We start from the raw sequence: 72,089 nt of genomic DNA on the forward strand, positions 1-72,089 counted from the left end.
ATGGAGAACAGAAAGAGAAAAGGAGAACCGTCTGAAGACTTGAGAACCAAAATTGTTGAAAAATATCAACAATCTCAAGGTTACAACTTCATCTCCAATGGTCTTGATGTCCCTTTGTCCACTGTGCGCAACATAATAAATTTACAACCCATGGCACTGTAGTTAATCTCCCTGGACGTGGACGGCAGAGAAAAATTGATGAAAGGTTGCAATGCAGGATAGTCCGAATGGTGGATAAGTAGCCCCAATCAAGTTCCAAAGAAATTCAAGCTGTCCTGCAGGCTCAGGGTGCATCAGTGTCAGCGCGAGCTATCTGTGGACATTTGAATGAAAAGCTATGTCAGGAAACCCAGAAGGACCTCACTGCTGACACAGAGACATAAAAAAGCTAGACTGCAGTTTGCCAAAATGTTCGTATCAAATGATGACTGGCATCATCAAATCTGAAGATTACTAAAGGATTTTGTGTCACAATGTAATGCCCAATGTCAGAGAGCTGGGTTTGCGTCCTAGGTCATGGGTCTTCCAGCAGGTCAATGACCTCAAACATACTTCAAGAAGCATCCAGAAATGGATGGACACAAAACGCTGGAGAGCTCTGAAGTGGCCAGCAAGGAATCTGTATCTAAATTCCATTGAACACCTGTGGGGAGATCTTAAAATTGTTGTTGGGAGAAGGCACCCTTCACATATGAGAGACCTGAAGCAGTTAACAAAGGAAGAGTGGTCCAAAATTCCAGTTGAGAGGTGTAAGAAGCTTGTTGATGGGATAAGAAGAGATTGATTACAGTTATTTATTCCAGTGTGCAACCAAATATTAAGTTGAGGGTGCCAACGAGTGGCATTATTAGCAAAACTAATTGTCTACACAAGATATAAAATCATCGACAGTGTAAACCATGTTGTGCACTCAAATTCAGGGATCACAGTCTGTATATAGCAACTATGAAGGTCATATTTTATTATGTTTTGGAATCCTTTTACCATAACCTTCCTGAGTGCTGAGCATTTGTATACATGTATTCTTGCTACTATACTTGAAAATCAGAACCATGCTCTAATTGTTAGAACCCTCCTGTTTGTTTTTTCCATCTTGTGTTTTGCGGTCACGTGACCATCTGCCTTTATATTCCGGCTCCGCCTTTTTGACTGTGCTGGACTTCAGTGTTGTTTGACTGTTTTGCTAGCCAGGTGCTTCTGTGCCTATCTCTGTCAGTTCGCTTGGTCCTTCTGGGACCTCTAGTACCTTTTTGTCAGTTTATCTTTTTGTGTTTTGTGAACAACTTTCTCTGTTCAGGAGGTGTCCCATTTTTGTTCCAGTCCTTAGTTCTTTAGGGACCACTTCCCTTTATGCTATAGGTCTTCGTTCAGACTAGCCGAAGACTTAGGCGGGTCTGTTCGCTAGGAACAGGCAGCCCGCTACATCATAGGGATTCAGCTTAGTCTTACTGTAGGGACAGCTTTCCCCTTTTTTTCCTTAGTACTTGTTGCAGATCATAACACAAATGTTATAGTGTGGAGCAAAATCGGATGGTTTAGTTTTATAGTATCACATAAATAAAAAGAAAAAGCAATATTTCTGAAAAAATGTAAATGTGGTCTTATAGTTAAAGGGGTTGTCCGGCCTAAAATGAAAAGTCTGGACTCACTTTGCCTGACTGCAGACTTGTGAATCCTCCCAGGGCATGCACTTTGCTCTGCGAGGATTTGCCGTTGTCTGCCCCGGGAACGGGGGTTAAGTATACAATATGCATACTTCCGGGCAGAACCCATCTAGTAGGTGCGGCTTCACTCAATAGACTTGTTTTGAACTAGGATGCGCCCACTAGACAGGTTCTACCCGGGAGTATGCATATTGAATACCTGACTGCCGTTTCCGAGGCAGACAATGGCAAATCTTTGCAGCACACAGTGCGTGCGCTGGGAGGATTCACAAGTCCGCAGTCACACAGGGAGACTGCAGACTTTTTATTTTAGACCTGACAACCCCTTTCCACAGAGCATGTCACCATTGCAGCCAATCACTGACCTCAATGGCTGGGCCCATCTACATTGGAAGAGCTGCTGAGCTCAGTAATTGGCAACAGTGGTGGATGGGCGCTGTTGACATGACATCACTGCTGCAGCCAAAACACAGAGTTTGGGGCAGCAGCGGAGAACCGGTAAGGGACCAGGGGAGGGTGAATGCTTGTTATTTAAAAAAGTTATTTGGGGACCACTTGTATTAAAGTGGAAAAGATTTACATACCATTAAAGAGGATTTTTTGAATATTCTTCAGAGCAAATCTTTTTCAGTATTTCTGGGATGCCTTGCATTCACAGCCCTTTTCAAGTCATTCCACAGCTTCTTGACAGAGTTAATGCAGAACTCTGACTTGGCCATTCAAAAATACAAACTTTTTTCAACCATTCTTTAATTAATTTACTTGTGCACTTTGGGTGTCTAGCTGCATAAACATGCGTCTCTTCCGTTTGATATCATGGGTTGCTGCTCATATATCTTCCTGTAAAGTCTATCAATACATCTTGACATCCAACATTACCTCAATGAACACAAGTTATTCAGGCCCAGTGGCAGTTAAGAAGCCCCAAATCATAATCCGCTGTCTGTACCAAGCTTGAAAGTTAGAATAAGGTTTTAGTGTTAATGTGAAGTATTCTTTTCCTTTAAAAATAGCATAGTGCATTTGAGCTAAAAAAAAATTCCACTTCTGTCTCATAGAACATGAACCATTTCCCGGAGTATTGTGAAACATTCAGATGGCCTCAGGTAAACTTGAGACAGGCCGCATAGCTTTTTTGGACAGTAGAAGATTATTTTGTGCTGTATCGTCAAGAGCAGAGGTTTTTGTAGTTTGTAGATTTTTCAATCAATGTTCTTTCTCACCTATTTAAGGACTGACCATTTATGGGGTGATCATACCAGTGTGCCCACTGCTAGGGAGAGTGTCAACAGACCTATGTTTAATCCATTTGTGGACAATTTGCCTAACCACGGATTAATGTACACCTACTGCTGCCATGTAGTCCAACCATAGGCGGATTATAATGAGGGCAATCTGGGCTACCGCCCGGGGCTCCAGGGGGTCCATGGCCAGATTGCCCTCATTATAATATGTGCAGTGCCACGGCACATACCGGCAGTCAGAGGCGGCGGGGGCCCCGGACCGCTCCCCCAGCAGCGGCGCACGGCCGCTACTTCTTCGGCCGGACCAGCACTGCACCTGTTAACTTCCCTGTGTGCTGGCCCGGCTGCGTCACAGCTAGGAGATAAGGCCCTGTGCACGGCCGTGTCTGCTAGTGTGACATCGCAGAGGAGCTGGTGGACTGGAGCCGAGCCGTGGGATGGTGAGTGTGTGTGACAGTGTGTGTGTGAGTGATTGAGTGAGTGTGTGTGTGTGCAGGCAGATATCATTGTGTGATGTCTGTTTATATGTATTTTTGTGTTTCAAATGTGTTTATGCGTGTATGTATATGTCTGTATATGTTTGTGTGTGTGTGTGTGACTGCGTGCAGCCTCCCGCTGTGTATAGATGGCGCCGTGCGGTCTCCTGCTGTGTATAGATGGCGCCGTGCAGGCTCCTGCTGTGTATAAATGGCTACGTGCGGCCTCCTGCTGTGTATAGATGGCTACGTGCGGCCTCCTGCTGTGTATAGATGGCTACGTGCGGCCTCCTGCTGTGTATAGATGACTACGTGCGGCCTCCTGCCGTGTATAGATGGCTACGTGCGGCCTCCTGCTGTGTATAGATGGCTAAGTGCTGCCACCCGCTGTGTATAGATGGTTACGTGCGGCCTCCCGCTGTGTATAGATGGCTACGTGCGGCCTCCCACTGTGTATAGATGGCTACATGCGGTCTCCCGCTGTGTATAGATGGCTACGTGCGGCCTCCCGCTGTGTATAGATGGCACCGTGCGGCCTCCCTCTGTGTATAGATGGCGCAGTGCGGCCTCCTGCTGTGTATAGATGGCACCGTGCGGCCTCCTGCTGTGTATAGATGGCTACGTGCAGCCTCCTGCTGTGTATAGATGGCTACGTGCGGCCTCCTGCTGTGTATAGATGGCTACGTGCGGCCTCCTGCTGTGTATAGATGTCTACTTGCGGCCTCCTGCTGTGTATAGATGGCTACGTGCGGCCTCCTGCTGTGTATAGATGGCTACGTGCGGCCTCCCTCTGTGTATAGATGGCTACGTGCGGCCTCCCGCTGTGTATAGATGGCGCCGTGCGGCCTCCCGCTGTGTATAGATGGCTACATGCGGCCTCCTGCTGTGTATAGATGGCTACGTGCGGCCTCCTGCTGTTTATAGATGGCTACGTGCGGCCTCCTGCTGTTTATAGATGGCTACGTGCGGCCTCCCGGTTTATAGATGGCTACGTGCGGCCTCCTGCTGTGTATAGATGGCTACGTGCAGCCTCCCACTGTGTATAGATGGCTACGTGTGGCCTCCCGCTGTGTATAGAACACTACGTGTGGCCTCCTGCTGTGTATTGATGGCACCGTACGGCTTCCTGCTGTGTATAGATGGCTACATGCGGCCTCACGCTGTGTATAGATGGCTACGTGCGGCCTTCCGCTGTGTATAGATGGCTACATGCGGCCTCCTGCTGTCTATAGATGGCTACGTGTGCTCAATATTAAGCCATACAATTAATGTAATTAATGCTCCGGATTTTTTTTGAGCGTTTCTGCTCTCCATGGCTGAAAAAACGCATGCGGATTTTACATGCGTTTTTCCTGCCAGGGACAAGCGGATGTGAAGTGTTCTTCACATGCATTTCCGCATGCGGGTTGACAAGCGCTTTCCATGCGATTTTAGCATCACTTGGAAAGTGCTTGACAACTTGGTCACACTATATAAATCCATGCAAACGGCATGGATTTATATAGTGTGACCATAAAGAATGGTAAAAAATAAATATTATACTTACCTTCTGATGGCCTGCCGACGTCAGCGGTTGCGTGACCCGTCACATGACTAAATGACGTCACCACAGGTCCTTTAGTCTACCGTGAGCTACCGGCAAGCCAGGAAGCATCGGATAAAGACACCGGGGGCCATCAGAAGGTAAGTATAATATTTATTTTTTATTTTATTCTTTTTTTTACAGGTTCTATGGTACCCGGGTCTGGAGGAGAGTCTCCTCTTCTCCAGACCCGGGTACCATCCGCACATTGAAACGCATGGAATAAGCATGTACAGATGCAGTGATGCGGATTCCATGCGTTCCAATGCAAGTCAATGGCGGCAAAAACGCTGCGCTTCCGCAAAATAATTGGTAGTGCTGCGGATTTTTCCGCAATGATAACCCGCAGCGGAAATTTCCGCAGCATGTGCACAGCACATGCGGATTATCATTGGGGAACATGGCAGACCTTCTACCATGCGTTTTTTTAAGCGTTTCTGCAGCGGAATTGCCGCTGCGGAAACGCTTAAAAAACGCATAGTGGGCACACAGCCTAAAAAAAATTATTAGAATTAATATATTAATATTGTGCCAAATTAATTTCACGTGAACTATCACATGATCTATCACAGGGGATCATGTGACATGTGATACATCAGGTGTGTGTGTGTGGGGGGGGGTGTGTGTGTGGGGGGGCGCACCTTCTAAACTGCCCGGGGCCCTTGCTACTCTTAATCCACCCCTGAGTCCAACCCCCCACTACTGATTGGCATCTTTCTGCCTATGCAGAGTGTATATAAAGCTGTCAATCAGTGGTGTTGGTGGGGTTATACAGAGCTCACAAATAATAGATATCACACCCTTCGGCAAACCCCACAATAAATGCAAAAACATACAACAGAGGCCATCATCTTTGGCATTACTGTTGTCAATCAGCGGACACTTATCGGCTGCAGCCATCTCATTCTGTAGAAACTGTTCTGAAGTAATGCGAAAGCTGCAGCCAGTCAGTGGCCGCAGCGGTCACATTTTGTTCTCTAACCACAGCTATTGAGGTCATGACACTGGCTGGTCCTTCAGTCCATGCAGTTTATGGTTCATAGTAATGGAAAATCCCTTTAAAACACTAATATTAAGTGTACAAAAATGTGAAAAATTTGGCACACCTATTGTTTGCCACACCAACAATGATCTATTATGGGTCAGGGGGCATTGTTATTACACTTATTTAAGTTGTTTCCAAGTTGAAGCACTCGAGATGTTGCAAAACGGCCACTCCCAGGATACCCTGAAAGAAAGCTGCCACTTGGAATAGCTGCACAGGTCGGGGCGCCGTTAGGCGAGCACTATGATGAAGACGGCTACAACTAGCTCCAGAGTGTCACTGACTACTATGCACGCGGACCCGACCTTCCTCTCAGCCTGGGAGCGGCAGTACTACAGAAGCCGCTGTGCACCAGACATCAATGCGCGACACTGGCTGCGGGAGCGCGCAGCACTCTAGGAACACCGGAAGTGGCGTACATCTGGTCGCGGGGCAGTGACGTCACAGCGCGACCTGAGGTGCGGGCGGAAGTTGGAGTCCCGGGTGTGTAACTGTGTCTTGCAGGGAATGGGTGCGCAGGGAGCTTGGCAGTGGAGTGATAATGGTGGCATGCTGCGGGGTAGGACATGTAGTGTGAGCCCTGTGGGTTGTGGCCGCTCCCTCCTGTGCGGCGGTCAGCTACGAGGCACTGTGTGTCATAGCAATGGGATGGCAGCACACAGCGTGTGCAAGACTGTACAGGAGCGACCTAGGAGAGGCTGGATGTGTGGTTTCTATAGTAATAGGTGTAGTCCTATGGGAAGCTATAGATAAGATGTCACCATGTGTGGCGCCAAGTGTCTAATTCCCCTTTAGTTCTGAGTGTGTATGAAATGCTGTTTCTGTCCCATAATAGGTCCCTGCAGTCCTCGGGGGGGAGGAGTGGGCATGATGCTTATTTCGGCTCTGTTCACATCTGTGTTGTGGCTTGCAGCAGGCCAGGTTCAGATGGCAGTATTCTAGGATCCATGTGCAGAGAGCAATTCCCAGACTGTCTGAGGGTCTCCTAACCCAAATTTAAAGCACACCTGTCAGCAGGATTGTGCTCAGTAAACTACATACACTGTCAGGTGGGTGCTGTTAAGCTGAGCAAAATAATACCTTGGTTGATGAAATCCATCCTGTCCTTTTGTGTAATCTTTACTTTCAGTTTGGAGATAATGATATGCTCGTGCTTTGGGGTGTGTGTGTGTGTGGTGGGGGAGGGGGGGCTTTATCTGGTGCTCTGCTTACATATTCATCTGTATGCTCTTATGACAGCTTAGTGCTTGTTCACTGACCTGCCTCCTATTTTACCTAGTCCCGCACTACTAGATGCATTATGTAAAATAGGAGGCAGGTCAGTGAAGGCAGTGAGCTGTCATAAGAGCATACAGTTGAATATGTCAGCAGAGCACCAGATAGAGCCCCCCCCTCCCCCACAGGCCGCCCCGGCGCCCGAGCATATCATCATCTCCAAACTGAAAGTAAAGATTACACAAGAACCACAGGACGGATTTCACCAACCTAGGTATCATTTTAATCAGCGTAATGTTGCCCACCTGACAGTGTATGTAGTTTACTGAGCACAATCCTGCTGACAGGTGCGCTTTAAGACTTCATATGCATGCATATATGATGATGGGATATCAGATTGAGACCCATGGTCAGTCCAGCATCGCAGTTCATATATGAATTATAAAATGTGGCCTGCTGCAAACAACAACAACAGATGTGAACAAAGCTGGACATACACAAATCCATATTAATGATTCTGTATTATATGGATGCATGGAAATGGTTAACTCTGTAAACATATCCTGAAAAATACCAATGTATATCTCCATAGCCTATGAAATCAGAGCCCATAGACTGAATGATCAATATTATTACTAGCAATGTGAAAGTTAATGTCCATAAGCTCCCTTTAACTACTCCTCATATTAATCACTACAATAACTTTTATTTCAGCTAAGGGATGCCCAAAAAGTTCCAGAGTGAAAACACCAAGTCTGCGGCTGCCCGTGCCAGAAAGGCTGAGGCAAAGGCTGTAGCCGATGCAAAGCGTCAGCAGGCACTGGAAGATGCGTATTGGCAGGATGACGACAAACATGTCCAGCGGAAAGAGCAAAGGAAAGTGAGTGGTAATAAGGACGTAACAGGTTATGTTTCTCCTATAGTCATTCATCTAAAGTAGTCGGCAATTAGTTGAAACGTTTGTATGAGCAGAGTTATTGCCCCCTATTACTTCCTTTCTGTGAGTCCCTTAACACTGATCTTTTGGGCTCCAAGGATTCTATTAGGTCTCTATTGCCATCATGGGCAACAGAAGTCTGATGGAACAAATGGATGATTCTTATGTAGGCATAGCGTATAAGGAAATCCGGCTTCAAGAACAATAACAGCCAAACTTCAGTCTCACTCTTAAAGGACCAAAACTTTTTCCGCTAAATTAGGGAGTATTGTTTTTTTTTTTATTTATTTTGACAAAAATTTGTTTCATTTACCAGTCATCTTGTATATTTCCATCCCCTTCTTCCAAGAGCCTTATTTTTTTTTCCCCGCTAACAAAGGCATATAGGGCTTATCTTTTGTAGGACTAGTTGTACTTTTGAATAGCATCATCCATTTTATCATATGTTGTACTGGAAAATGGACAGAAAAATTCCAAGTGAAGTGAAATTGTGAAACTACGCAATTCCACATTTGTTTTTATAGGTTTTCTTTTTTCATTCTGCAGTAAAAAGTACAGTTGTGCTCAAAAGTTTACATACCCCGGCAGAGTTTTTCCTTTCTTGGCCTTGTTTCAGAAAATATGAATGATAACAAAAAAACGTTTTCTCCACTCATGATTATTGGTTGGGTGAAGCCATTTATTGTCAAACTACTGTGGTTTCTCTTTTTAAATCTAAATGACGACCAAAAACATCCAAATGACTCTGAATGTTATCATTCATATTCTCTGAAACAAGGCCGAGAAAGGAAAAATTCTGCCGGGGTATGTAAACTTTTGAGCACAACTGTATATGGAAAAATGATTCTTTGGGTCAGTACGGTTACGACGATACCAATCTTGCATGTTTTTTTAATTGGGTGGGGGGGGGGGAATTGTATAAACAAACAAAAAAAATTTAGCTTAAGCTGCTATTTTCCAAAGTTGGGAACATTTTTATTTTTTGATCAGTGGAGCTGTATGAGGGCTTATTTTCTTTCATGCACGGTGCCCCGATGTTTTTAATGATACTGTTTTGTGATTAGATACCACTCTTTGATCACTTCTTATTGCATTTTTTGTGGTGTTGCGGCAACCAAAAATCAGCAAGCAATTCGCATTTCAATTTTTTTCTCTTTACAGTTTTTACAGATCAGGTTAATTTAATTTTAGGTTGTTGGTACTTTTCTGGACACATTGATACCAAATGTGTGTGTGTTTTATCTTTCTGTTTTTTACATTTCTTTTCTGCAATTGGGGAAAAGGTGGGGTGGGGGTCTTCTTATACTATTTTTTAACTTTTTTTTTTTAAACTTTTTTGTTTTACTCTTGATTTTTATTTTAGTCCCCTTAGGGAACTTGTACCGGTTATCATCTGATTGCTTGTGCCATATACAGCAATACTGCAGGCTGGACGTCACATAAAAGATCACATGACTGGCACGCCAGCAGACCCCTGGCTGTCATAGCAACCCATTGGCTCAGTGCGATTGTGTCGCAGGGAAGTCAAACTAACATCCGGGCTGGATCGTGGTGCTTAAATGTTGTTGTCAGCAATTAAAGTGGAATTTAAGAGTTTAACAGCATCGATTGGCGGGCTGTTAAAGGCAGATGCTAAATAACATAGCCGACTTCATCCCTGTGTGGAGCAAGTTGTGCTTCTGAGCCCGCTCCAAAGTCCCTGACGTGCTCCATGACGAATATATTTTTCTTGGGGCTCTAAGGGGTTAAATCAGGTCTAACAAAAATCAAACTTTGTCCTATATTCATCAAACTGTTTTTGTCCAAATTCAAGTGTAAAACTGTTTGAAATATTGCTACATTTTTCTGCAGCTTGTAGTCTTGCAAACTTTTGGCAACAATATGCCAGTCTTGGTCAGTTCTGCGTAAACTATAGCAGAAATGTACTCCAGTCCATGACTGGGTCACCTTTTTGCGGCAGCACACATCAGCTGAGAGAAGCGCTAAATTGATTAGGAACCACACGACTCGTCAATAAATTTGACACATCCTAGAGCAGTGCACTGTTCATCGAGTAGAAAGGTAAGAGAAGACACATCTGTGGAATCCTTCCAGTTTACTTGTAGGCTAAAAAAATAACAGTTTAACAGTTTCCCGCCAACCCAGTCAGATGAATTTTTTTTTTATTTCCATACCATATATAACATTTTTTTTTTCCATTGATGGAGCTGAGTGAGGGCTTGTTTTTTACCATGGTGAGCTGGCGTTTTTATTGATACCAATATGGGGTACATCTGACATTTTGATCACTTTATTGCATTTTTTTTTAAAAGAGATTTGAGGTGAACCAAAAAACTTGCAATCATACGGTTTATATTTTTCTGTACACTGTGTTAACTATACAGGTTGATTAATTTTATATTGTGATAGATGAGACTTTTATGGATACGTCAATACCAAATGTTTTTTTATTCTTTATTTTTAATGGGGGTAAAGGTAGGTGATATGAATTTTTAAGTTTATTTAAAAAAAAAAAAAAAAAAACTCTACTTTTTACATTATATATTGCAGTATATAGGTACTGTCATGATGTAGCCCATTGCTACCCAGCGACCCATTTAAATGCCGCTGCTCTGGCCGCATCTGTTAGACACAGATGTCGGCTATACAAACGTACACTGCGTCTACTGCGTGTGGAGGAAGCTCAGCCCCTGAGCCCAGGACATTTATTTATAGGCTAATGCTGATAAGGGTTAAATATACTTATTGCCTCCCTAGCCTTCACAGATAATAACATAGAAGGTGCCTCCGGTGGTCTCCCACAAAGATACACATTTGGTTTCTATGTAATGATGGAATAGATACAAATCAAGTGGCTGTCACATTAGGGTGTGTTATTTGTTCCCTTCCTGCCAACATGCCGGCTCCCACGGACCCATTCCATTCCTATTTTGTCATTGCACGTTTATTTTCTTTACTATTCCTGTAAGATAGGTACAGAACTGCATTCACAGCTAAAATAAAAGCTGTCTCCATCCATGAATCAAACTAGATCTGGGTGTAGTCGAACGACTACACCTAAATATTACTCACCTCTTTTACTTACTTCCCTCTGCTCTGATACATCTCTTTGGAAGTGAACTTGAAATGTGTTCCAAAAATTGCATTGGGTTCAATTATACTTTCATTACAAACACCTTACAGGTCAGGACTTATTATTTATTGGTTTTAGAAACTGGAATGGATGTGTGACACCCAGTCATATATTTTTATGAGAGTAGTTATTACTATGAAATTGAATAGCTGTCACTGCCACATATTACACACAAAAAACACATGTCTAAGGCAGTGAGGGACCAATCCTAGTCAAAGGGACAAAAAAATAATAATCAGCGGATGTGACATGATTTATGTCCTTCTACTTCATGCATGTGGGTGCTTATAACTGCTGCTAAATGCATGGTCCTGAATGCTGTAACTAACAGTAACTTGCCCTGTCACTGATCTGTGGCTGAGTGGGAGAATGGACAGTGGCCACATAACTCACCTGATGGGAGCAGAGTATATGCAGAACTCTTGGCATGCCCTATGTCTACGGTCCAGTAAAAAAGTTACCAATTTCAATTGCCGTAATGGAAAAATATCTGTTTTCCTCACAACATTATATTCCATGATCTCCACTTTTATTACAAATTGGGAAAAGACTGATTTATCCTGAACTAACAAAAAAGTTAATTAAAACCATATTACTAATTTGATTGTACCAAGTGTAATTTCATGGCATCGGGAATTGCGGGTCTGTGGAGGAAACACTTTAGTGGGGACCTAAATAACCTCTCCCCTCTATAGATTGGTCTGACAGTATTGTGATGTTCTAGATCCCTGATCGCTATAGTTTGTGTTAACACGAGGGCTGTGGAGTCGGAGCCCATTTTGGTGGAGTCGGTATAAAATGGACCGACTCAGACTCCTAAAATATGTAATAAATTGGTACAGTAGTTCAATGCAGTTTGTGGGGAATATTTATTCATAAGAATTTGGGAAAGTTATGAAATGTCCTATAAATGTCTGTCCTATTCCTGATCTAAGGGTCTAGACTTTTAGCTGAGATGAATCTGTACAGTAAATTTATCACTTAAACATGAGCCATGTATGAGGGAGTCGGAGTCACGCAGTCACAGCCCTGGTTATCACAAACTCAAAGGCCATGAGATCCAGGTAGTCCTTATGCACAACATCATAGGAGTGTTATAGTGCCCTCCACCACCTATTGTAAATGGGACTATACATTTGTAGTGTGTTGTCACTGTACAGCATGTCCTCCTCTCTGCTGCTGCTCCTTCCCTTTCATAGATCGGAGTCCCTTTTTCTTCATGTCCAAAATAGCCTCTGCAGAGGCATACAGAGCGCTGTGCACACTCTGAACTATGCCTTACCTGCCTTTCTCGCTCACCGGATGGACACTGGACTGTTATTATTGGTGTTTGTTGAACTGATCCTAAACCAATGGAAAGGCAATGGGAGGCTTGGTTCTGACATACCACAGCGCTCCTTGTGCCTCTGCAGCAGCCATTTTGGAAAGAGATCTCCACTGACATTTTAAAAACTTCATTGTGTCATATGCTTTTCGTTCCCCCAAAAGAGGTTTGTAGTCCCATTATTGGAGCAGACCCCAAATTCAAACAACTTAAAATTTCAGGCTACATTTTCCCTTTGGGCAAGGTGGAAAATGCTGTAGACCATGGGTCCGCACCTGTGGCTCCTGAACCATTTGTAGCTTGTGGGTACTTATTGTGTGGCTCACAGCTGTATCCCCCAGGTGAATGCCATGATCAACTGCTTCATTGTTCATATGGGGCAATATTACTTTACTAGGGGCACTCAGGGATAATATTACATGAGTGAAACTTGGTACAATAATACTTTTTAAGGGGGCACAGAATGGATATTATTAATTTATAAGGGAGCACTTGGGGCATTATTACTTTTCAGTGGGGCACTTGTGGTATGTTTACTTCATGGGATAGCACTTTGGGCATTACTACTTTATAAAGAGGCAACATGGCTATTATTACTTTATAAGAGAGCACACAGAGAACCACAGACAGCTACTACTATTCCTATGTATAGAATGTGGCTCGTGACCATCTCTTGGAATAAAATGTGGTTAATGTGATAAAGAAAGGTTCAGGATCCCTGCTTGTAGACATTAGCTAATTTATATAGCGACAGGCTTGTAGTACGGTAGTTGTCCTCTAGAGGGTACTGCGTGTTAACATTTTATAGCTTGTAATCCATAACCATATTCCATGTATGCAGTTGAACTGACAACACACAAATTGTCTTTGCAAAGAGCAGCTTTTGCCCTTGAATACTGTTGCCAGTGATGAAATACAAAGACACCTACTTTTGTGAGAGGGTGCCAAGTGATGGGTTAGTTTTGCTGCAGTGTCGCTGCATGGAAAATAATCACTCGGAAAGCAGATTCCCCAGCAATAACAGGTGAACCAGCTGCTTGGTCTCCCCACCCAATCATCTAATTGCTGTCAGGCATGGAATGAATTGAGGGCTAATGAACAAGTACTGCCCTGTGCCTGACATGATAGTTGCCTACCAAGCAAGTGAACATCCAGTGCTAAATACTCTGAACAGGGTCGACTGGATGAAGAGGACAAGATTAATTCTTTTATTTCATCATACATAAAAGCGTTTTGGGGTATGTACCCCTTTTTCAGACCAACTGATCAATTTAAATTATTAATCTGAAGGGTTACACTCCCCCAAAATGCTGTGATTAAGTAAAAAAATGAATTTTATCCACCAATGATTCTACTTGATCTGTGAGCACAGCCCTATTGACTTTCCTTTTTGCCCTTATTCTGACCCTGATGATCTTGAATACGTGAAGACCAAGAAAAATAAATTTTGGCACTTTTTGAGGCATTGATCGTATTTACAGTTAGGTCCACTGTTATGGACAGTGACCGATTCTTCGTGATTTGGGCTCTGCAACCACTATAGTATTTTTTTATTTAAAATGATACAACTGAGATGCAATTGAAGTGTAGACTGTCAGGTTTAATGAACCTCTTCACAACCCTTGACATATATTTACGTCAAAGGTTGTGTCCCTGCTTTTGATGTGGGCTGGCTCTCCGGGCCCACATCTTTCCCTGCACATGATGACTGCGGCTGTTAACCAGTTAAATCCCACTGTCAATCACTGACAGCAGGATTTAACATGCACCTTCCAGAAGCGCATAATTCATCCAACCCATGGTAACAATGGTTTGTCATAACAGCCAGGGGTCTACTGATGACCCCTATGCCTGTCATTACGATCCTCCTGTGATATAGGAGATTGTGATTTCTGCTATACATAGCAGTGCTAAAGCCCTACTATGTATAGCACAGGTGATTGGACGACCGCAGCTTCAAGTCTCCTAAGGAGACTATTGAAGTCTGTAAAAAGTGAGGGGGAAAAAAAGTTTTTAAAAATCTGAAGAAGTTCGAATCACCCACTTATGCTCTATTAAAAATCAAACCATAAAAAAACACACATTTGGTATCACTGCTTTCTGAAATGTCCAGTCTGTCAAAATATTACCGATTGGTAAATGACATAACAAGAAAGAAAAAAAATCAAAACTCCAGAATCATGTTTTTGGTTTTCTTTTGGCCTCCGCAACATTGCAATAAGAGGTGATCAAAACATCGTATCTACCCCAAAAGGGTATCAATGAAAGCATCGGCTCAGGGCGCAAAATATAGGCCCTCACCCAGCTCCATATCCTGAAAAATGAAAACGCTACTGGTCTCGGAAAATGGCGACAAAAGCAAAATATTTTTTTTCTTTCAAATTTCCTTTTTTTATTTATTTTTTTCACTTAAATACCAAACACTTATATATTTTTTTTATCTTAGTACTTGTACTGATCTGGAGGATCATTTTGCCAGTTCAGTCTTGCCATATAGTGAACATAGTAAATAAATGAAAAAAAAAAAAAAAAATTGTAGAATTGCACTTTTTTTTGCAATTTCAACGCACTTGGATTTTTTTCCAGCTATCCGGTGCATCACATGATAAAATGAATGGTGTCATTCAAAAGTGCAACTTGACCTGCAAAAACAACAAGCCCTCATAGGATTATGGGAACGGAAAAATAAAAAAAAGTTATGGCTCTTGGAATAAGGGAAGGATAACTAATAAAACGTCATGAAGGGGTTAAAGAGGTTGAACAAAAATATCCTGAGAAATGTTTAGGAATTGCAACCATTTTTCTATAAAGTCTCCTCATTTCAGGGGCTCAAAATAAATTGGACAAATTAAATTTACCATAAATAAAATGTCCATTGTTAATACTTTGTAGGCAATGACTGCCTGACATCTGGAAGCCATGGACATCACCAAACGCTGGGTTTCATCTTTTGTGATGCTTTGCCGGCCTTTACTGGAGCTGACTTCAGTTGTTGCTTGTTTGTGGGTCTTTCTGCATTAAGTTTGGTCTTGAGCATGTTAAATGCTGTTCGATGGGATTGAGATCTGGTGATTGACTCGGCCATTGCAGAATATTCCTCTTCTTTGTCTTAAAAACTCCTGGGTTGCTTTCGCAGTTTGTATTTGGGCATTGCCCATCTGTACTGTGAAGCGCCGTCCAATCAACCTTGCTACGTTTGGTTGTATTTGAGCCGAAAGTATAGCCCTGTACACTCCAGAATTCATCCGGCTGCTTCTGTCTTCAGTCACATCATCAATAAACACTTGTGACTCAGTGCCATTGGAAGCCATGTATGCCCGTGCCATCTCACTGCCTACACCATGTTTTACAGAGGATGTGGTATGCTTTGGATCATGAGCCGTTCAAAGCCTTCTCCATACTTTCTTCTTCCCATCATTCTGGTACAGGTTGATCTTAGTTTCATCTGTCCAAAGAATGCTTTAACAGAACTGGGCTGGCTTCTTAGATGTTCTAATCTGGCTTCTCTATTTTTAAGACTGATTAAGGCTGTGTGCCCACGATGGGTTTTTTAAGCATTTCCGCAGCGGCAGAAACGCTTAAAAAACGCATGGTAGAAGGCCTGCCATGTTCCCCAATGATAATCCGCATGTGTTGTGCACATGCTGCGGAAATTTCCGCTGCGGATTATCATTGTGGAAAAAAACGCAGCACTACCAATTATTTTGCGGAAGCGCTGCGTTTTCGGCGCCATTGACTTGCATTAGAACGCTTGGATTCCGCATCACTGGATCTGTACATGCGAAATCCAAACGTTTCAGTGTGCAGATGGTACCCGGGTCTGGAGAAGAGGAGACTCTCCTCCGGACCCGTGTACCATAGAAAACTGTAAAAAAAAGAATAAAAAATAAATATTATACTTACCTTCTCATGGCCCCCGGTCTCCTTGTCTTCGCTTGCCGGCAGATCGCGGTGGACTGAAGGACCTGCACTGACATCATAGTCATGTGACGGCAGATCCTTCAGTGTAGTGTACCGCGAGCTGCCGGCAAGCCAGGACGGAGCGAAGCAAGACTGCGGGGGCCATCAGAAGGTAAGTATAGATTCATTTTTTTTATTTTTTACCATTTTTTCGGTCACACTATATAAATCCATGGCGGTTGCATGGATTTATATAGTGTGACCAAGTTGACAAGCACTTTCCAAGTGATGCTAAAATCGCTTGGAAAGCGCTTGTCAATCCGCATGTGGAAATGCATGTGAAGAACGCTTCACATCCACATGTCCCTGGCAGGAAAAACGCATGTACAATCCACATGTACAATCCGCATGTACAATCCACATGCTTTTTTTTCTGCCAGGGTGATGCAGAAACGCTCAGGAAAAAATCCGGAGCATTTCTGCATCGTGGGCACATAGCCTGATGGATTGCACCTTGTGCTGAACCCTCTGAGTTTGCTCTCATGAAGTCTTCTCTTTATGGTAGACTTAGATACTGAAACACCTTGTTCCCGGAAAGTGTTCTTCACTTTGGGTGGCTGTTCTCAAGGGGTTTTTCTTCACCATGGAAGATTCTGCGACCATCCAACTCTGTCCTCCGTGGATGTCCAGGCCCTTTTGAGTTTCTATGAATTTCTAAGCTCACCAGTGTGCTTTTTTTTTTTTTTATGCAGAATGTACCAAACTGTTGATTTGGCCACTCCTAACATTTCTGCTATCTCTCTGATGAATTTTTTTTCTCCAGCCTAATAATAATCTGTTTCTCTTCAGCGAGAGCTCCTTTGACCACATGTTATGGGTTCACAACAGCAGCTCAGCTTCAAAATGCAAATGCAACAATTGGATTCAGCTCCAGACATGCTTAATTGATGAAGAATTAGAGGTAGCTACATATTAAATAGCTGTAGTTCCTAAACCCTTAATCAAATTAGGATGTGAATGTCCTCAAATGATAGCTGATAGTCTGCACTTTAAACCCATATTAATTATATAACTCTAGCTTGAATATGTTTTGGTAAACATAAAATGTCAAAACTTGTATCACTATCCAAATATTTCTGGACCTAACTGTATATTACCTGCCCGATGGTAGTGAAATCCTGAATGATGGATGACATGTTTGGTGAGTCTGATAATTGGAGTTAAAAAAAACTCTACTGAATCTAAGGCCTGACTCAAACTTCCATTTTTTTTCTCATACATAAAAAAAAAAAACTACCATTTTCATCAGTGTGCTGGATCATATTTTCATCCATTTTGGTTTGTTTGTAAAAAATCAGTGTAGCATCTCATATACTTCTCTTATCTTATACCTATTACCGGATTTTTCGGACTATTAGGCGCACCGGACCATAAGACACACCTAGGTTTTAGAGGAAGAAAATAGAAAAAAAAAATGTAAGCAAACAATGTGGTCATGATGCACTGTTATGGGGGAGGGGGTCTGCTGCTGACACCGGTACCCCTCATCCCCTTCTTGGTATGCGTGGCACCCCTCACCCAGGTATGCGTGGCACCCCTCGCCCAGGTATGCGTGGCACCCATCGTCCTTCTTCCTTGTATGTATGGTCCCCTAATCTGTCTTCCTTGTATGCTTGGCACCCCCCACCTCTCATGGGTTGTAGTGAATATTCATGGACTTTAATAGCGGGCACACTGATCGACGGGTGCTGCAGGAGCTGCGCTGCGGTACAGTGTCAGCGCTATTAAGGAAAACGAATATTCAGTACTCCCCACGCACTGAATATTCGTTTTCTTTAGTAGAGGGCTCAGTGTAGGCTGTTGCAGGCGGCTGCTGCCTCCTGTGCCCGCTGCTCCGCCACTGCCGCTCCCCCACACCAGCCACAGCCACCTTATGTAGTCCACATACATATCCATATAGTCCATATATATTTGGACTATAAGACGCACCCCCCACTTTCCTCCAAAATTTTGGAGGAAAAAAGTGCGTCTTATAGTCCGAAAAATACGGTAAATAGTAAATAATGGTACCATTGGTGTATTTTTTTCCATGAGTCGGATCAAAAACGGACTTGTCTCCATTATTTGCAGACGCCTGGGGCCCGATTCACTAAGGTGTTTATGCCTGAATTGTAGCATAAAACACCTTAAAAAGTAGCAATATTTTTGCGCAATTCTGAAGTATAAAAATATCGCGATGTTTGGTGTTTACATGCCAGTCTTGGCTAGCTACACCAATTTGGGTGGGGTGTGGCAACGCTCATCTGTCAAATTTTTTGAACAATTATGCCATATTAGTGGTGTAACTTTAGAAATGTACTCCATTCCCTGACTGGCACACATTTCTGGCGGTGACGCACGCCAGTTAACAGATGCGCCTAAGTCATTAAGCTGCGTGCATCACCTAATGAATTTGGTGCATCATCGGTATTAAATGGACCCAACTCCTAAAATATATAATAAATTGGGTATAGTAGTACAATGCAGGATGTGCTGTAAATGTTTTCATAAGAATTTGGGAAAGTTATGAAATGTCCTATAAATGTCTGTTCCTCATCTCGTCTTTTAGTTGAGATGAATCTGTGCTGCACTTTATGTACACTGCTCCAAAAAATAATGAGAACACTCAACACATCCTAGATCTGAATGAATGAAATATTCTCATTGAATACTTTGTTCTGTAGAAAGTTGAATGTGCTGACAACAAAATCACACAAAAATCATCAATGGAAATCAAATTTATTAACCAAAGGAGGCCTGGATTTGGAGTCACCCCTAAAATTAAAATGGAAAAACACACTACAGGCTGATCCAACTTTGATGTAATGTCCTTAAAACAAGTCAAAATGAGGCTCATTATTGTGTGTGGCCTCCACGTGCCTGTATGACCTCCCTACAATGCCTGGGCATGCTCCTGATGAGGTTGCGGATGGTCTCCTGTGGGATCTCCTCCCAGACCTGGACTAAAGCATCCGCCAACTCCTGGACAGTCTGTGGTGCAACGTGACATTGGTGGATGGAGCGAGACATGATGTGCCAGATGTGCTCAATCGGATTCAGGTCTGGGGAACGGGCAGGCCAGTCCATAGCTTCAATGACTTCATCTTGCAGGAACTGCTGACACACTCCAGCCACATGAGGTCCGGCATTGTCCTGCATTAGGAGGAACCCAGGGCCAACCGCACCAGCATATGGTCTCACAAGGGGTCTGAGGATCTCATCTCGGTACCTAATGGCAGTCAGGCTACCTCTGGCGAGCACATGGAGGGCTGTGCAGCCCTCCAAAGAAATGCCACCCCACACCATTACTGACCCACTGCCAAACCGGTTATGCTGAAGGATGTTGCAGGCAGCAGATCGCTCTCCACGGCATCTCCAGAGTCTGTCACGTCTGTCACATGTGCTCAGTGTGAACCTGCTTTCATCTGTGAAGAGCACAGGGCGCCAGTGGCGACTTTGCCAATCCTGGTGTTCTGTGGCAAATGCCAAGCTTCCTGCACTTTGTTGGGCTGTGAGCACAACCCCCATCTGTGGACGTCGGGCCCTCATATCACCCTCATGGAGTTGGTTTGTAACCGTTTGTGCAGACACATGCTCATTTGTGGCCTGCTGGAGGTCATTATGCAGGGCTCTGGCAGTGCTCCTTCTGTTCCTCCTTGCACAAAGGCAGAGGTAGCGGTCCTGCTGCTGGGTTGTTGCCCTCCTACGGCCCCCTCCACGTCTCCTGGTGTACTGGCCTGTCTCCTGGTAGCGCCTCCAGCCTCTGGACACTACGCTGACAGACACAGCAAACCTTCTTGCCACAGCTCACCTTGATGTGCCATCCTGGATGAGCTGCACTACCTGAGCAACTTCTGTGGGTTGTAGAGTCCGTCTCATGCTACCACGAGTGTGAAAGCACAACCAACATTCAAAAGTGACCAAAACATCAGCCAGAAAGCATTGGTACTGAGATGTGGTCTGTGGTCCCCACCTGCAGAACCACTCCTTTATGGAGGGTGTCTTGGTAATTGCCAATAATTTCCATCTATTGTCTATTCCATTTGCACAACCGCTTGTGAAATTGATTGTCAATCAGTGTTGCTTCCTAAGTGGACAGTTTGATTTCATAGAAGTTTGATTTCCTTGGAGTTATATTCTGCTGTTTAAGTGCTCCCTTTATTTTTTTGAGCACTGTATATGCTCAGTAGTGAGGCCGGGCTGTGGAGTCAGTCAGGGAAATTAAGGAGTCGGAGGTTTGGCTTACCGACTCCACAGCCCTGGCGCGGCGCCAGCCACATCGCCAACTGTGCGGAGTACAAGAAACTGAACCAAAACCAAAGCCATGGCCAGCACACATGTTAGTATAAGTGTAATATGTAGGTACACATGTACGCTGTGGCTATTAGTAGACAGCTGTAACCTAGAGTAAAAACCATGCATAATGACACTACATTGAGTAAATAGTAACACATGTAAAAAACATAGGGTACTTGGTTAACATTTTTAACATGTTACTATTTACTTACAGTAGGGTTTCTATGCATTGCTTTTATTCCAGGTTATATTTGTCTGTTAATGGCCACACCTACATATTACACTTGTACTAATGGATGTGCTAGCCAATAATGGGTACGTGTTCCATCTGTAGATCACGTATGTGAAAAACAGGTGTGTGAGTGAGGCTTTAAGAGTCACAGGGTACATCGTTGGTTTCAAGTTGTGCTGTTGCTGAGGCTGAATTGTGGAACCAAGATTGATTATTCCATAGCTTTCTTCCTAGCATGTAAGAGTTAATAGAATTTAGGACATCTCACAGCTCAAAAAATTGAAGGTTTAACTGGGACACAGTCATCTGCTGCAGGGCACCATTATAGCAGACAAATTGGTATATTGTTTTGTCAGACTTGTGTTCTAAGACTTTCTGGACTAGAGGCTAATGAATAAGCATATATGCTGGCCATTCAAGGGGACACAACTTAGGAGATGTTTTATCTCTAACCCCTCAGGGTGTTCAGTTTTAATCCATACAGCTTAATTTTCTGCATGGAGAAAGCTTTCAGGATTTCTCCATTACCTTGTAGTTTTTAGATGTTGCAAATGCTTAAGACCCTTAAAGAAAGGACATTGCCTATAGCTAAATAGAGTTTCTCCCCCACCATTTTTAAACAAGTTGGCATTTTTTCAGTTTCCGTACGTGATGTACAAACCTCTAATGTATTAAAATATTGTTCATAGCAAAGAATGTGCACTCTTTTTTATCATTCACTTTTAGGGCATGTGCACACAGCGTCTCAGATGCCGGCGTATCTGCTGAGTTTTTTCCTGCAAAAAGAGCGCCTCAGGAAAACGCTGATGGTATATTTCCTGAAGCGTCTTCTTCTACATCTTTTCTGACTGCTTTGCGTTTTTGATTCAAGTTGTATGTATTAATAGTGAGTGGCTTCCAAGGCAAAGCCGAGAGAAGAATGGTCAGGTAACTGTTTTAGCTGCTTTGCGGAACATATGCAGAGCAAGTTCTTTTTACCTTGCTTTGCATATGTGCATTTTTTTGGTGTATTTTTAGTGGTTTTTAATGCGGGTTCCAGACAGAATTCACCTTGAAAAGATATGGGGGGCTATGTGGGGTGTGCACTTATCTTAATGAATCAGGCAAGGCGTGAAATGACGTGGGCCTCACCACAAATCTTACTCCAGTTAGAGACTGAAATACAAACGATTTCTGGCGTAAGGAACGCCACATCTTGTCGTGGATTAGACGAACTGTGCCATCTCACCGCTGTCCCGCCCCAGCTTCTTCCATTTTGACAAAGTTAGTAGAAACTGGTGTGAAAGCAACAGAAGTTGAGACATTTTTGCGCAACTCTGCATTTCACAAAAATTTTGCGACTTCAGGAGCGATTTACGCAAACATTTTAGTGTAATCACTTTGACTAATGAAAGTCATTGTGTGCACATACCCTTATAATAATAGCAAAATAGTGTAATATACTTTAAAGGAGTTGTCTAGGATGTAAAAAGGTCTTTGCTTACTTCCTGTAGAAATTGCATCAGTTGCGTTCAAGAACCTTCATTAGCCAGTCTGTAGCCACAGTGGTGATGATTTTGCACAGACTGGCTGCAGTGGTCACCTCATGTACTTGCAGTGCAGAGGATATATTGCATATCATCGATGCAGAGAAGTAAACCGAGACCAGCTAAAGGAGCACCAGTGAGTATTGTTTTATTGTTTTTATTTGTTATCCTATCAGGTTTTGTTTTGTTGTTGATCTTGTATTTTGTTGGGGTTTTTTTGTTTTCTTTTAATAAATCCTAGACAACCCTTTTAAAGCAATGTCTACTTCTGTAACAAATTTAGTTTGTTCCACTACATCTGTTCCCTACATCTTACCAACACACATTTGGTACTCGTAAAGAAGGACTTATACTGGCCAACATGACTGTAGGATGAGATTACGCATCGCTTGGTTGTAATCCACTACAAATTTGCTTCATTTTTTTTATTTTAGCTGCACACTGCAATATGACACACATTGTTTTTTTTAATAAGGTAGTCTTTGTGTAAGAACTTCTCTAAAACATGTGACAGCAGATCTAAGCAAGCAACTCTTCCAAAAATTATTATTATTAATATAGTTATTATGGTAAAACATTCAATAAAGTAAGGAGTTGTGCACCTGTAATCTCTCTTCAGTTGTGTCGGAGAGAGTAGAAAGAGGGTTTAAGGATATCTCTCAGTAGGATCAAACCTCCTAAGCCTTCTATATGGGCATGCAGGTCAGAGGAAGCTGAATAACATTATACCTGCAATCTGATTTCTTATTTCAGAGGAATCCACTTTTTTTATTTTGTAGAGATGTTAAGATCTATGGGCTGCACACAGACCTCTCTCCAGAGCTTGTTTTAAATCAGGGGTGGGAAATCTTTTTTTCTGCCTAGGGCCATTTGGATATTACTACCATCCTTTGGAGGCCGTATAAATTGCGCGCTAACTCAGCCCACAAAGTACGTCCCAACACTGCCACTGGTGTCAGGGCGTAATCTTTCATTTCACACGCCTCAGCATTCAGTAGTGAACACTGTGTGTGCCGGCTCACAGAGCAAGAAGAAATTAATGGGCCAGCAGCTGTCAAAACACAGCTGCCGGCCCAAGCACTGCGATCCCCGTGAATCTGCCCGGGGGCCGGATAAAAGGTGATTGAGGCTGTGGGCCTGAGGTTCCCCACCCTTGGTTTAAATCAAAGGAGGCGTTACCAGTGTGAGACATGTAGATCAGGAGAGCAGACTGTCCGTCATTCCATGTCTCACATTATTAACGTCCCCTTTCATTAAAAATGAGTTCTGCAGGCAGATACCTAGTGAGATCCATGTCCGACCCATAGATCTTAACAGCTCATTTACATAATGTGAAAATGTGCATTACTCTGCAATCCAATCGTTTGTTAAAGAGATCAAAGTTTCATTATATTCAGCTTCCTATGACCTGCATGCCCAAATAGACAGCTCATGATGGTTGATGCTACTGGAAGGTTCCCTTTAAGAAACATCGGGTTGGCCCAGAGCCCACAGCACATCAAGCATAGGGGCAAAGTGCATTTAGATCGTACGGTCTAGAATTTACTGTGGATGTACCCTTCTTTTCCTGCTGACTGGAAAGATCTACTCTTCTTAGTTTTAGACTTCACACTCCTGGCACTAAACGTATGACTCTGACTCCGATCGTTCATATAGCTATGTAACTAAAACATACGGAAATGAAATGGCAAGTTTTCATAATCTAAACTGCATATCGCTTGGTGTTTCCTGTATGTGCGACATAACAGCACTTCCATTGCTTTTCCTCTTTTTAGATTTGAACATTGGCTGTGGACTTTTAGTAAACTATACAGATGATAAAATACATTTATTATACGGATGTCAGTCACTGCTTTTATTGATGCCCTCTGCTGGATGGTAAAGAGGGAAAACTTATACCTGCTCTCATTGTAATGTTTCACTCCAGGTGATACTTGAGACATGGAAATTGTGCACTCACTGGGGTCTCTTCTTTCCACGATCTCATTATACAGGGCAATTAATAAAATGGCTGGAGGATGAACTCCAGCCGAGCTCCTAAAAGACAAATCAGAACTGCCACATGACTTGGCAAGAAGAAGCACTTCCAGTCTGGACGAGTAAAGGATGTGGTGTTCTGCCATATCGACTGGTGTTTTAGGCAAACTCTTGGTATCCTGTTTGTCTAGACACTTGTTCCTGCCATTTGTCATTTTTTTGCGTCGTATGTTCTCTTCTGCTTGGGCAGATTTTTTTCCAGCATTGAACATTGCTTACCAAATTAGTCATGTCATCGCTTCCTTTGTCTTCTTTAGGAGTAGAGCTTTTATTAAACACTTGATCAGACAGCTATAGAACTGGCATTAATAATTCAAAGGACACATCATTAAGTGTGCATAGCAATGTGACACCAGGATACAGAGGGAAGTTAAATCACTTTTGGTCTTCCAAGCACAACATGCTTTACAGGTAGTAAGTAATCTGTAGGGATTTCTTGATAATGTCTAGAGATATGAAAAGGGTAGTCCATCTGTCTTTTTCATTTTTGTAACCCCCAAAAATAAGATATTCTATTTAAAATATACGTAGTATGGTCCTCCACACTTTTTTTTTCTTTATCCCCATGTCACTACTGTTTGACATCATGGTCGTTCAACTCAATTCTTGGCCTCTGCTTCTAGGCTTAAGTGGCCAGAATAAAGCCCATTCATCAGGTAACTAATGACACTGTGTCCTCATCCCTCTATTCAGTATCAAGTGTATCCGGGACAAACACATTAAAGAGAACCTGTCGCCAGGTTTTTCCCATATAATGTAGGTCCAGCACCTGTAAGCCCTCATATACTTCATTTTAGAATGCTGTATATAAGTTCCCAATGCGCTGAGCATAATACAAAAAAATACATTTTTTTATACTCTCTTATGGCGCGGTCTGATGGGCGCCTCTGGTCTTGGTCTGGTGCCTTCTCTCTTCTTACGATTGCCGTCCCCCTTCTCTGCTTCGTGTGGATGATGCGTCCTACGTCATCATCACGGTGTCCTCCCATTACTCTCCTGCGCAGGTGTACTTCTCTGTGCCCTGCCGAGGGCAGAGCGAAGTACTGAGTACTGTAATACACATGCGTGGGGCAAGAGCACATGCGCACTACAATATTTTGCTCTGCCCTCGGCAGGGCAGAGAGAAGTACACCTGCGCAGGAGAGTAATGGGAGGACACCGTGATGATGACGTAGGACGCGTCATACACACAAACCAAGGAGGACGGTGATTACAAGAAGAGGGAGGCGTCGGACCAAGACCAGCGACGCCCATTGGACCAGACCGCACGGTCGGTGATTATAATAAAAGCTATTTTTATGTTATGCAGAGCGCATTGATTGGGGACATATATTGTGCATTCTAAAATGATGTATATGAAGGATTCCAGGAGCTGGCCCCTTGTCCATTTTTTTTTTTTTTTTTTTTTTTTTTTTTTTTAAATGGATTTCAGCTGGATCCGTTTTTTTAACATTGAAGTCTATGGAAAAACACATCCATTAATTAGCCATCTCTTGTTCTCCCATTTGAAATCGATCCTTTTTTTGCTTACTGGAAGTAGAAAAATAAATATTTAACAAATACTACTCTACATGTGAACTTTCAAGTAATCATCTATTTAAAACTTATCCAGTAAGCAAAACATGGATCTGTTTCAAATGGGAGAACAACGGATGGCTATTGAACTGATCCATTTTCCATAGACTGTAATGTTAAAATAAACGGATCCAGCTGAAATCCGTTTTTATTTTTAAAACTAACAGAAGTTGTCTGCACAAATTTTTTTGCCATACGGACTGCTTCTGGATCTGTTCTAATGGATGATTACTGGGCATGTGAACATAACCTTACTCAAAGACTCCCTTTAAATGAAAAACACCTTTTATATGTGTGTGTGTGAAGCCCTGATAATGGCTGTATAGTTTCGGCAGTGATTCCCAGGAGCCATCCTATTTACTTGCATAAGAGCCATCCTACTCCTATTGAAAAAGGAGGTAAGTCACTATCCAGGATCTATTGTGCAGATCATGAACGCTACCAATAACCCAGCCAGCAACGTAATAATTAAGACAGTGGTAATGCAGCCAGTGCAGCTGTGCTGTTTTTAACACCACGTTTCCAACTCAACTCGGGAAAGAGGGGTGATAAACGGACATTTGATTGGAACAGCGTTCCCGTTATTACACAGAGACCTGCGGCCAAGGGAAACTTCAGTCAGTGTACACTGCTTTCCTGTGTTCTCCAAGGAGGTGCTGTGAGCAATACAGTAGAGCATAGACAGCAGCCCATGAGCTTCAGGCAGTAGACCATTCCAATGGCTTGTCACTGTCCATCCTTGGAGTAAAGGATGTCGTTAACACCCCCTTGGGCATGGTTTATAGGATCTGAGGCAGGCTTAGTCTAGAAGAAGCAACTGCCCACATATTTCTTTTCCATATAACGAATGGCACATAAAAGATGTAGTTTATAATACTGAAATATTTCTGTATGACATAAAGCATTCTGTTGTAATACAGCGATAAGCCAGTTTAACACTATACTGACTGTCAGCATGTACATTCTTTGGGCGGTTTCCGCTGGATATCTTCTCTTTATTTAAAGTGTAAACTACAAAAAAGCTGCCAACGAAGACTCTTTAGCAAAAACACTGTTACCTTTTTCTTGAAGTTTCTTCACCTTAGAAAACTCAGCAGATAAGCCATCTTCTAAATGACCCTCTGTGCGCATACTCTTACACATGTTGATGTTGCTAGGATTTTGCAGCTGAATAAGTCTAGTACATGTGGATGTGCTGTAGCCTTAATTATAACAAACTCTACTTAGTTAAATGGTTATTCCCAGAATCACATTAATTTTCACAAAGCACAGTAAATGCATACATATAGTTATATACACTAAGCACAATATAATGTTTCTTTTCCCCTCACCCATGACCGCACCATTGAGAGAGTGGGCTCCGCCCCCATTACTGGTCAGGATGCCAAGAGCACAATATAAAAAGGCAACTCCCACTTCCTCCTTCAATGTGGTTTCCTGTCCTCTGGATGTAGGAGCCTTGAGCACACAGCTGGAGCAGCCGTGAATCATGGAACATCATGGTGTGTTCTATAGCAATCTCTATCAGACCGGGAGGATCTACATTTAATGCTTCATGACCTACCTATGGTTGGTGTCTGGCCTAGGGCCTTGTGTTTCAGTAGCCCTGGGGCCTAGTGATTTTCACATGTCTTGGCCTGGGCGTGTGTATTGAGCCTGCTTGTGCATTGAGCCATGGCTTGTGCATTGAGCCTGCCACCTCTGGTCTGGCTACAGGGCTTGTGTAGCGAACCTGCCGCCTCTGGTCTGGCTGCAGGGCTTGTGCAGCGAACCTGCCGCCTCTGGTCTGGCTGCAGGGCTTGTGCAGCGAACCTGCCGCCTCTGGTCTGGCTGCAGGGCTTGTGCAGCGAACCTGCCGCCTCGGCCAGGGCCTCATGTCATGTGTGGGGCTGGTTGCTTGGAGTTTGACCATCCTTTATGTGCCACCTCATATCTGGTGACCTGCCTGAAAGTACCGGCACTGACTCCACCAAAATGGGCACCGACTCCAACTCCACAGCCCTGGTTTCGGGACTGGAGTCATAACTTGGACTGGTTGGCATCTAAGTTGGTTCTAGGTTATCCTTCTTAGGGATTTGTAGCTTGGGCATGGCTAAGCTGAACAAGACCAGTAGAAGTCCAGTCGATCTTCTCAGTCTGAGGTCATAAGATAGACTACTAAGATAGTTCAGTCCACCCTCCTGGTTGGAGGTACAAGATGGACATGGCTGTGCTAAAATGGGATTAGGAGCGACTGAACAGCAGGCGTCACTTCCAGCGAGGGGAACACGACCTGGTATGGAGTGATGTATCCCCGGGGACCAAAGCCTGTACAGCATCTCCAGACAGGGGGCACGGCCAACTATGGTGCAGTTTATCCCCGGGGTAGAAATATCCCTAAGGACATATGGGATGGGGAAAACAGTCTGGTATGACGCGGTGTATCCCGTTACAGGAAGATAGAAACGGATAAACCACCAATTGCTCCAAATCTACCCTTCTGGTATGGAGTGGTAAAATGAACTTGATTGTGCCAATTGGAGCTGCACTATACTGGTCTTCCCTCCTAATGGAGGTGTGAATTGGACCCACCGGTATAGGTCTGATAAACCATCAATATCCCAGTCTATCCTTCTAAGAAATGCCATTGTATGACTGACATTATGCCAGATCTGGTAAAATATCTCAAAACCAGTGTATCCTCCTAGCTAAACTCGGAAAATGTACTCATTGCAAATTAAGTTGATTGATGGAGCCTTTTATACCCAACAAGTATTTTGAGATTGAAATCCTAAAACTGGTAGATTCAACTATACACTGAGTTGGAGAAATATCCAGTCATTATGCTCTTTGGAGTGACAAAACAGCAACTCTGTAATAAATCTATAAAGGGAAGAATCAATGTATGAGTTAATATCTCCCCTTACCTGTGAGACTCCTGTGGCGAAGGAGGAACATCCTCACTAGTTGAGACTAATTACTTCACACAGAGGTAAGACCGTTCTGATTATTATTCAAGCACAGGATGATACATCTATAAGGTACATGATTGACGGGACAGGGTTATAATACCTTGGTTTAAGACCATCTTAGATTTGACCAATACCATAGAAGGTCTATATCATTCTGACTGAGTCGCTTCCTCAGGGAAGAATTAAAAAAATAAAAAAAGAGTATCAAAGGTGATGGTTATCACTTGGCTTTCTTAGGTTTTTTGCTCAAGAAAACTAACCTATTTTGCATTTGAACTGTTTTCAGCTAACGATCTTCACGGTTCAATTGTATTAGCATCCATTTAAAATGTAGAATTGATTCCATTATAGAGAATAGGATAAATCCTATCATTCCTATAAGAATAAGATACTGGCTTTTTTTATATGGAATCGCGCAGATATTTTTTTTGCCTATTCTGGTGGTATCAGCTCTTAGTATGTGACTAGGATACGGTAACCAGAAATTCCCCAAGATGGGAATCTCGAACTATAGGGGTCCATATTGGATTAAATACATTTCTTAGGAAAACTTAACCTTGCATCCGAAAAAACAGGGGAGGAAAAAAAAAGTGTTAACGTCAGATTATAATAAAGTACCAAATATTCTTGCTGGTTTCTGGAACCCCTCTGGCATTCTGGGATGTTTAACCTATACTTGATAGCATAGAGTTAGGTCGATATTAAGCCATCAGCGATACTAGAAGGGTGTCTTAAGGTCCAGATCTGGCCTTGGAGGGGGGGGGGCTTCAATTGAAAAGGAAAACAATATTGGGGTAATAACCCCAGTTAAGATTACCAGGGTCCTGGAATTACATAAACTTGGGCTTCCATTAACATGCTAAGTCTTAGTACCAGGTTCTATATACTTCAGTTGTTGGTTAGGTGTTTTAATGAGTATAGAGTATCTAATCAAAATCCGGGGGAGATATCCAACCATACATATAAGTGGAGTCTGTAAATATAGACCCTCTCTATTAAAAAAAAAAAAAAAAAAACAGGGAAAAGTTGTAAACAGTAAAATAATTTATTTTTTGGTTTGTTTGTTTTTTGCTGGAGCTCCAAATTGACGGTCATGATCTTGATTGAATGATATCTAAAACCTACACAATCTTCCTTCCTGAAGCACTATCCGTTGTACTAAGATATTCTTGGGATCTTTCTTCAGGTGTTAGATCCTACTTGGGAGCTCTCTCCCTATTAGAGAATTCCTCTAATAGGGATTCCTCTGCTGTCATGGATGAGGGGAAAATGCTAATTACTTAATGGTAATTCGATTTTCATGAAATCCATGACAGCACCCTAATTTTCCCTCCCTCTGGCTTATAGCTGGTGGTGGTTCTCAATCTTCTCTTCTCACAATGAAGAAAGGGCCTGAGTGAATGTATAAATAATAACAAGAATAATGATTATAATTTGGGTGACTCCTACTTAACTTCCTGGAAACCACATTGCAGGAAGAAGTGGGAGTTGCCTTTTTTATTTTGTGCTCTTGGCATCCTGACCAGTAATAGAGGCAGAGCTCACTCTCCATGGTGCTGTCATGGGTTTCAGGAAAATCAAATTACTGGTAAGTAATTATCATTTTCTTGTACCCTTTGTGTCTTATTTTCATCTCTAGCTGCCCCTCTGTGCATCCAACTTCACATAGCAGCAGAATAGGTGGTCGTATTCCTATCTGCTAAAACTGCATTTCCCAGGAGCATTTCCTTCTCTGTGCTGTAGACTTACACCACCTCTTTGAGTTATCATCAAGCTACCGTAATCTAAGCGTATAATTCACCTTTTGCTTCTGTGCACTCTCTCCTCCTGTACAGTATCTTGCCAAACTGATTCTTATGTCATCTACAGCAGTATCGATCCTTAGGGTCCTTATATGTAATATGTGCAAAAAGGGGGCAGATTTATAACAAGGTTATATTGAATATGAATAAAATATATGTACAATATTTTAAGACCACATTGTGATTGTTTAGTTTATTTCATATAAAGGCAGTTGCAAAAAGCAGATATTATTTTTATGGTTTTAGTTTTAGGCAAATCATTTAATAGACCTCTGATCAGGATGTAGAAGTGTTGATGCTCATCCAATATGTCTTACCATCTCTTCTGTTGTAGTAGTCAGTGAGACTTCCTGAGCAGTGTGACCTGCTGGAGGCACCACTGGAGCTATAGAGAGCTGCTATTCAGTTGCTGCCTAGTAAACAAAGTAGGAAAGTGGGGGGAGATTTGTAAAGATAAATGTCAGAATTTTGTAATAGTTCGTGCCAAAAACCTGTCCCACATGCCTTTCATTCAGCTTGTTTGACACATTGGTGTGACTTACTGGGAAAGTGGTACAGCTTTGTGCAAAAGGGGGCATAATTTGAGATGCACCATCTCCTCAACATTTTGGCATGAAATTAGCCAATAGTTAGTGAAAAGTTGATGTGTCTAAAAATGTACTAAATTTATCATCCGTCCATAGTTACAAATTTCTTATTTTCAGTCTCCCATATACCCGACCCCCCCCCTCCCGAAGTTTAATATTTTGATTCAGGAGTTTAAAAAATATGTATTACTTTGACAAAGTATTTTTGATGTAAACAAATGGTAGATGTCATGAACCACTGATATTAAGTACCCTGTATAAATGAAGGATTATTGTACAAATTGTATTGTAATTGTGTATATAAAACTGAGTGAAATGGTAAGCATAAAGCCATACAAACAAGTCAAATACACGGATTAAAAAAAACTGTTGCTGGAGAGTGCAGAATTTCTGTGATCACCTGAGCTGCTGCCTGTCTCAAAAACTGGACCCTTTCCCGGAATTTCATGCACAGTGACCATGTCCTGCTAGTATAAAGAGCTGTTTATGCTTCACTGTTCTCACAAATATGTCAGAAGATGGTGAGTGTTCTGCATAGAAAATGGTAGCTATAGAATCACGTATATATACAGTGGTGTGAAAGTGTTTGCCCCTTTCCTGATTTCTTATTCTTTTCCATGTTTGTCACACTTTAAATGTTTCAGATCACAAAACAAATTTAAATACAAGACAAAGATAACACAAGTAAACACAAAATGCAGTTTTTAAATGAAGATATTTATTATTAAGGGGAAAAGAAATCGAAACCTACAGGGCCCTGTGAAATGGTGATCCCTCCCTCCCCTTAAAACATAAATTAACTGTGCTTTATCGCATCTTTGGGAAAAGGAGTTCAATTTCCCTAGCCACACACAAGTCTGATTACTGCCACACCTGTTCTCAATCAAGAATTTATTTTAGTGTGACAAACATGCAAAAGAATAAGAAATCAGAAAGGGGGCAAATACTTCTTCACACCACTGTGTGTGTGTATGTATATATTGCTCGCCACCTAAAAGGGACAGAAAATGTCATAGCCGGCTACCTAAGCTGTCGTGCACTCAGCCAAGGGGAATGGTCTTTGAATCGGGAAATCTTCAGCCAGATCTGTGCCTTGTGAGGTCTCCCAGAAATAGACTTATTCGCTACAAGGGAGAATCGACAAGTGGAATTTTTTTTCCCTGAGTCCAGGGGAATCCCTAAGAGGGGTGGTTGCTCTTCCACAGAAGTGGGACTTTTTTTCTGGCCTACACGATTCCACCCTTTCCTCTAATTCCAATGGTTTTGAAGAAGATACGGTAAGAGGGAGCCAGGGTCATACTGATTGCCCCCTTATGGCCCAGAAAGGCTTGGTTCACTTGGCTGAGAATCATGTCTGCCTCTGACCCCTGGATATTGCCTGACAGTCCCAGTCTTCTGTCCCAGGGGCCAGTCCTCCACCCTCAGGTTTGCGATCTACATCTCATTGCTTGGAATTTGAGTGGGGATTATTATCAACCAATGGGTTCTCATGGTAGTTAGTTTCCAGTCTCCTTTTAAGAAGGAATAAAGTCGCCTCCTTTAAAATATGCTAAAGTATGGGATAAACCTAACAATGCAACAGTAGGTTCCCCTTAGAGAGGTATTAGTTTCTTCAAAAAGGTCTAGAGAAGAGCCTGTCTACCTGTCACTAAAGGTTAATGTCCCTGCCTTAGGAGCTCTGTTTGATCAAAAATCTCTGACCACCCATGGGTATGTAGATTTATCAAAGCTTCCTTTTGCTTCCAGACCAGTGAGGGGCCCTACAGTAGCTCCTTCAGACCTGAATCTAGTATTATATGGCCTTATGCTGAATCCCTTTGAGCCAATTTCATCTGCCACTATTAGGGTACTAACCCTGAAAACAGTCCTTTTGGTGGCCCTAACCTCAGCTAGACGGGTGGGTGAGTTACACGGCATCTCATTTAATCCAACCTTCCTGGAAGACAGGGTGATTATAAAATCAGATACAGCTTTCATACTAATAGTTTCCAGTTTTCATAGATCCCAGGAAATAGTTTCTGCCATCTTTCTGTGAGAATCCAAACTCTCAGGGTGAGTTAGTTTTTCATTCTTTGGATGTCAGGAGGTGCCTTCTTAAATACCTTGATGTTACAAGCCCCTGGCTTAAGTCCTCTTCAATGTTTGTATTATTTCATGGTCCCAATAAAGGTAAGGGGGCTACTAAATCCACCATAGGTGGGTGGGTTAGAACAGCCATAACCTTAGAATACTTAGCATCTGGTCAGAATCTTCCTCTGGAGATTAAGGCTCATTCTACAAGAGCCATGGCTACCTCTTGGGCAGACAGGACTAATGTTTCCATGGATCAGATCTACAAAGCTGCAGTCTGGTCTTCTACTTTCTTTAAACACTTCAGGTTCGACATAGGATAGTTTCTGCATGTCTTTGGCAGTAAAAACGCTTGCGGATTTTACACCCGTTTTTTAAGCATTTTTGCATGCGTTTTTCAAATGCATTGAGTAGTCAAATCCGCATGCGGAAACGCACAAATAATGGACATGCTGCAGATTTTTCCGCACAGAAAATCCGCTGCAGAAAATTCTGCAGCATGGGCACAGAACATGCGGATTCTCATTGGGGACCATGGGGCACGGATTACCAAGCGTTTTAAAAGCGTTTCTGCTGCGGAAATTCCACATCAAAAACGATTGAAAAACGCATCGTGGGCACACAGCCTAACAGCGTGGTTACCACTTATGCGCTGTAACCTCACTGAGGCTTATGGAGAGGTTCCGCCTTTTTATTCTGTGGGTTTTCTGTTCCTGAGGGCGAATACTCTCTCCGTACAGTGCTGTCATGGTTCGGGAAAATCTAATTACCAGAAAGTAATCTTTCCCACTATAGGCTGCCATTTTCCATAAATGCTCCTGACCTGGGTGGGTGAAATTATATTGCTTAATTCCAGGCTAGTTCTTAAAAATAGCTGAATACTTGTCTACCCTACACCTTGAAATTATGAAATAAAAGTGGATTGTAAGATATTCCCGTCTACTTGGTAGTAAAGAAACCTACATGCATAGATAATGAAAGTGATGGGGACGATTTACCTTGTTCATGCTGTCATGTTTGCTGCTGTATTTGTTTCTGCTTTTCTTTTTCATAGTATGATAATTAAAAGCAGTTGTTACATTGAATATCTTATCGCTCTGATGTGGCAAATCTCACAACTTGCTTCCAGCTGTATCTCCTCCTTGAGTCGTCCTTGGCCTCCATGATATCCTGAGAATAAACATCTGGTCTTGCTAAAACTGCTTTGCCTGCACTTCTTTTCCTCTTCTGCATTTTGCTAAAGGATGTTTAATGCCAGTATAAATATATATTACTCAAGGTTGTTGTTATTTACATTTTCCTTATATAATATATCTGGTTCCATTTTAATATGTAACTCAACAAAATGTATTATTACATATCACATGATTTCATGAAGTAAAACTAGATGACCGATACGTTCTCATCTTTTATTGTATATAGGTCCCATGTATTGTGCTTACTCATTTCTTAATACATCTCAATGGTGGTCAATGATATATGACTTGATCTTACTGTCTAGATTAAGCTGCTAAGCTTCCCCTAATGATAACTGTATGTAGCCAAGTAAAAAATGTGGAGGGGAGGTGGGGAGATTTATCAGTTACTAATTCTGTCAAGCACAAATTTAGAGTAGACAAAAAAAAGCCCAATTTATGACTCAATAAATTTAACCTTTAATTTTCCACCACTTTGTCAAAATATAAGCCTACATTTTGCCAGATAGTGTCACATCCCAAGCCATACCCCTCTTTGTGACGCTACCCTTATTACCCACAGGGTTACATCAGCTTGTCATTCAAGGCACACAAAAAGATAAAAATAAATGTGGTGCAAGGTGCATTTAGCTGCTCAGTAACTATCTTCCATACTGTTAAAGTTAACTTCATTTTTGAGTATTTTTCAGTATAACCATTAGTAATAACAGTCCAAAACCACTTGTCTTACAAGAACTCTAAAAAGGTTGACTAAAGGGAACTTGAAAATTTTATACCTCAAACCAATGGCGTGCATGTACAGGGGCTTCCTTGCAGATTGCAGAAATCCGTTCAGCAGTTTCTCAGAAATCCAGCATTCAAATCATATGCAAATGAGCTGCAAGTGCTTCAGGGTGGGACATTGCACTTGCGGCTCTCCTGCCCTCCCTTCCCATTTTCCCCACTCACTGCCTGCCTCCTGTGTCTGGCTGATAGGTCACTCTTGTTTCAGTGATCTATTTTCCCTACTGAGATCACTATAACCAGCGCTGTCAGTGCCGGTTGTGGAGCATATTTAGTAAGTCATGACGTCGCAAGACTCAATGCATTGAGCTGCACATGCGCCACCCCAAGCACTGGCAGTGCTGGCAAAAGATCTCCTTTTTTTGGAGGCGCACATCAGTTGTAAGATGCACCAAATTTATTAAGTGGTATGTGCAATTTGGTGCATCTTACTCCGGCACGGCCTTCATAAAGACTAGCCTACAAAACGCCATTCTTATTGAATTGGGGCCTCATTGTTCGGTTTATTAAAATTGTCATGATGCACCTCTAACCACCTGTAGTTTTTGAAAACTTTGCTTCATGCCAAATGTCATCCATTTTGTTAGGAAGAAAAGGAAAAACGTCGCCTGGAGCTGTTAGAGAGAAAGAAGGAAAGCCAACGCTTGCTAGATGAGGAAGATGCCAAGATGAAGAGCAAACAAGCAAAACCTGTACCCACAAAAGTGACACGAGCACAGATAGAAGAAACTCTGCAGAAGGAAGATGTTCAGAAGGGTAACAGGACAGGCCATGTGTACTACTTAATCATGCAAAATTGCATTTAACTATAAGATGTTGTCTTCCTAGCTGCTGTTGAAAACCCGAAGACACATCTAGAGATGCCGTTGGAAGAAAACCTGAACCGTCGTGTGCTAGACGAAGGAGAGGTAGAAGCACGTTCTGTAGAAGAAGCTATAGCTGCTCTCAGGTTGGTAGAAATAATGTTTCTTTACAGTTTTTAAACAGTAAGTTTCCATTTTCTTGTAGGTATATACGCTTCAGAACCAGAAATACAAGCACATTAATGCTATAACATAAAATTACGATACAATAGCAAGAGGTTTAATTTCTGCGCTGCTATGAATACCAATATATATTCCAGAGAAAGAATCAGGATAAAGGGATGTGGTTTATTGTCAACGCATTTTAAAGTATAACAAACTTCTTCTTCAGGACAAACCACAAGTGCAGGACTGCCCCATGTGTGGGTTTAAATAAACAGTATTTTCCCTGCACATAGGTTTAGTTGTGCACTTGTTTGTCCTGAGGCCGAAATTTGTTCTACTTTGAAATGCTTTGACTATAAACTGCATTCCTAGATCCTGATTCTTTCTCTGGAATATCCATTGGTGTTCATGGACATCTATTGTATCGTGGACAGCCATGCTGGTGTGCAGCAGCCATATCAAGCGCATTGTATGTTGCGGATTTGCAACCCAACCAGGTGAGCAATTCCCTGTACCCTAATATCGTAGTCACCTGAATAAGACACTTGCACCGTTGTTTTTTCAGCTTCTCCACATAACATAAAATTGACAGTTCTCTTAGCTCTATCTAATGTGCATGTTTAGTTCTGTTGCTTTGATACCGCTTTATTTCTGACAATTTTCCAAAATCAACTGCATTCCCTTGCATGTATCTATTAGTCTAATATTTTAAGCTAACCTCAACCATTATCCTATACTAGATGGTTGCCCGATTCTAACGCATCGGGTATTCTAGAATATGTATGCGGCCGACCGGGCGCGACTAATCAGCGAAGCAGTGTTTAAATGGGTTGTGCACTACTTTAAATTAACCCCCCAATGTATCCCCCCCCCCCCCCCGGGGCCCCTAATGAATTTTGTAATTACGTCATGTTATCAATACTGCTTGTGTGACAACATCGCTGACAACGCACAGCCAGCACGTAATTCCCCTGGCTGCAGCCGGCTCTTGCTTCCGCTTACATCGCGACTATTTGCGGCTGCAGCCAGGGGTCTCCTGTTCCGCGTACCACGGTGAATGACGGGCTGTGGGCGGGGTTATACCCCATCGTGTCACACCCAGCATCCATCGCGCGCTCTGTAAATTTGGCGCCAATATCGCTGATTGGTCCCGGCCGCGACCAATCAGCGAACCGTGTTAGTGAGGACCGGGGAGCGGTGCTGCCTGTGCGGGTACTTCCGCTGCGAGCAGGTCATCTCCCGGCTGCATCGCCGGGATGCGGCTACCGTCGGGAGATCAGCAGCTAGGGACGCTGATCTCCCGATTGCAAGTGTGAAGGGAGGACCGGGGAGCGGTGCCGCCTAGGCCGCCGGTCGGGGTACTTCTGCTGCGAGCAGCCAGGAGATGACCGCTGACCTCCGTGCGGCAGATGAGCTGCTAAAGGCCGCCATCTTGTTATGAAATCCCGCGTTGCTGATTGGCCGCGGCCGGACCAATCAGCGACTCGGGATTTCCTGGACGGACAGACAGACGGGATAAGCCGATTATATTGTAGATTGGAAAATTGATTTTCATTTTTTGCAGAAAACATATTTATGAAATTCAATGACTTACTGTTTTTTTTATGCCCACAGTGTCGACAAGGATCTTGACCGCCATCCTGAACGTCGAATGAAAGCCGCCTTTACAGCATATGAAGAACTAAACCTGCCACGCCTGAAACAGGAGAATCCAAACATGAGGCTTTCTCAGTTAAAGCAACTTTTGAAAAAAGAATGGATGAAATCTCCTGAAAATCCCATGAACCAGAGGCATGCTGTCTACAATGCTAACTAACCAATTATAATTTGGATTTCTATCTCCGAGACAACAGCTATGCCCTCTTTACAGAAAGCGATGAGTACATGTAGGACATCTAGAGCGTTAGACTTTTTGTGAGGGGTTTCATGTTCGATTTGAGGGTAAGAATCTAACTATCCAAAACTCAGCATGTGCCAATGCCAGGCCGATTAAAAACCACAAAGGTGACAAATTTAATTGGACTAGATTAAATGTGTATTTCTTTTTTTGTGCAAGTCAAAGACGCCAGGATTCTCCATAAAAGACAATAAAAGATTATGAGGACTTGTTTTATTTAACTGGCATACTGTGTATATTGTTTTTCAATAAATTTGTGGGTCAGAATATTTACCAAACACCAGAGACACACTATCACAACCATTCCAGTTTTTATTGTATGCCCTTATTTTCTTCATTAAAGAGGTTTTTCCAGCCTTATGAAATCTTTTACAAAGATAAAACAATGGTAAAAAATAATGAACCTAGTAATTCTCTCCTCACTAATCCACTGAGACTCTCATGCTGACATTATTGAGGTTATTACCACTGCGATCAGTTATTGTGCTGAAATCGTCAGGTTCAGACATCTCTGGAGCCAGTTAAACAGAGATGGGCTGGGAAAATACACTGCTCAAAAAAAATAAAGGGAGCACTCAAATAACCCATCCTAGATCTGAATGAATGAAATATTCTCATTGAATACTTTGTTCTGTACAAAGTTGAATGTGCTGACAACAAAATCACACAAAAATCATCAATGGAAATCAAATTTATTAACCAATGGAGGCCTGGATTTGGAGTCACCCCCAAAATTAAAGTGGAAAAACACACTACAGGCTGATCCAACTTTGATGTAATGTCCTTAAAACAAGTCAAAATGAGGCTCAGTATTGTGTGTGGCCTCCACGTGCCTGTATGACCTCCCTACAACGCCTGGGCATGCTCCTGATGAGGTTGCGGATGGTCTCCTGTGGGATCTCCTCCCAGACCTGGGCTAAAGCATCCACGAACTCCTGCACAGTCTGTGGTGCAACGTGACGTTGGTGGATGGAGCGAGACGTGATGTCCAGATGTGCTCAATCGGATTCAGGTCTGGGGAACGGGCGGGCCAGTCTATAGCTTCAATGCCTTCATCTTGCAGGAACTGCTGACACACTCCAGCCAAGTGAGGTCTGGCATTGTCCTGCATTAGGAGGAACCCAGGGCCCACCGCACCAGCATATCGTCTCACAAGGGGTCTGAGGATTTCATCTCGGTACCTAATGGCAGTCAGGCTACCTCTGGCGAGCACATGGAAGGCTGTGGGCCCCCCAAAGAAATGCCACCCCACACCATTACTGACCCACTGCCAAACCGGTCATGCTGAAGGATGTTGCAGGCAGCAGATCGCTCTCCACGGCATCTCCAGACTGTCAAGTCTGTCACGTGCTCAATGTGGACCTGCTTTCATCTGTAAAGAGCACAGGGCACCAGTGGCGACTTTGCCAATCCTGGTGTTCTGTGGTGGCAAATGCCAAGCGTCCTGCACGGTGTTGGGCTGTGAGCACAACCCCCATCTGTGGACGTCAGGCCTTCATACCACCCTCATGGAGTTGGTTTGTAACCGTTTGTGCAGACACATGCTCATTTGTGGCCTGCTGGAGATCATTTTGCAGGGCTCTGGCAGTGCTCCTCCTGTTCTTCCTTGCACAAAGGTGGAGGTAGCGGTTCTGCTGCTGGGTTGTTGCCCTCCTATGGCCCACTCCACGTCTCCTGGTGTACTGGCCTGTCTCCTGGTAGCGCCTCCAGCCTCTGGACACTACGCTGACAGACACAGCAAACCACTTTGCCAGAGCTCGCATTGATGTGCCCTCCTGGATGAGCTGCACTACCTAAGGAACTTCTGTGGGTTGTAGAGTCCTTCTCATGCTACCACGAGTGTGAAAGCACAACCAACATTCAAAAGTGACCAAAACATCAGTCAGAAAGCATTGGTACTGAGATGTGGTCTGTGGTCCCCACCAGCAGAACGACTCCTTTATTGAGGGTGTCTTGATAATTGCCAATAATTTCCATCTATTGTCTATTTCATTTGCACAACCGCTTGTGAAAGTGATTGTCAATCAGTGTTGCTTCCTAAGTGGACAGTTGGATTTCACAGAAGTTTGATTTACTTGGAGTTATATTCTGTTGTTTAAGTTTTCCCTTTTTTTTTTTAGCAGTGTATTTGACTTAGACCTTTGCTTGAACCGAAGTATTCAAGAAAAAGCTCAATAGGGCAGTGCCCAGAAAGCCTGCTTAATCTCTTTCTCAGTTTTTCAGTTACACCATTTTAGTTTTTCAGTGGTTGGTCATATTAGTAATCTTTAACTATATAGCTTGGTGTTGCATCCATAATTGGACTGTTCCCACGGGTCTTCTTCCATTATCATTGGTCGTAACATTCTTTGCTCGTGTTTGCTGTTTTAGCAGACATTATGGCCTAAAAGTATGAGTAAAATGCCTGTTGCAGGACTTGAAGGTTCATTCTGTCTTTCCCAAACATTCTCTTTTGCATCCTTTAAAAAGATAATTCATTTTCCAGTACAGTGCTATTGTAAGTTGTGTACGTTCAAGTGTAAGTTGTAACTTGTTTATGGTCCGAAACGAGCAAGTTGACTCCCCACACACACACACACGTTGTGAAATACAGATAAAACTTTGAAATACTGTCAGAGAGGTAGTGCCATGCCAGGCTGAGCTTTTAGTAATGCTATCCTAAATTATTACAGTGCATTTATGCCATGTGTTTAATGATCAACTCCTAAATCATCCAAAACCTGAAGAGTCAGACATGACTGCGATAAGAAGCCGAGATCATTGGAAGCTGTGTAACAGGGTTCTTAAAGTGGGGTGGTGTCTGATTTTCTTTTTCCAGGTAATAAGTGTGATTATATCACCGGTAAAATCAATTTTTATCTGTCTCACAAATAAAAATTGAAGTGTTCACAGACAATTAAATCAATTTTGGGTTTAACATTCAAACTTCCTTGCATTATCTACAATTGTGGCCAAAAGTTTTGAGTTCAATTGTTATTTAGCAGGCTTCAGTGCACCCAAAGACTATTCTAAAGAAGATTCAGCTACAGGATGAGTTCAACACAAATGCAAGGCTTGCTGAGTAATGGTAGCAGGCAGGTCTCGATGCATCTGCATGTACAGTGAGGCAAAGGATTTTGGCCTGCTGTCAAGAAGGGCAGCAAAGAAGGCGCTTCTCTCCAAGAAAAACACCAAGGACGGACTGACATTTTGCCGAAGTACAGGGGTTAGACTGCAGAAAACTGAGATAAATATATGGTCATTTGGGACATCAGGCAGAGTGACTGGAAAAGAAAAGGCAAGCACTATGAGTCTTGTGTGATGCCAACAGTAAAGCATTCTAAGACCATTGTTGCGTGGGGTTGCTTTTCTTCCAAGGTAGTGGGCTCACTCACTATTTTGCCTACAAACACTGCAATGAATAAAGAATGGTATCTGAAAATCCTTGCAAGAGCAACTTTTACCAACGATCCAAGAGGAATTTGGTGATAAACAATGCTTCTCCAACGTGATGGCTAACCATGTTACAAGGCAAAAGTGATAACTAAGCGGCTTGGTGAACAAAACATTGCAATTTTGTGTCTGTGGCCAAGAAACTACCCAGATCTCAATCCCATTGAGAAACTGGTCAATCAAAAAGCAGTTGGACAAAAACACAGAAATTGTGATAAACTCCAAGCACTGATTAGATAGGAATGGGTTGTCATCAGTCTGGCTTTGGCTCATAAGCTGAAGTCAAGCATGCCAATGGGAATTGTAGAAGTCTTAAAAATAAGGGCCAACACTAAATATTGAGTTTTTACATAAATTTGATGTATTTCTAAACATGTAATAACTTATGAAATACTTAACAATTGTACGTCAGTAACCATAAAAACATCTGACTAAAAGATCTAAAAATAAACTGAAGCATCAAGCTTTGTGCAAACCAAAATTTTTGGCCACAATTGTAGAAATTAAACTCACTAACCGAATAGAGAACTTAGGGTATGTGCACACGATTGGTAATCGCTGCGGATTTCATGCAGTGCACTTGCGCTTTCCTGCAAACCGCAGCGGCCAGATGTTACAGCATAGTGGATGGGATTTCAAGAAATTCCACGCCCACTATGCGTCTCCATGCTCCTGCGGATCATCCACGGACATGCGGCGCGTCTTTCCAGACCGCAGCATGTCAGTTTCTTTTGCAAAGTCGCTCGTCTCCGCAAGAGAAATTACATCAGTGCAATGTATTGATTGCGGTGAATCCGCATGTTTCAATGAACACATGCGGATGCACCTGCGTGCAGCGCTTTGGACGCAGCATAAAGTATACAGTGTTCAAAGCGCTGCCAATACTGACTGTGTGCACATACCCTTTTACAAATGTAATTATGATCCTATTTTTAGGCAACTAAAAGCTGGCTTAGGAAATTACATTCTTCTTTTAGTATCATGAATAGTAAAATTCAGTCCCTGTGAATGCTATCCCTACAAAAAACAAACCTTTTAATTTATATAGGCCAATAAACTTCCTAGAATTGCAAGAAATATGTATTTCCACAAAAGAGTTGGTGGTCTTTCAGAGCTCAATGTTTCTAAATACTGTTCGACAGCTAGATGCAAGCTGGTAATGACACCCTAATATGGGTGCATATGGACGCCTCTCTATTGTCTTCTAGTATTGGTCCTGGACCTCGAACCCACTGCCTCTTCAATTAAGTTACAGTGGTGGCCAAAAGTATTGGCACCCCTGCAATTCTGTCAGATAATACTCAGTTTCTTCCTGAAAATGATTGCAATCACAAATTCTTTGGTATTATTATCTTCATTTAATTTGTCTTCAATGAAAAAACACAAAAAGAATTGTCCTAAAGCCAAATTGGATACAATTCCACACCAAACCTAAAAAAGGGGGTGGACAAAAGTATTGGCACTGTTTGAAAAATCATGTGATGCTTCTCTAATTCGTGTAATTAACAGCACCTGTAACTTACCTGTGGCACCTAACAGGTGTTGGCAATAACTAAATCACACTTTCAGCCAGTTAACATGGATTAAAGTTGACTCAACCTCTGTCCTGTGTCCTTGTGTGTACCACATTGAGCATGGAGAAAAGAAAGAAGACCAAAGAACTGTCTGAGGACTTGAGAAACCAAATTGTGAGGAAGCATGAGCAATCTCAAGGCTACAAGTCCATCTCCAAAGACCTGAATGTTCCTGTGTCTTCCGTGCGCAGTGTCATCAAGAAGTTTAAAGCCCATGGCACTGTGGCTAACCTCCCTAGATGTGGACGGAAAAGAAAAATTGACGAGAAATTTCAACGCAAGATTGTGCGGATGGTGGATAAAGAACCCCGACTAACATCCAAACAAGTTCAAGCTGCCCTGCAGTCCGAGGGTACAACAGTGTCAACCCGTACTATCCGTCGGCGTCTGAATGAAAAGGGACTGTATGGTAGGATACCCAGGAAGACCCCACTTCTTACCCCGAGACATAAAAAAGCCAGGCTGGAGTTTGCCAAAACTTACCTGAGAAAGCCTAAAACGTTTTCGAAGAATGTTCTCTGGTCAGATGAGACAAAAGTAGAGCTTTTTGGCAAAAAGCATCAACATAGAGTGTACAGGAAAAAAAAAGAGGCATTCAAAGAAAAGAACACGGTCCCTACAGTCAAACATGGCGGAGGTTCCCTGATGTTTTGAGGTTGCTTTGCTGCCTCGGTCACTGGACTGTTTGACCGTGTGCATGGCATTATGAAGTCTGAAGACTACCAACAAATTTTGCAGCATAATGTAGGGCCCAGTGTGAGAAAGCTGGGTCTCCCTCAGAGGTCATGGGTCTTCCAGCAGGACAATGACCCAAAGCACACTTCCAAAAGCACTAGAAAATGGTTTGAGAGAAAGCACTGGAGACTTCTAAGGTGGCCAGCAATGAGTCCAGACCTGAATCCCATAGAACACCTGTGGAGAGATCTCAAAATGGCAGTTTGGAGAAGGCACCCTTCAAATATCAGGGACCTGGAGCAGTTTGCCAAAGAAGAATGGTCTACAATTCCAGCAGAGCATTGTAAGAAACTCATTGATGGTTAGAAGCGGTTGTTCGCAGTTATTTTGGCTAAAGGTTGTGCAACCAAGTATTAGGCTGAGGGTGCCAATACTTTTGTCTGGCCCATTTTTGGAGTTTTGTGTGAAATGATCAATGATTTGATTTTTACTTCATTCTCTTTTGTGTTTTTTCCTTGCAAGCAAAGTAAATGAAGATAATAATACCAAAGAATTTGTGATTGCAATCATTTTCAGGAAGAAACTGAGTATTATCTGACAGAATTGCAGGGGTGCCAATACTTTTGGCCACCCCTGTAAAACTCACACTGTACTTTTCACACAATGGCATCAGGTGGGATTTAAATATAATACAGTCATATGAAAAAGTTTGGGCACCCCTATTAATCTTAAGCTTAATGTTTTATAAAAATTGGTGTTTTTGCAACAGTTATTTCAGTTTGATATATGTAATAACTGTTGGACACAGTAATGTTTCTGCCTTGAAATGAGGTTTATTGTACTAAAAGAAAATGTGCAATCTGCATTCAAACAAAATTTGACAGGTGCATAAGTATGGGCACCTCACCAGAAAAGTGACATTAATATTTAGTAGATCCTCCTTTTGCAAAAATAACAGCCTCTAGTCGCTTCCTGTAGCTTTTAATGAGTTCCTGGATCCTGGATGAAGGTATTTTTGACCATTCCTCTTTACAAAACAATTCCAGTTCAGTTAAGTTTGATGGTCGCTGAGCATGGACAGCCTTCTTCAAATGATCCCACAGATGTTCAATGATATTCAGGTCTGGGGACTGGGATGGCCATTCCAGAACATTGTAATTGTTCCTCTGCATGAATGCCTGAGTAGATTTGGAGCGGTGTTTTGGATCATTGTCTTGCTGAAAGATCCATCCCCTGCGTAACGTTGACATTATTGTCAAGAATCTGCTGATACTGAGTGGAATCCATGCGTCCCTCAACTTTAGCAAGATTCCCGATGCCGGCATTGGCCACACAGCCCCAAAGCATGATGGAACCTCCACCAAATTTTACTGTGGGTAGCAAGTGTTTTTCTTGGAATGCTGTGTTTTTTTGCCGCCATACATAACACCTTTTTGTATGACCAAACAACTCAATCTTGGTTTCATTAGTCCACAGGACCTTCTTCCAAAAAGAAATTGGCTTCCCCAAATGTGCTTTTGCATACCTCAGCCGACTCTGTTTGTGGCGTGCTTGCAGAAGCGGCTTCTTTCGCATCACTCTCCCATACAGCTTCTCCTTGTGCAAAGTGCGTTGTATAGTTGACCGATGCACAGTGACACCATCTGCAGCAAGTTGATGCTGCAGCTCTCTGGAGGTGGTCTGAGGATTGTCCTTGACTGATTTCACCATTCTTCTTCTCTGCCTTTCTGATGTTTTTCTTGGCCTGCCACTTCTGGCCTTAACAAGAACTGTCCCTGTGTTCTTCCATTTCCTTACTATGTTCCTCTTAGTGGAAACTGACAGGTTAAATCTCTGAGACAGCTTTTTGTATCCTTCCCCTGAACAACTATGTTGAATAATCTTTGTTTTCAGATCATTTGACAGTTGTTTTGAGGAGCCCATGATGCCACTCTTCAGAGGAGATTCAAACAGGAGAACAACTTGCAAGTGGCCACTTTAAGTAGCTTTTCTCATGATTGCATACACCTGGCTATGAAGTTCAAAGCTCAATGAGGTTACAAACCCCAAAGAAGTGCTTTAGTAAGTCAGTAAAAAGTAGGTAGGAGTATTTAAAACAAGAAAATGATAAGGGTGCCCATACTTATGCACCTGTCAAATTTTGTTTGAATGCAGATTGCACATTTTCTGTTAGTACAATAAACCTCATTTCAAGGCAGAAACATTACTGTGTCCAACAGTTATTACATATATCAAACTGAAATAGCTGTTGCAAAAACATCAATTTTTATAAAACATTAAGCTTAAGATTAATAGGGATGCCCAAACTTTTTCATATAACTGTATGTAGTCTAATCCATCTATATTGACTCCATTATTTCTAAATCTGACCTTTCCACCTGGAGAAAGATTAAACTTGGTGCAAAATATTGTTATGTGCTCGTTATATGACTTTCTATTGCATAGTAAATTGATGTCCATCTCCTACTTTAATACCATTAATCAACCTCCTCCAGGGGAATGTTGGCGAAAACAACAGATTTTTCATTTGCTATCCTCTTTTGTTAGCCAGTCCAATAAAATTGAACTCAACACTATGGAATCTGTTTGCAAATTCCTTCCAACATCGCCTGAGAGTAAATCTCGCTTATATAGTATAATGAATAGTTTTCAAGATGAGGTGATGGTAAACTTCCTTTCTTTCTCCAATGGGAAGCTTATCTTACACCTCTCGGTCACCTGAATGCTGGCACCACTCTAAGTACATAAGAATAGATGGCAGGTTACATTCACTAAAACTTTGCTAAAAATATTACACCGTCTATATATGGTCCCTGCCAGGATCTGATCAGAATTTAGCATGAGGTATCAGACCTTTGTTGCCGTGGCTTTATTGATACTGGCACTAACCTCCACATATGGTGGACCTGCCCTATTGCCCAGAGATTGGGGAATGAATGGCATGTCACAACTAATTTTGACAGTCACATACATTACAACAAACCTTTCTCCTATCCTATTACTGGGGGATAAACCTCAAAATTACAAACAGCACCTTTAAATTTGTGGCTCGTGTAGCACAGCGGTGGAGACAGCCTTTTGTTGGATATCGTGATAGCTCGTGAATAAAGTCATGATATGTGAAAATGTAACAGCAATACACTTGGATAAGGTTGCTCAATTTGAGAAGATTTGCATCCTCTCGATACTACATTGCTGATGTTCCTAACATACTATCTTGTGTTCTAGTGCGTGGGAAGCCAGAAAATATTAAAAGTATAATTAGACACCATTATCTTTCTGTTCTAAGATTAAACATGGTCATCCTTATTCCTTTGTTCATTCATGTTATTTTGTAAATTTGTTTCTTGCCCCTGTGTAAGGTAAACAGATTGTTGCCATATTGTGCTTATAATTCAATAAATACAGTTTGAAACATAAAAATGCAAGTGTGACTACAGTATTTCCAGTTTTACAAACCCTTGGATCAAGTCATAGGGCCTGTGCACATATTATTAAAGGGAATGCTAGATACTTCAATAAATCATAGAACATAATGTATTGGAGACAATGAAAAGAATAACTGTACCAATAGGAAGACATTCCAGCTCTGCTCATAAAACTGTATAATCTTTATTGATAACATAAAAACAGAGATATAAAAAAAACAGTGCAAAAACCTCCAGAAAAAAGGGGGAGGAAAAACACTACAACATGATAAAAAATAGAATAAGGCTGTGTGCCCACAATGCGTTTTTTAAGCGTTTCCATAGCGGCAAAAACGCTGCAGAAACGCTTAAAAAAACGCTTGGTAGAAGGCCTGCCATGTTCCCCAATGATAATCCACATGTGCTGTGCACATGCTGCGGAAATTTCCGCTGCGGATTATCATTGCGGAAAAAAACGCAGCACTACCAATTATTTTGCGGAAGCGCTGCCTTTTCGCCGCCATTGACTTGCATTGGAACGCATGCAATCTGCATCATTGCATCTGTACATGCGGATATCATGCAGTTCAATGTGCAGATGGTACCCGGGTTTGGAGAAGAGGAGACTCTCCTCCGGACTCGGGTACCATAGTACCTGTAAAAAAAAGAATAAAATATGCATTATACTTACCTTCTGATGGCCCCCGGTGTCCTTGTTTCTGCTTTCCGGCAGCTCGCGGTGGACTCAAGGACCTGCCATGACGTCATTTAGTCATGTGACGGGTCACGTGACCGCTGATGTCAGCAGGTCCTTTAGTCTACCGCAAGCTGCCGGCAAGCCAGGACGCATCGGATAAAGACAGCGCGGGCCATCAGAAGGTAAGTATAGATTTATTTTTTTATTTTTTACCATTCTTTACGGTCACACTATATAAATCCATGCCGGTTGCATGGATTTATATAGTGTGACCAAGTTGTCAAGCACTTTCCAAGTGATGCTAAAATCGCTTGGAAAGAGCTCGTCAACTCGCATGCGGAAATGCATGTGAAGAACGCTTCACTTCCGCTTGTCCCTGGCAGGAAAACGCATGTACAATCGGCATGTACAATCTGCATGTGTTTTTTCTGCCAGGGAAATGCAGAAACGCTCAGGAAAAAATCCGGAGCATTTCTGCATTGTGGGCACATAGCCTTAACATGATTGTATTCAATATAAATTCCACAATATGGTCAGTTCAAAAATACAAAATCTGGAACAGACTAGAAAATAATAGACAGTCTGCACCAAAAAATAAATCAATATATAGAAAACCAGTGTATCCCTAAAGCCACATTATTGCAGGTAATAATATGATTTTGCTGGGCTAATATATGGGACAGACTATGCTGAACTAGACGCATAAAGCATGGGTTTCCACAGAACATATCAAATATGAACTAGTAAGAACCTAAATGAATCAGTATATTCCATCAGTAAGGAAAGTATATTACCAGTAACGATCTGTAGGCAAACACGGTATTGTCCTCCCCATACCCCGACTCCGTTTCGCCTTTGCTTCTTCTGGGGGCATGTCACAGGGTGTGGGGAGGACACTACCTTGTTTGGGTGTTACTAGTGTGAGACAAGTAATGACTGACAGTCTGCTCTCCTGATCCACATGTCTCACACTGGTAATGCCTCCTTTTCATTGAAAATAAGCTCCGGAGGCAGATTCTCAGTGTCCAGCCCATAGTCCTGAAAGTTCATTTACATATAAGAAAAGTGTGGATTTCTCTGGAATAAGTGATCAGATCTCATATATCAAGGTATCACTTTATTCAGTTTCCTATGATCTGCCCATATAGATGACAGATTCCCTTTAATTTTCTTACACATCAGGAGTTTCATGAAACTATTTCTATTGGTATTTAGTACAGGGAAGCATGCATTCTTTTGTCTTGATGACTTCAGAAGTAAAGCATAAATATGTGTTTTCATTTACTGATCAGTTTGATGTAAATTGATGGATTGATAGGTCTCCAGGCTTTACCAAACACCTATGTTTCTCATTAAAAGTAATGAAGGAGCAGGTGTTGGTCAGAGTGGCATGACCATATGTGTTGTATCATTAGTAATTTATGATGTATTTATTTACAGTATCTGGTGCACCTTGAATTCTGAGTATAGCCTTATCTACAACCCTGTTTTCCCCTCATCCTAGGCAATTTGATTTGCATAGGTACAAAATGGAGCCAAACCCCCTGGGTAATAGAAGAGTTTTAAAGTAGAAAATGCACACTAAAATAATGGGGGGAAAAAAGTTGCTTAGAAAATAAATGTTGTGTGAAATGTTAAAGTAATGTTTTATTAGATATGTTTCCCCGTCACATATTTAGTTTAGTTGGAGATATTTATTTCATCTTTCTTATTTCACAGAATGCAAAAGTATATTAAATATCACTGTGTGGAATTGGTGCCGATGCTTTTTATTGTTCCCATTGATATTAGAAAAATAGCAATTACATGTATATTTTAAAAAAATGTGACATTTTAATTTCATGTATGTTTCTTAACGTGTACCTCTCATTTTATTTTTGGAAACAAAAAAATCAAAGTTGTCAGGTCATCAATACCAGTGCCAATATTCTCCTTGGGGTATTGGAGTATGCAAATCCCATATTTGAAGAAAAATAAAAATCCATCACCAAGGTCCGTTTCACTTTAAAATTGCTGGTTTATTTCATCTTTTTAAATCCATGGTATCTGCAATATGTATGCTTAGAAAATCCCTAACGCGTTTTAGACTGCATCATTAATTATAGGAACTAATAATCCCTTGTTTTAAAGCCTCAGCACTCACATGGACTAAGCTAGTCGATCAGCAGAAAGCAACGCTTTTGTCATGTCATTATATTTGCCTGAATCAGTAGTTAGTATATGAAATCTTTAATACACCTTAAAATGGGCAAAAAAGGAAATGGGAGAAATGGGAAATGTCTCAAAACACAGGTTGGATACGAGCTCTACAATATCCTACAGCCCTAAAATTGTATTATGTACAGTACAGACCAAACGTTTGGACACACCTTCTCATTTAAAGATTTTTCTGTATTTTCATGACTATGAAAATTGTACATTCACACTGAAGGCATCAAAACTATGAATTAACACATGTGGAATTATATACTTAACAAAAAAGTGTGAAACAACTGAAAATATGTCTTATATTCTAGGTTCTTCAAAGTAGCCACCTTTTGCTTTGATGACTGCTTTGCACACTCTTGGCATTCTCTTGATGTTCTTGGGAACTTTGTTGGAAGACCATTTCCGGTGACTACCTCTCGAAGCTCATCAAGAGAATGCCAAGAGTGTGCAAAGCAGTCATCAAAGCAAAAGGTGGCTACTTTGAAGAACCTAGAATATAAGACATATTTTCAGTTGTTTCACACTTTTTTGTTAAGTATATAATTCCACATGTGTTAATTCATAGTTTTGATGCCTTCAGTGTGAATGTACAATTTTCAAAGTCATGAAAATACAGAAAAATCTTTAAATGAGAAGGTGTGTCCAAACTTTTGGTCTGTACTGTATGCTGCTTGCAACTTTTAGTGGTCACGTTTTCAACGCAAGGCAACAAACGACCTCTCAGTTCTCCAAGCATATCGCCAAAGGGATCTGTATCACACTCAGTGGCGTACCGCCAATGGCAGCAGGCCTCGCGGCTTCTATGGGGCCTATGAACCGGGGGGGGGGGCCCATAGCAGTCCAGGGGCGGACATACCGCCGCCGGTGCAGCTGCGCCGGGCCCTCCCCGTGCAGCTGCACCGGGGGCCCGCCGGTGCAGCTGCTCCCTGCACGCAGCGGTCAGAGAACGATCCCTGCCGCTCCGCTGCTGACAGGAGGAGAATAGCAGCGGGGGATTGTCCTCTGCTTCCTCCCTGACCCAGGCGTGTGCAGCTTGATGACGTCATCATGCAGCATGCGCCTGGGTCAGGAAGAAAGCTGCCGTCAACCGGGAGGATGCTGCAGGGGAGCGAGCTGAGGTAATTGTTGTTTTTTTTACTGAAACGCTGGGGAGGGGAGGTTGGGGAGAGCAGTAATGGGGCTGGGGAGAGGAATGATGGGGCTGGGAAGAGCAATAATGGGGTTGATGTGGCTGGGGAGAGGAATGATGGGGCTGGGAAGAGCAATAATGGGGCTGATGGGGCTGGGGAGAACAATAATAGGGCTGATGGGGCTGGGGAGAGCAATGATGGGGCTGGGGAGAGTAATAATGGGGCTGGGGAGAGGAATGATGGGGCTGGGGTGAAGAATAATTGGGCTGATGGGGCTGGGGAAAGGAATGATGGGGCTGGGGGGACGAATAATGGGGCTGATGGGGCTGGGGAGAGCAATAATGGGGCTGGGGAGAGGAATGATTGGGCTGATGGAGATGGGGAGAGGAATAATGGGGTTGATGGGGCTGGGGAGAGGAATAATGAGATGGTAGGGCTGCAGAGAGCAATAATGTGGCTGATGGGGCTGGGGAATGGAATTATGGGGCTGATGGGGCTGGGGAGAGCAATGATGGGGATGGTGAGGCTGGGGAGCGCAATAATGGGGCTAATGGGGCTGGGGAGAGGAATAATGGAGTTGATGGGGCTGGGAAGAGGAATGATGGTGCTGGGGAGAGCAATAATGGGGCTGGGGAGAGGAATTATGGGGCTGATGGGGCTGGGGAGAGCAATAGTGGGGCTGATGGGGCCAAGGAGAGGAATAATGGAGTTGATGGGGCTGGGGAGAGGAATGATGGGGCTGGGGAGAGGAATAATGGGGCTGGGGAGAGGAATGATGGGGCAGATGGGGCTGGGGAGAGCAATAATGGGGCTGATGGGGCCAAGGAGAGGAATGATGGGGCTGATAGGGCCGGGAAGAGGAATGATGGGGCCGGTAAGAGCAATAATGGGGCTGATGGGGCTGGGGAGAGCAATGATGGTATGGTGGGGCTGGGGAGAGGAATGGTGGGGATGATGGGGCTGATGGGGCTAGAGAGAGGAATGATGGGGCTGGGAAGAGCAATAATGGGGTTGATGGGGTTTGGAAGAGCAATAATGGGGCTGATAGGGCTGGGGAGAGCAATGATGGGGCTGGGAGAGCAATGATGGGGCTTGGAAGAGCAATGGTGGGGCTGGGGAGAGGAATGATGGGGCTGATGGTGCTGGGGAGAGCAATGATGGGGATGGTGGGGCTGGGGAGAGCAATGTCGTGTTGCTGGGAGAGAGCAATGATGGGGGTGGTGGGACAGAGCAATGATGGGGTGATGGGAGAGAGCAGTGATGGGGGTGCAGGGAGAGAGCAATGATGGGGGTGGTGGGACAGAGCAATGATGGGGGTGCTGGGGACAGAGCAATGATGGGGTGCTGGGAGAGAGCAATTATGGAGGTGCTGGGACAGAGCAATGATGGGGGTTTCACTTTGCTTGTACTGTAATGCCCTGTATATTTTCCGTGTGCACATAGCCTTACAGTTAATTGGAGAGAGTCACAGAGACCAAATAATTTATATTATTGGCCAGTGGAGATTATAGTTAATGGGGGGCACAGTGCTGCTTATCACTTTATATTTTGATTACTAAGTGGCTAATAGTATATTAATGGGGGGGGGTACATATCTGTATCTGTATCTGGAGCGCAGTGCAGGGGAGATACATGTATGTATACAATATGTGACCTTGTTATTTTCTAGGCTGGAGATCACCATGACAAGATGAGTTCTGGCTGGGAGATGTGGACATGAAGGTCTGACCAGATGGAAAAGAAGCAGCAGAAACCGACTCTGATCAGATCAGACGTTAGCGGTAAGTTCCTGGATGTAAATATTATTCTGTATCTGCGCTGTATGACTTGGAGTGATAATGTTATCTGTAAAATCCCTTAGGCTGCATTCTCACATTTGTGTGAAATGTCCGTGTGCTGCCAGATTTTTTTATGGGATGGTCCACGAACTCGTAGAGTTTTAAAGATCCATTCACACATCCATGAAAATCATGGATCTGAGAATGAGATCATTGAGGGTCAGAAAATGTCCTGTTCTGATCCGATTTTGAGGATTAGACTAGGACATGCTCACTGCATCTGTAAAACAGGGCAGCACACCGACACTGCACACAGATGCAGGAATGTATTATGTATAGTATACCCTTACTATATAGTGTACGCACTTATTATGTATAGCGCCATCCTTAGTTATATAGTTTCCTCTTTTATTATGTATAACACCCTCCTTTATTACCTACCATCCTCTCTATCTCTAGGGGGTCACAGTTGGGGGATCATACTGTGTTGGGGTCACCATACTTTGCCTAGGGAGTTGAGGTGGGGTACAGTAGCGTCATTATACTGTGCATGTGGAGGAATGCACCATGAGGGTATCATACTGTGTTTGGGGGGCACTTTTATTGGCATCAAACTTTATGGGGCAATGAAAGAGATCTAGGACTCGAGCAGGAGGAAAACTACTGTGTAAAGGATGGAAAGTTGTGAGATCTGATCTTTGGTGACCCCGACAATTATTTACATTTTTTTGGGGGGGTGGGCCCAATTAGAACTTCTGCTATGGGGCCCCATGATTCCTATGTACGCCCCTGATCACACTGTCTGATACTGTCAGCACTGAGTGGACAATGTCAGGCATACACCACCTGCTGGGAAAATACAATTATTAATGTAGTCTTAAATTTTCAAGGAGGAAAAAGGCTCACTGGAATTGTTATATTATGGGGAATACAAGTATTTACTATAACAGAAATGTCAGGAAAGAAGACTGGTCCTATTTAAGGCTAAGCTCACAAGTCATCATCGGATTTCTACCATGGTTCCTTTTGTAATATACATGGCAGATTTGCCTCAGGCGCCATATCTGTCATCTACTCTGCAATCAGTAATGCTAGGAACTGCACACTATAATTCTGTGGGATGGCAATAAGTCTAAATCAAATGACATGCATCAATTTATGATTCAATTATTTTACCTAAATCATGTCCATGAAGTAAGTCCATGAATCTGCCCTTAAAAAGAATCTGTCACGTGAAAAAACAATAATCTGCAGGTTAATGGTGTTCTGAACCTGCCCGGCGCCTGCACTTAGACCCCCGCTGACAGTAGGAAATTAACTTTATTTCTCCTGGTAGTGTTTGGGTTTCAGTCACGGGGCGACGCCGGTGTGGGTTCAGTCAACGCTCTGTGTATATAGAGCAGCGGCTGTAACCGCACCCCCAGCACTGACTGACAGCCGGCTCTAATGCTCATCCTGCTATTAGTACACAAGGAACTAACGTGTGAGATAACAGACTGTGTCTTTGTTTTTTTATTTTCTTTAAACTGCGTATTGTCTGTTCTTCAATCAAATACATTTTATTGGTTTTATTCTAAAAATAAAAGGGGAAGTGATAAAAAATAATAGGGATCAGTCAAAAGGGTACATAATATTTAGACAATTAACCCCTTCACGACATGCTCTATTTATGTACGACGCAAGTCGGAAGCGGGTGTATGGAGCGCATTCATGGGTGAGCCCGTCCCATACTCAGGCAGGTGATGGCTGTGCGTTACAGCCAGGACCTGCCTCTAACAATCACGGGTGGAGCAGTGCTGGTTTGCTATGACATGGGGTCTGTTGAAGAACTTAGTGCTTGTCATTATGGACCTCCTTTGAAACCCAGCCTGTGGCATCGCTGTATATAGCACAAACAATCAGATGATCACAGGTTCAAGTCCCCTAAGGGGATTAATAAAAACAATGAAAGGTTAAAAAGCTCCATCAACCAAAAAATGAAAACATTACGGGTCTTGGAAAATGGCAACACAACCTCCCAAAATGTGTTTTGCAAATTTTGATTTTTTTTCACCATTAAAATAATAAAAAAACTGGACATGTTTGATATCGTCATAATCGGACTGATGAGCAGAATCATATTGCAAAGTCCTTTTTACCGCAAAATGTACACCGTAAAAGCAATTCCCAAAAAACAATGTCAGAATAGTTTTTTTACTCTCAATTTCTCCCCACTTGGATCTTGTTTCCCGTTTTCCAGTACACTATGTGGTAAAATGAATGGTGTCATTCAAAAGGACAACTCGCCCGCAAGAAACAAGCCCTCATACAGGTGCTTCTCACAAAATTAGAATATTATCAAAAAGTTAATTTATTTCAGTTCTTCAATACAAAAAGTGAAACTCATATATTATATAGAGTCATTACAGAATGATCTATTTCAGGTGTTTATTTCTGTTAATGTTGATGATTATGGCTTACAGCCAATAAAAACACAAAAGTCATTATCTCAGTAAATTAGAATACTTTATAACAACAGCTTGAAAAAATGTTTTTAAAATCTGAAATGTTGGCCTACTGAAATGTATGTTCAGTAAATGCACCCAATACTCGGTCGGGGCTCCTTTTGCATCAATTACTGCAACAATTGTTATGTTCTGCTACCAGAGCTAAGGAAAGAGAGGAGATCTGTCCCTACGATAGAACTCAGCTGAATCCCTACGATGTAACAGGGAACCTGATCCTGCGATCAGACCTGCTAAAGTCCTAAGCTAGTCTGTACGGAGACCTATAGATGTGGGGAAGGAATCCCTACAAGTACTAAGGACTGGGAGGAATATGGGACACCTCCTAACAGAAATAGTAGCAGACAGACGAACAAACAAAATATATAGAACATAGAGGTCCGTAGACCAAGCAAACAAACAGAGTTAGATACAGAGCACAGGCTAGCTAGAAAGTAGTTATACAATGAAGTCCAGCAAAGCCAGAAGGGCGGAGCAGGCTTAAATAGGCCAACAAGGTCATGTGACCAGCAAAGGAAAAAAAAACCTAAGAGCAAGGTTCTAACAGTACCCCCCCTTCTAAGAGGATCCTCCGGATCCCCTAGGACCAGGCTTATCAGGAAATCTCCTGTGAAACGCTCTGATAAGTCTGGAGGCGGAAACATCATCCGACCTCACCCAAGAGTTATCCTCGGGTCCGAAACCTTTCCAGGCCACAAGATACTGCAAACTACCTCTATACAGTCTAGAGTTAAGGATGCGAGAAATTTCATATTCCCCGTCCTCCACCACCGGAGGAACAGAGGCAGAGGCGTCACAATCCGATACAACAGCTTTTTTCAACAGAGAGACATGAAATACCGGATTAATTCTCCAGGAGGTAGGAACCTCCAACCTAACAGCAGATTGGTTGACAACCTGAAGCACCTTAAAGGGCCCTACAAACTTGGGACCCAATTTCTTAGAAGGAATCCTCAACCGCAGATTCCTAGAGGACAACCAAACCATGTCACCAACAGCGAACAAAACCTCCTGTCGTTTCCTATCAAAGTAGTCCTTAGATTTTCTGTTGGCCTCCTGAAGATTACCACGCACATCCGTCCAAACTCTCTCCAAATCACCGGAAAAATTCTCCTCCTCAGGCACGGCAGATCCCAACTTGGAGAACGACCCAAACGACGGATGTCTCCCAGAACAACAAAAAAAAGGCGAACAAACAGCAGAAGAAGATGTATGATTGTTCAGAGCAAATTCAGCAAGTGGCAGAAACTCAGACCACCCCTCATGATTGTCTGCCACAAAACAACGCAAGAACTGCTCAACATCCTGGTTTTTCCTTTCTGTCTGGCCATTAGATTCAGGATGATATCCGGATGAGAACGATAAATGAACTCCCAACCTGTCACAAAAGGCACGCCAAAAACGAGCCACGAACTGAGGACCCCTATCAGAAACAATGTCAGTAGGAACGCCATGAAGTCTGACAATTTCCTTGACAAAGGCCTTAGCGAGAGTTTTAGCGCAGGGCAGTTTGACGAAGGGAACCAAGTGACACATCTTGCTAAAACGGTCCACGACCACCCAGATGACAGTAAAACCCTCAGAGGGGGGAAGGTCAGTTATAAAGTCCATAGCCAAATGTGTCCAAGGAGCACTGGGAACCTCCAAAGGACAAAGCAACCCCGCAGCAGGAGTATGTGAGGACTTAGATCTAGCACATATAGTACATTGACGCACCCACTTAATGACTTCCTTCTGCCATCCAGGCCACCAAAAACTGCGACCCACCAGTCTCTTGGTCTCAGAGATTCCGGGATGACCTGCCAACCGAGATTCGTGACACTCAACAAACAAATCTCTCCTAAAGGTCCCAGGCACAAACAACCTCCCATGAGGAGTGTTAGATGGGGCATTCTCCTGTGCTTTAAGAATCTCATCTTCCAAAACGGAGTCCAAAGCAGCTATCACAACACCTTCTTGTAAAATGTTCTCCTCTTTCTCAGCACCAACTATGGGAGAAAAACTGCGAGACAAGGCATCCGCCTTAACATTCTTAGTACCAGGGATGTAAGTAACGGAGAAATTAAACCGCGAGAAAAACAGTGCCCACCTAGCCTGACGGGCATTCAGGCGCTTGGCAGCATCAAGATATATCAGATTTTTATGATCCGTAAGAACCTGAACGGGAAATTCCGCACCTTCCAAGAAGTGACGCCAGTGTTCAAATGCGAGTTTAATAGCCAATAATTCCCGATTACCAATATCGTAATTCAGTTCAGTCTCCGAAAATTTTTTGGAAAAAAAGGCACAGGGATGTAATCCATCCCCGTTATCCTGAGACAATACTGCGCCAACCCCCACAGAGGAAGCATCAACCTCAACCAAAAACGGCTTAGTCACATCAGGCTGCATAAGGATGGGAGCAGAGGTGAACCTCTCCTTGAGATACACAAAAGCTTCAATGGCCTCAGAAGACCACTGAACCGCATCAGCACCTTTCCTGGTGAGATCGGTCAGAGGTTTGACAATACTAGAAAAATTTTTTATGAATTTTCTGTAATAATTGGCGAAACCTAAAAACCTCTGTATCGATTTCAAACCAATAGGCCTAGGCCATTCCTGTACAGCTTGAACTTTAACCGGGTCCATCTCAAAACCTTCGCTGGAGATAATGTAACCCAAAAAACTAATTCTCTGTACAGCGAACTCACATTTCTCCAGCTTAGCAAAAAGCGAATTGTCCATTAACAACTGTAATACCTCACGTACGCTCCGCCAATGAGACTCCAGATCCGGCGAATAAATCAAAATGTCATCCAAATACACAACCACATTTTTGCCGATCAAAGGTCTAAGGATGTCATTAATAAGATTCTGAAAAAATGCAGGAGCATTAGTAAGACCAAAAGGCATAACCAGATTCTCAAAATGACCCACAGGAGTGTTAAAAGCAGTCTTCCATTCGTCACCCTCCTTCATGCGCAACAGATTGTATGCCCCCTTAAGGTCAATTTTAGAGAACCACTTGGCCCCCATTAACTGGTTAAACAGATCAGGAATCAATGGCAGTGGGTAAGGATTGCGTACAGTAATTTTGTTAATCTCACGAAAATCCAGACAAGGACGTAAACCGCCGTCCTTTTTTTTTACAAAAAAAAATCCAACCGCCACAGGAGACTTAGAGGGCCTAATGTGACCGGCGGCCAAACTTGTCTGTATGTATTCCTCCAAAGCCTTCCTCTCAGGAATAGTAAGGTTAAATAAACGACTTTTAGGAAGAGTCGCTCCAGGGACAAATTCAATAGAACAATCATAGTCTCTATGGGGAGGCAAAACCTGCGATTCCTTCTCAGAAAAAACTCTCCAAAAATCCTGAATAGGAACAGGCAATTCTCCCCTATCCAAAGCTGCAATACGCCCGCTACAACACTTGTCATAACATTTATGGCTCCAGGATTTAATTTCACTGGTAGACCAATCCAGTACAGGATTGTGAAATTTTAACCAGGGCAATCCCAATATTACTGGAGAAGGCAAGTTATTCAAAACTACCAAATCCAATTTCTCGTGGTGAACACCATTAATAGTGAGAGGAAATTCACAGACCTTGAGAGTAATATTCTTCAAAGGGGAACCATCCACCGAAACCACAGCAATGGGGGATGATAAAGGTTCGGGTTTTAAATTGAGTCTTTCCAAGAATCCCCCATCAATAACATTCAGAGTAGACCCACAATCAACAAACACCCGAAATTCCATTAATTTTTCCTGAGCAATCGTGGAAGCAGCTAAAAATACACCCTTGGAATTTAAACAGGCAATACGGGCATGACTGACCATTTTTTTTTCTTTCTTGATACGAAGCTCACAGTCTTTAATTAAATGACCAGATTTTCCACAATAGAAACACAAGCCTTCAGAAAATCTGCGATCTTTTTCTTGAGAGCGAGGTGCCATCGCTCCAATCTCCATCGGTTCACCACTGTTAGTACACACATTCTCATAACCAGAAACTGACATAGCAGAGGATTTGCTCTCATTAACCCTTGCACGCAGTCTCCTATCCACCCGTATAGCTAATTGCATAGCCTGTTGCAAATCTTCAGGTGTAGGATAAGCAATTAGCAGGTCTTTAACCCTTTCATTGAGCCCAGCAAGAAATAGACTTTTCAGAGCAGAATCGTTCCACCCTGTTTGAGTAGACCAACGACGGAAATGAGTACAATATTTTTCCACATTACCTGATCCCTGTTTCAAACGTCTCAACTCAGTCTCAGCTGATGCGACACGGTCAGGATCATCATATAATAGTCCCAAAGCAGAAAAAAAACTATCCACTGATCTGAAGCATGTATCACTAGGTTGCAAAGAAAAGGCCCACTCCTGAGGCTCTTTGCGCAAAAGTGACATTATGAACCCTATGCGCTGGGATTCATCCCCAGAGGACTTGGGTCTCAAACGAAAATACAATAAGCAAGCATTTTTAAATGAAAAAAATTCTCGGTGTTCACCAAAAAATAAATCCGGCAAACATACCTTAGGCTCCAAGAAATGTGCTCCAGGACAGTTACTCACGTGCTGACGGAGCTCGGCCACTTCCAGAGAGAGTCCCTGCAGGTGTTTAGCCAAATCCTGAACCGACACCATGATGGAACAGAAAAATCTTTCCTTAGAGAATTTGCAGGCTGGACTTACTGTTATGTTCTGCTACCAGAGCTAAGGAAAGAGAGGAGATCTGTCCCTACGATAGAACTCAGCTGAATCCCTACGATGTAACAGGGAACCTGATCCTGCGATCAGACCTGCTAAAGTCCTAAGCTAGTCTGTACGGAGACCTATAGATGTGGGGAAGGAATCCCTACAAGTACTAAGGACTGGGAGGAATATGGGACACCTCATAACAGAAATAGTAGCAGACAGACGAACAAACAAAATATATAGAACATAGAGGTCCGTAGACCAAGCAAACAAACAGAGTTAGATACAGAGCACAGGCTAGCTAGAAAGTAGTTATACAATGAAGTCCAGCAAAGCCAGAAGGGCGGAGCAGGCTTAAATAGGCCAACAAGGTCATGTGACCAGCAAAGGAAAAAAAAACCTAAGAGCAAGGTTCTAACAACAATGTGGCATGGCGGCGATCAGCCTGTGGCACTTCTGAGATTTTATGGAAGCCCAGGTTGCTTTGGTAGCAGTCTTCAGCTTGTCTGCATTGTTGGGTCTGGTGTCTCTCATCTTCCTCTTGACAATACCAGGTCAGGCCAATCAAGCACAGTGATAGTGTTGTTTTTAAACCAGGTATTGGTATTTTTGACAGTGTGGACAGGAGCCAAGTCCTGCTGGAGAATGACATTTCAATCTCCAAAAAGGTTGGCGGCAGAGTGAAGCGTGAAGTGCTCTAAAATTTCCTGGTAGACGGCTGCGCTGGTCTTGATAAAACATAGTGGACCTACTGTTAGATTCGTTGTTGTTTTACTATCGGCCATCTTTTTGTGGTTTGCTGACTTCTAGTCTTTTCTTCTGTCGCTAGGTTTCTTGGTCACATGATCTCTTCACTCTTTATTACTCAGCACCTGTCTCCCATTCCCCTCTGGACATCAGTGTTGTTACGCTTGTGCTCTGGCTAAGTTGCCTTGTTATTTCTTTGTGCTTAGGACAATTGATATCCTGGGACTACTTCTTCCACCAGTTTTGTTTCCTTTAATCTTCGTTTCTGCAACTAACTTTTCTGTTAGGAGGTAACCTGTTTTAGTTCCCAGTCCTTAGATCTTTTAGGGACACCCTTTTCCCCTTCCTTCAGGTCTTCGTTTGAGTTCAGTGCAGGATCGTCGGTGGGGCTATTCACAAGGAATAGGGCACCCACACCAGCGTAGGGTTTAAGCAGAGTCTCAGTGCAGGGACAGCTTTTCCCTCCTATTCCTTAGTTCTTAGTTGCAGAACATAACAGTATGTCCAGCCCCGTTTTAAAAAAAAATTGTTTTTTTTTTCTCCTCTCCTCTTCTTGGGTTTTCTTCAGTATGACTACCGTCCAGGAGCTTGCTCAATGCTTGCAAGGGTTGACTCTGGAGGTTGCCGGTCTTCAGCAGTACGTGAGTAAATACCCTGCAGAACGCTATGAAGAACCTAAGGTAAGATTACCTGAGTGTTTCTCGGGGAAACGACAGGATTTTTTTCATTTAAAAATGCTTGTTTGTTGTATTTTCGGCTCAGACCTAGATCTTCTGGGAGTGAACTACAGCGTGTAGGGATTATTATGTCTCTATTGCGTAAAGAACCTCAAATCTGGGCGTTTTCCTTGTCTCCTGATGATCATTGTTTGAGGTCTGTGGAGGCATTTTTTGATGCCATGGGTTTGCTGTATGATGATCCTGATCGGGTTACATCAGCTGAAGCAGAGCTCAGTCGTCTCAAATAGGGTTCTCTTGATGCTGAGAGTTATTGCACCCTGTTCAGACGATGGTCTGCAGAGGTCAGGTGGAACGACCCTGCACTCAAGTTTCAGTTTCTGGCAGGCTTGAGTGAAAGGGTTAAAGATTTGCTCATTGCATTCTCTGCACCTGATACTTTGCAAGTTGCCATGCAGTTAGCTATCCGTGTGGATAGAAGGTTGAGGGCCAGACAGATTGAGAAGTTTCCCATATTGCTGGATTCTGTTTCTCACGATAATCCTGCCAACACTGGGGAACCTATGCAGGTTGGGGCAATGTCATCCCGTTCCAAGGAGAGGGATAGGAGGTTCTCTGAGGGACTTTGCTTGTATTGCGGTTAAGCTGATCATTTTTTAAAGCAATGCGAGGTTCGCTTAAGGAAAGAAAGAAAAATGGTCAGTAGAAATAACACTCCCGTTCGCATCGCGTTTTTATGTTCTGCTGGGGTGTTTTTTCCTGGTAATACCACCTGTCAGGGTCGTTCGATTGAGTTTCAGGTAATGGTGGATTGTGGTTCTGCACTTAATTTGATTGATCAACAATTTCTTGAAAAGTATAAGTTCGGTTCTGAACTTTTGTCTTCTCCTTTTCCTGTGGTGGTGATTGATAATACTCCTCTGGAGCATGGGAGCATTCTTCAAAAGGTCACTGGGTTTCCGCTTACTATGAATATGGAACATCAGGAGCAGATTGACTTATTTGTACTTGCTTAATTGCCTTCCCCAGTCGTCCTGGGGTTGCCCTGGTTAAAAGTGCATAATCCTTTGCTGGACTGGTCGTCTGGTTCCATAAGACCCTGGGGTTGTTATTGTAATTGTTGTAATGTTCACATTGCGGCTGTTGAGAAGGGGGAGTTACCTGAACCCATTCAGGATTTTTGGAGGGTTTTTTCGGAGGTGGAGTCGAAAGCTTTACCACCTCATAGAGATTACGATTGCGCTATTGAGTTCGTCCCTGATGCTAAGCTCCCTAAAAATCGGTTGTTTAATCTGACAATTCCCAAGAAGGAGGCTTTGAAAGAATACCTTCAGACTAGTTTAGCTGCAGGTCACATAAGACCCTCTAAGTCTCCTGTGGCGGTTGGGTTCTTTTTTGTCAAAAAGAAGGATGGGGGTCTTAGGCCATGTCTGGATTTTCGGGCGATTAATAAGATCACTGTGCGCAATCCTTACCAGTTACCACTTATTCCGGATTTGTTTAACCAATTGACCGGAGCTAAATGGTTTTCTAAGATTGACCTTCGTGGGGCATATAATTTGCTGCGGGTGAAGGACGGAGATGAATGGAAGACAGCTTTTAACACCCCGGAAGGTCATTTTGAGTGTTTGGTGATGCCTTTTGGGCTTACTAACGCTCCTGCATTTTTTCAAAGTTTCATCAATGGCATTCTCAGACCCTTGATCAGTAGGAGTGTTTTTGTTTATCTGGATGACATTTTGATTTTTTCATCGGATCTTGAGTCTCATTGGCAGAGAGTCTGCAAAGTTCTTTAGATACTGAGAGATAACACACTCTTTGCTAAATTGGAGAAGTATCAGTTTGCTGTCCAGAAAATTAGTTTTTTGGGTTACTTTGTCTCTTGTGATGGTTTGAGATGGACCCAGTGAAAGTTCAGGCTGTGCTGGAGTGGCCGAGGCCTGAAGGTTTGAAGTCCATACAGAGGTTTTGGGGGTTTGCCAATTATTACAGGAAATTCATAAAGAATTTCTCTGTCATCGCTAAACCCATTACTGATCTCACCAAGAAGGGTGCTAATACAGTCCAATGGTTCACTAAGGCTATTGAAGCTTTTGAGTATCTCAAGGAGAGGTTCAGCTATGCTCCTGTTCTTATCCAGACGGATGAGAAAAAAGCCATTTTTGGTTGAGGTGGATGCCTCCTCTATAGGCGTAGGGGCAGTTCTGTCCCAGGAGGGTGAGGATGAGGTGCATCCCTGTGCTTTCTTTTCAAAAAAATTTCTGAGACAGAGCTCAACTATGATGTTGGGAATCGTGAGTTGTTGGCTACTAATCTCGCGTTCGAGCATTGGCGACATTTTTTGGAGGGGGCTCGACATCCTATACAGGTTTTCACTGATCATAAGAATTTGATTTATCTCAATGCATCTAAACGTTTGAATGCCCGTCAGGCTAGGTGGGCACTGTTTTTTGCCCGGTTCAATTTTTCCGGAACCTTTGTCCCGGGGACAAAGAATGTTAAGACTGACGCTTTGTCTCATAGTTTCTCTCCAGCGGTGAATGCTGAGAGGGAGGAGTGTATTTTGCAGAGAGGGGTGGTGGTAGCCGCATTGGATTCTGAGTTGGAGAATAGCATCCTAGGAGCTCAGAGTGCGGCACCAACTAACACTCCGTATGGTAAATTGTTTGTGCCTAGAGCCTTGAGGAGAGCGTTGTTTGTTGAATGTCATGAGTCTCGGTTGGCGGGTCACCCAGGGATTTCGGAAACTAGGAAGTCTATCGGTCAGAGTTTCTGGTGGCCAGGGTGGCAAAGGGATGTCATCAAGTTGGTGCTTCAGTGTTCTGTGTGCGCTAGGTCGAAGGCCTCTCACGCTCCGACTGCAGGGTTGCTGTGCCCCTTGGAAGTTCCTTGTTCGCCATGGACGCACCTTGCCATGGATTTTATCACCGATCTGCCTGTATTGGAGGGTTTTTCTGTCATCTGGGTTGTTGTGGACCGGTTTAGTAAAATGTGTCATCTGGTTCCGTTCAACAAGTTACCTTGCACCAATACTCTTGCTAAGGCTTTTGTGAAGGAGATTGTCAGGCTTCATGGTGTTCCCACGGACATGGTTTCCAATAGAGAACCACAGTTTGTGGAAAGTAAGGGACAGTAGGTCTGATAACAAATTAATTTGAACAGATGCGCAGCAGGATTGGCATCCCACTACATACGGAGGGTTAGCCCCGTGATGTCATGAAGTAGGGTTAACTTGCAGGCCTAGAAAATAGGTAGGGACACGAGGGACAGACAGTTAGACAAGATGATAAAAAGAGGGTAATTGTTAAAATAATGGTTCAGTTTCAACATTACCTTTAAGAAGACTTGTTTTAACCCTGATTCAGCGGTTCTTTGTTTTTCTGTCTTCTCTTGACCTTTATACAAGTAAAGAATTGGCTGACAGGCTTATAATTATCATACTTGTCCTTTGTCTGTACACATAGATAATGTCCCAATATATCACCACCAGGAAACTCCCTAATTCTCCCATACCCTAAACTGTACACAAGGTTGACCACCAACAGAACCCTATGTGTGAGAAAGGATGTTAAGGGTATCGTACATCATGAGTATCCTGCAGATGTATTATTGTTTGCCAAGATAGCATGTTACTTACAAAATCTCATATACATACAAAGTACAACCCACCTCGATTGGGGTATATAATCGCATTACATCTTAAAATAAACAGAATCATTCTCTTGAGACAGTCTGTAGTGAGTGTCTTATTTGAAGCGTCATTCCTATTAGAGATCTCTATAACTAATTTATTTTGTCTACCTGAGAAGATGTGAGATCCCCTCCCGTCTTTAACACTTTTGGCATGCTTTTTGTGACAGATTGAAAATTCATGTGTCATTCTCGTCGGGGTATCATCCAGAGTCCAATGGACAGACTGCAAGGAAGAACCAGGATGTCGAGCAGTTTTTGAGACGTTTTGTGGCAGACAATCAGGAAATGTGGTCAGAATTTCTACCACTTGCGGAGTTTGCCCTTAATAATCATACTTCTTCCTCGGCTGGGTGTACTGGCAGGCATCCATCTTTTGGTCCATTTTCCAAAGTTGGGGCTGCTGTACCGAAGGAGGACAATTTTTCTGGAGATTTGGAGAGGGTTTGGACCAGTGTACGCCTGAATCTTAAAGAGGCTAACAGGAGATCAGAAAGGTATTTTGACAAAAAAAGAAAGGAGTCCTTGTTTGCTGTAGGGGACATGGTTTGGTTGTCCTCTAGGAATCTTCGTTTGAAAATTCCTTCTAAAAAACTGGGGCCTAAATTTGTGGGTCCTTTCAAAGTGGTTCAGATTGTCAACTCGGCAGCGGTGCGGTTGGGCATGCCCTCGTCCTGGAGAATTAATTCTGTGTTTCATGTGTCGTTACTTAAGAAGGCGGTCATAAGCTGGCAAAGCCTACTGTTCCTCCTCTTGATGAGGACGGTGAATTTGAGATTTCTCACATTTTGGATTCCAGGTGGCATAGAGGGAGATTACAGTATCTTGTGTCCTGGAGAGGTTTCGACCCCGAGGATAATTCCTGGGTGAAGGCCGAGGACTTCTCAGCCTCAAGGCTAACTAAGGTTTTTCACAGGAGATTTCCTGGTAGGGCTCGGCCTAGAGGATCCGGAGGATCCTTGTAAAATGGGAGGTACTGTTAGAATCTATGTTGTTTTACTATCGACCATCTTTTTGTGGTTTGCTGGCTTCTAGTCTTTTCCTCTGGTGCTGGGTTTCTTGGTCACGTGATCTGTTCACTCTTTATTACTCAGCACCTGTCTCCCATTCCCCTCTGGACATCAGTGTTGGTACGCTTGTGCTCTGGCTAAGTTGCCTTGTTAGTTCTTTGTGCTTAGGACAATTGATATCCTGGGACTTCTTGTTCCACCAGTTTTGTTTCCTTTAATCTTCGTTTCTGCAACTAACTTTTCTGTTAGGAGGTAACCTGTTTTTGCTCCCAGTCCTTAGATCTTTTAGGGACACCCTTTTCCCCTTCCTTCAGGTCTTCGTTTGAGTTCAGTGCAGATGACATGGCTCCCCAAACCATCACTGACTGTGGAAACTTAACACTAGACCTCAAGCAACTTGGATTGTGTGCCTCTCCACTCTTCCTCCAGACTCTGGGACCTTGATTTCCAAATGAAATGCAAAATTTACTTTCATCTGAAAACAACACCTTAGACCACTGAGCAACAGTCCAGGTCTTTATCTCCTTGGCCCAAGTAAGACGCTTCTGGCGTTATCTATTGGTCATGAGTGAGTTGACACAAGAAATACGACACTTGTAGCCCATGTTCTGGATATGTCTGTGTGTGGTGGCTCTTGAAGCAATGACTGCAGCAGCAGTCCACTCCTTGTGAATCTCCCCCAAATTTTTGAATGGCCTTTTCTTAACAATCCTTTCAAGGCTGCGGTTATCCCGGTTGCTTGTGCACCTTTTTCTACCAATTTTTTTCCTTCCACTCAACTTTCCATTAATATGCTTGGATACAGTACTCTGTGAACAGCCAGCTTCTTTAGCAATGACCTTTTGTGGCTTACCCTCCTTGTGGATTGTGTCAATGTGTCACGCCAGGTGTGGGAAAGACTTAGTGCAACACAGAGGAAAGAGGGAAAGGGAGCCCAGACACTAGGGAAAGGGGGAAGTGGAGACCTCCTAGTCTGGTCTAGTGTCACCCTGTCTCAACTACCATCCCTATATTGCCTCTTTAGCAATCGCCGCACGCGTGCCTCGCCCTGTCTTTGCTAAGGCTAGGGATGGGAGGAGATGAGCACTAGTCGATCTCCACTAAACTCTATAGACAACAAGGGTAGACAAACGGGGAGAATGCTTAGCTTTAGATGACTCCAGACAAATACAAACTCGGCCTCAAGCTTCAGAGAGGATGACGTACTGCTCTTGGTAAGCCTTCACAAGTAGAAATGAATATAGCCGGCACCTCCTTCCCAGACACACCAGGTATATACACACCCAGACCAGGGAGCCAATCATGAGTGGGAGGTAGCCGCTAGGTCCCAGAGACAGCCTCTAATCTAAGAAGATGTCTGTAATGCCAAACGCAGAGATCTCCTGCAACCAACTGCAGGGCGACTGCCTGTCACCTCTGATACATCCATGACACAATGACTGCCTTCTGGACATCTGTCAAGTCAGCAGTCTTTCCCATGATTGTGGAGCCTCCTGGAACAGACTAAGGGACCTTATTAAACGTTTCGGAAGCCTTTGCGGGTGTTTTTTGTTAATTATTCTAATTCACTGAGATAATGATTTTTGTGTTTTCATTGGCTGTAAGCCATAATCATCAACATTAACAGAAATAAACACTTGAAATATATCACTCTGTTTGTAATGAATCTATATAATATATGAGTTTCACTTTTTGAACTGAAGAACTGAAATAAATTAATTTTTTGATGATATTCTAATTTTGTGAGAAGCACCTGTATGTCTATGTGGACAGAAAAATAAAAAAGTTATAGCTTTGTGAAGAAGGTGAGGAAAAAACTAAAATGCAAAAACAGAAATTGGCCATGTTGTGAAGAGGTTAAAGAACTTTATACACCCTAGTCTTTCTTTAGTTTTTGTGGTTCAGTTCCTTAGTATGTGTTCAAGATAAAAAAAAGATATCTACCACTGTAATACACTCATATATATATATTTTTGTAGCATATTGTTTTTTTTTTAGCACTTTTATACACATGGTATTTGGGATATTTTAGAATTATTTGGTTGTTAGACTGTAAGTAAAATCAATTGAATGAATGAATTTTTCAATTTTCAACTGATTTTTTTAATGAAATAGAGAAACCTTAAAATTCATGGAATTCATATTTGAGTCCACTTTCGTGTAATGTTTATTTTGATATATGTACAGTACGGTGCAAAAGTTTTAAGCTTGTATAAAAAAGCTTCAAAGTAAGAATGATTAAAAAAAGATGTTTTAATTGTTTATTTTTCTCAATTAGCAAAATGCAAAGTTAAAATCATTATTTGGTGTGAATACCCTTTACCTTCAAAATAGCATTGATTCTTCTAGGTATACTTGATTCCACACATTTAAGAGAATTAACCACAGATCTACAGTGGATGTGGATGTAGGTTTGCACACCTTCCGTCTATTCATATAATTCCACACAGACTCATTGAGGTTGAGATCAGAACTTTGTGAGAACCTTATCTTGACTTCCTTTCTTGCTCTTCTTTATGATGAAGATAGTTATTAATGACATTGGCTGTATTTTAGTGGTCATAAGCCACAAATCAGATGCCTCCCTGATAGTATTGCAAGATTTGTTTTTTATTTATGCATTAATGGTGGTTCTGGTAATATTTTAATGTACTGATGAGTTCTGGTATATTCAGAACTGATGGTGGTTTTGGTAATGTATTAATGTACTACTGTTGGTTCTGGTGCTGTATTCAAGTACTAATGGTATCTCTGGTGCTGAATTAATGTACTGACTGTGATTCTGATGTATTCATGTACTGATGGTAGCTCTGGTGCTCTATTCATGTAGTGATAGTGGTTGTGTTGATGTATTCATGTACTGATTGTGGTTCTGATTCTGTACTTATGTAGCAATTCATAACTTGCCAGGTGACATTCTGTATGGCTATATTAATATAGCAGCATTCCGTATAACAATTTAAGGATTAATATATAATAATGATTTTAACTATATGTGTTTTTATGTTAAGAGCATCAAACGTTGCATTTGAAGGCTCCTATGGCCCCCCTCATGGCTCTCCACAGGCTGAGCTCGATAGGTGACCGTGACTTAGTTTATATAGGTCAATACTGTAGTATAACAATATATAGTCTATAGATCAGGTGATCGCAGGTTCAAGTACCTAAAAAGCTTTTAAAAAATAAATGAAATTAAAATCACCCATCTTTTCCCTCATTAACCCCTTCATGACCGATGACGTATATTTACATCATAGGCCGTGTCCCTGCCTTTGATGTGGGTTCACACGCTGATCCCACATCTTTCTCTGCACTTTATGGCTGATCATTCAAAAGTACAACTCGTCCCGCAAAAAACAAGCCCTCGTGCGACTATATGGCTGGAAAAATAAAAAAGTTATGGCTCTTGGAAGAAGGGAGAAAAATAACTAAAACAAAAAAACAGAAAATCTCCCGGGGGTGAAGGGGTTAAATGCAACGAAGTTTTTTAAAAAATAAACATGTTTGGTATTGCCACTAGTGTTGAGCGAACATGCTCGACACTGCTCGGTACTCGCCCGAACATCACGCTACTCGGCGGGCACCGAGCATTTCCGGGTTACTCAGGCGGGAGCTCGGGTCTCCGCCCTGCATGTTTGGCGCTCTTTACAGAGCCAATGAACATGCAGGGATTGCCAGCCAGTCACTGTAATGCCGCAGCCATGTTGGTTGTGGGCATTACAGTGATTGGCTGGCCGCACAGCGTCACCTCGAGTATTTAAAACCGGGCGCCGCCATCTTGGACACAGTCGCTCCGGATCAGACAGTGTAGGGACAGCGCTGCTGATTTAGGGAGAGATATAAACTGCGAAATAGTTAGTGTAGGGTCTGTAAAGGCTGCCAGATCAAACAAACAGTCCTTCTCAGGACTAATATCCATCCCAGATATCAGGCAGGCAGGCTGTATAGGAGACGCAGTGGTTATACCAGCAAACGCTGTATTACAGTCCTGTGTGCTGCTCCTGTTGCTGAAATTGCTGGACTTAGCTCCAGGTCTCAGGGGACAGGAAAAATCCTTTTTTTTTTCATCTAAATCCTCTTTTTTTTTTTTCCTCCTTCACACTGTACAAATACCCGTCTTATTAACCTTTTGGTGTCCCCCCAAAAAAAAAAAGCGTGTCTCTGATTTTTCAGACACAAATATATCTGTTGAAAATAGTCAGGTGTAGGCTAGAGAAACAGAAGTGTTGTTTTGCACTTCCACGGTTCAAACCTCTGTATTATCCACTTTTGGGCCATTTGTATCTAAAAAAAAAAACAGTTTGAGTGTGTCGCTCACTGTTCAGCCGCAAATATATCTATTTAAAAAAGTCTGGTATACCCCAGTAAACAATAACTGTGGTTTTGCCATCCCACGGTAAAAAATCTCTATTATACAGTAGTGTCTCCTGACTGTAGTGACACAAAAATATATCTGTTCAAAATAGTCTGGTGTAGGCCCGACAAATCCCAGTGTGGTTTTGCAGTTCCACGGGTCAAATCTCTGTACTATCCAGTTTTGGGCCTTTGGTATCTAAAAAAAAAAACAGTTTGAGTGTGTCGCTCACTGTTCAGCCACAAATCTATATATTTAAAAAAGTCTGGTATACCCCAGAAAACAATAACTGTGGTTTTGCCATCCCACGGTAAAAAATCTCTATTATTCAGATTTTGGTATATTTTCCGTAAAGAAAAACAGTAGTGTCTCCTGACTGTTGTGACACAAAAATATATCTGTTGAAAATAGTCTGGTGTAGGCCCGACAAATCCCAGTGTGGTTTTGCAGTTCCACCGGTCAAATCTCTGCACTATCCAGTTTTGGGCCTTTGGTATCTAAAAAAACACAGTTTGAGTGTGTCGCTCACTGTTCAGCCGCAAATCTATATATTTAAAAAAGTCTGGTATACCCCAGTAAACAATAACTGTGGTTTTGCCATCCCACGGTAAAAAATCTCTATTATTCAGGTTTTGGTATATTTTCCGTAAAGAAAAACAGTAGTGCCTCCTGACTGTTGTGACACAAAAATATATCTGTTGAAAATAGTCTGGTGTAGGCTCGACAAATCCCAGTGTGGTTTTGCAGTTCCACGGGTCAAATCTCTGTACTATCCAGTTTTGGGCCTTTGGTATCTAAAAAAAAAAACAGTTTGAGTGTGTCGGTCACTGTTCAGCCGCAAATCTATATATTTAAAAAAGTCTGGTATACCCCAGTAAGCAATAACTGTGGTTTTGCCATCCCACAGTAAAAAATCTCTATTATTCAGGTTTTGTTATTTTTTACGTAAAGAAAAACAGTAATAGTTTCTCCCTGATTGTTCAGATTGTTTAAAAGAGTCGGGTGTAGGCCAGAGAAATAGAACTGTGGTTTTCCTCTTCCACGGTTCTA

The 72,089-nt window shown here is 42.6% G+C and overlaps 1 protein-coding gene across 3 annotated transcripts; it reads left to right on the forward strand.

Annotated features, from left to right (window-relative positions):
• Positions 1-6,345: 6,345 nt before the first annotated feature.
• CCDC124 (coiled-coil domain containing 124) lies at positions 6,346-38,700 on the forward strand. Of its 3 annotated transcripts, none has more exons than XM_073658792.1 (5): positions 6,346-6,494; positions 7,941-8,106; positions 36,202-36,370; positions 36,443-36,563; positions 38,197-38,700. In XM_073658792.1, exons 2-5 carry the CDS (start codon positions 7,948-7,950, stop codon positions 38,396-38,398), a joined length of 651 nt encoding a protein of 216 aa, XP_073514893.1. In that variant the 5' UTR covers positions 6,346-6,494; positions 7,941-7,947; the 3' UTR covers positions 38,399-38,700. The 3 variants fall into 3 exon arrangements, with proteins under 3 accessions (XP_073514893.1, XP_073515071.1, XP_073514979.1); XM_073658970.1 differs by having other exon boundaries at positions 6,446-6,522; XM_073658878.1 differs by having other exon boundaries at positions 6,448-6,570.
• Positions 38,701-72,089: the final 33,389 nt, after the last annotated feature.

Source organism: Phyllobates terribilis, unplaced genomic scaffold (genome assembly GCF_046119375.1).
Source record: "Phyllobates terribilis strain yellow unplaced genomic scaffold, ASM4611937v1 Scaffold_1__5_contigs__length_1240528914, whole genome shotgun sequence".
NCBI classification, from domain to species: Eukaryota; Metazoa; Chordata; class Amphibia; order Anura; family Dendrobatidae; genus Phyllobates; species Phyllobates terribilis.

What these genes read in the sequence shown, in the direction of transcription:
- CCDC124 (XM_073658792.1), top strand. Translation starts at nt 7,948, where the DNA reads ATGCCCAAAAAGTTCCAGAGTGAAAACACCAAGTCTGCGGCTGCCCGT. An exon ending in GAAGGAAGATGTTCAGAAGG is followed by an intron (nt 36,371 to 36,442) that starts GTAACAGGACAG and finishes TTGTCTTCCTAG; the next exon opens with CTGCTGTTGAAAACCCGAAG. An exon ending in GAAGCTATAGCTGCTCTCAG is followed by an intron (nt 36,564 to 38,196) that starts GTTGGTAGAAAT and finishes TTATGCCCACAG; the next exon opens with TGTCGACAAGGATCTTGACC.